Source organism: Mus caroli, unplaced genomic scaffold, assembly GCF_978045245.1.
Source record: "Mus caroli unplaced genomic scaffold, Mus_caroli_1 scaffold_6, whole genome shotgun sequence".
Lineage (NCBI taxonomy): Eukaryota > Metazoa > Chordata > Mammalia > Rodentia > Muridae > Mus > Mus caroli.
In genome coordinates this window covers 27505617-27574180 of record NW_028227261.1, presented here as the reverse complement: position 1 = coordinate 27574180, position 68564 = coordinate 27505617, and the positions used below count along the sequence as shown (strand labels likewise).

At 52.1% G+C, this 68564-nt stretch overlaps 3 protein-coding genes across 4 annotated transcripts in view; 2 read left to right on the top strand and 1 right to left on the bottom strand.

Moving 5' to 3' along the window:
- Positions 1 to 21288, top strand: part of Col16a1 (collagen type XVI alpha 1 chain) — a 51430-nt gene extending 30142 nt beyond the window's left edge. For both annotated transcript variants that reach the window (XM_029476771.2, XM_029476770.2), the window contains 27 exons: positions 970 to 1086; positions 1328 to 1369; positions 1467 to 1553; positions 2410 to 2454; positions 3268 to 3312; positions 4979 to 5032; positions 5531 to 5584; positions 6136 to 6189; positions 7690 to 7734; positions 7854 to 7907; positions 8069 to 8104; positions 8340 to 8402; positions 10457 to 10528; positions 10714 to 10767; positions 11334 to 11378; positions 11560 to 11604; positions 11904 to 11957; positions 12319 to 12372; positions 14569 to 14619; positions 14923 to 15012; positions 16524 to 16559; positions 17568 to 17612; positions 18364 to 18552; positions 18900 to 18966; positions 19840 to 20016; positions 20192 to 20269; positions 20913 to 21288. In XM_029476771.2, coding sequence (XP_029332631.1) covers positions 970 to 1086; positions 1328 to 1369; positions 1467 to 1553; positions 2410 to 2454; positions 3268 to 3312; positions 4979 to 5032; positions 5531 to 5584; positions 6136 to 6189; positions 7690 to 7734; positions 7854 to 7907; positions 8069 to 8104; positions 8340 to 8402; positions 10457 to 10528; positions 10714 to 10767; positions 11334 to 11378; positions 11560 to 11604; positions 11904 to 11957; positions 12319 to 12372; positions 14569 to 14619; positions 14923 to 15012; positions 16524 to 16559; positions 17568 to 17612; positions 18364 to 18552; positions 18900 to 18966; positions 19840 to 20016; positions 20192 to 20269; positions 20913 to 21115 — 1956 coding nt within the window. In that variant the 3' untranslated portion in view covers positions 21116 to 21288. The remainder of the gene's footprint in view (positions 1 to 969; positions 1087 to 1327; positions 1370 to 1466; positions 1554 to 2409; positions 2455 to 3267; positions 3313 to 4978; positions 5033 to 5530; positions 5585 to 6135; positions 6190 to 7689; positions 7735 to 7853; positions 7908 to 8068; positions 8105 to 8339; positions 8403 to 10456; positions 10529 to 10713; positions 10768 to 11333; positions 11379 to 11559; positions 11605 to 11903; positions 11958 to 12318; positions 12373 to 14568; positions 14620 to 14922; positions 15013 to 16523; positions 16560 to 17567; positions 17613 to 18363; positions 18553 to 18899; positions 18967 to 19839; positions 20017 to 20191; positions 20270 to 20912) is intronic.
- An 8419-nt stretch (positions 21289 to 29707) lies between these two features.
- Positions 29708 to 49968, top strand: Pef1 (penta-EF-hand domain containing 1). Its single transcript, XM_021160158.3, has 5 exons — positions 29708 to 29773; positions 43215 to 43488; positions 46905 to 47060; positions 47511 to 47654; positions 49106 to 49968. Exons 1-5 carry the CDS (start codon positions 29750 to 29752, stop codon positions 49333 to 49335), a joined length of 828 nt encoding a protein of 275 aa, XP_021015817.1. The 5' UTR covers positions 29708 to 29749; the 3' UTR covers positions 49336 to 49968.
- Positions 49969 to 52611: 2643 nt separating this feature from the next.
- On the bottom strand, positions 52612 to 59929 carry Hcrtr1 (hypocretin receptor 1). Its single transcript, XM_021160815.2, has 8 exons — positions 59850 to 59929; positions 59204 to 59441; positions 58886 to 59064; positions 57425 to 57668; positions 57029 to 57144; positions 55485 to 55711; positions 54437 to 54558; positions 52612 to 52841 (listed from the first exon to the last, which is right to left on the bottom strand). Exons 2-8 carry the CDS (start codon positions 59400 to 59402, stop codon positions 52678 to 52680), a joined length of 1251 nt encoding a protein of 416 aa, XP_021016474.1. The 5' UTR covers positions 59403 to 59441; positions 59850 to 59929; the 3' UTR covers positions 52612 to 52677.
- Between the last annotated feature and the right edge of the window lie 8635 nt (positions 59930 to 68564).

The following is a 68564-nucleotide window of genomic DNA, read 5'->3' as shown; positions in this document are numbered from 1 at the left end:
GGGCTCCACAAAAGGTCTGACACAGGAACTGAACTCAGGCTGTAAGAGAAGTCAGATGGCAGCCAGGGGAGCCGGCCGGGAGACAGTGGTCACTGTGTGTCCGCAGCCCAGAGAAAGTGCTGACTCTAGACAGGCAGGCAGGGACAAATCCGGGCTTACCTGGACAAATCACACTACCTCTTTTGAATACCGACTTTCTTATCTCTACAATGCTCATAACATAAGCAGCCTCTCTGTGCTCTGGGGACTGAATGCGCCAAGGCCCATTATAACCTGTGGCCTTATGGCTGCTGTGCAAATGGTCGTTGGTATTGATGTTACTAGGAGTAGTGAAAGTGAGCGTGGGGCTCCTGCCTCGGACCCCAGCACCACGCCTGCAACAGAGAAGCTCCAGGCTCCCAACGGCTCTATCATCTCTCAGAGTCTGTGACCAAACAAGGGCAGTGCCTGATCCAGAGAAAGCCTTTCCTATAAGGACAGACAGTTCAGACCCAGGGACCTGTGGAGCCTGTGACAGTTGTTGAGCTGCAGGCCCGCCCCAGGAACATCCATTGAGGGCCTCCTCCTGCGGCTGTCTCCTGGCATCCCCAGGCAGAGGTGCTGGCACCAGGAGCCAGCTTTTTCATCCTGGATCCTTGGGGCTTGTCCTCGCGGCGGGTGCAGGTTGCAGGAACAGGCGGGACAGATGGTCCCTCCGCGGGTCCCTCCGCCTCCTCCCACACGCCTGTCTGGAAAGCGCTCTGGCTTGGCCCTACCTGAGCCTCTTCCTGGAGGAGACTCAGAGCCAATTGCTGTGATGGGGTCCCCTGAGGACAGAGCGGAGCTGCTGCAGGGATGTGGCTGGGGAAGGAGAGTGTGAGGGTGAAGGACCGCTGGGCCGGGTGCCCAGGCCCTGCGTTCTGTGAGGGCATCCCCTAGGCTGCCCATCTCTGACCTGTGTCCTTCTGTCCTTCCCGTTTTCCCCATCAGAGCATCTGTGGTGACTGTGCCCAGGGCCAGACGGCTCATCCAGCCTTCCTTCTGGAGAAAGGAGAAAAGGGGGACCAGGGCATCCCTGGCGTGCCAGGTTTCGACAACTGTGCCAGGGTAGGAACTGGGCAGAGGCAGGCTGGGACAGGAGGGCTCCCTGGTGTAGAAGGACTTCCTGGTGCAGGTCCCGCCATCTCCATTTGGTAGAGACTGAGCCAGGAGAGCTGGCAAGTCTGGTGTGGTAGCATGTGTATGTGTGTGTGTGTGTGTGTGTGTGTGTGCGTGTGTGTGTGTGTGTGTGTGTGCCAGAGGCCCCCTGACCAGCCTTACCTAACAGAGCCTCTCTTGTCTACCACAGTGCTTCATAGAGAGGGAACGCCCAAGAGCTGAGGAGGCCAGGGTGCGTGGATCCTTGCTTCCCTTCATCCACCCCTCCTGCTCTGACCCCCTCCCTTCCTCAAATCCATATGCCCACCACGTCTATCCCCTTCCCCCAGGGAGACAACAGTGAGGGAGAACCTGGCTGTTCTGGGAGCCCTGGCCTGCCTGGTCCTCCAGGGATGCCAGGCCAAAGAGGAGAAGAGGTAAGGCTGAGGAGCAGGCCCTCATCCAGGTAGGGCCTCAGAGACACAGGGTCCACCCATGCCCTGAGCACTCCCTGCTCCTCTGGCTTCCTGTGTGGCCTGGAGTCCCCCCACTTCTCTGCCTCTCCTGCTTCTCAGGCATGCCGGTTCCTGGCTGCTTCCCCTCTTGGCACCCCTCTTCTCCAGGCCTGCTTCCCCACGCAGCAATTCAGTCACGGGTTAGCTTCTCAGTGAGGCCTTCACATGCTGCCCTTTCTAAAATGGAAGCTCCACACACCCCCTCCCAGGCTCCCATACCTCACACGCCCCCTCCCAGGCTCCCATACCTCACATGCCCCCTCCCAGGCTCCCACACCCCACACACCCCCTCCCAGGCTCCCATACCTCACATGCCCCCTCAAGCTCCCACCCCTACACCCTGCAACAGGGAATCCCCTTTGCCGTCATTGTCCTCATCAGCATCCAGCACCCGAGTATCTGCTTCCTTCAGGAACACGCCACAGGTGTGAACTGAGCACCGACTATGTGCCAGCCGTGTTCCATCTGTAACTGTTCACCTCGCCTCTAGGACATAAGTGCCACGAAGTGGGGATTTTAATGTTTTGTTTATGGCTATGTTTCCAGCCCCTGGGCTTGTGCCCGGGCACATAATAGCTGCTCAATAAATGCTTGTTGGATGACTGAATGAACTGAAGGAAAGGCCATTTCAGCATCAGCTAAGTGGTTCTGCCTCGGCGGCAGCAGCTCTCTCTGGTCTGCAACTGCAGGGAGCTGGAAGAAGGTGTGGAACCGTGGGCCACCGTGGAACCTCCTCATCTTCACCTTCTTCATCCACTTCCTTTGGTTTCTTCTGCAGGGTCCACCTGGCATGAGGGGCTCTCCCGGTCCTCCAGGCCCTATTGTAAGTATCCCTGGTATCCTGGTCCATTTGAACAGCTCTCAGAAAGTCCTAACCCACACACCCTTCTGCAGCCAGGCAGGGGCACCCACTGCCCATACCTTCCCCTCTTGAGAGCATCTTTTGGGGGCTGTGCTCTCCCACTTGGAATACCCTGAAGCACCCTGCTCTGCCCCAGTCCCTGTGGATCCGCTTAGGGAAAGCCCTTGGGGGCATGCATTCAGGTCCCCCTCCTCTTCCCCGCTGCATTTAGTACCACACGAGGGACCCAGGCCAGCATGGTATATGTATGCAGCCAGATCTCTCTACTCACCTCAACACTAGTTCTTACAAAGGCTTGGGGATGGTCCCCTTCATATCTCTATGAGGCCATCTCTAGGGGAGTCTACAAACGCCAGGCCAGGGGTCTCTACCCAGAATTCACAGGGATGTTGGTGAAGCATGAAAGATGTGGCTAGAAAAAATGGAAAGTGCTGGTAATATGTTCTTTGTTGAAGAAAAATAGAGGCCTTGGGGCTACTCACCTGAGGGGCCTTGGTGATCGGGTAGTGGGGGAGGGGTGCAGAACTAGAATGAAGATAATCTGCACTCCACCAGAGGCCAACTTGGGGAGCCCTGGGAAGGGTTTCCTGGCTGGGGAGGCTGCTGCTCTCTCTGCCTGTTGGGACCCCATTTAGGGTAACAGTGGCCACCTTCTGCTAAGGCTCCTTTTCAGTGGCCTTGAAAAACTCCCCGCCAAGGCTCCCGGCTGCAGACTCTAGGCTCCCCTAGGGTGACCGCTCTTGTGAGATGTGACCTGCCTGTTTCTCCCACCAGGGCCCCCCAGGTTTTCCTGGTGCTGTTGGCTCCCCCGGATTGCCCGTAAGAACCTAGCAGCACTCCACCCCCCTTCCTGCCAGCCAGGTCTCTGTGGCTTCCGCTTGTCGTTGCCCCGTCCCCGGTTGTGCCATCTCCTCTACCCCCTTTGTGTCCTGGTGTTCTGTTCATTGTCCTCCACAGACATGGTAGCTAACGACACAGGTTCCCTTAGGTCCCTGCGGCTTGGCTCTCTGGTCTCTGACCTCTCCGCACTCCCTTTGGCATCTCCGGCACTTTCTCCTACGGCCTCTCCTTCTCACCCCCTCCATCTTCCTTGCCCACACACATCACTTCCCCTCTGTCCCCAAAGCCTCTTTTACCTTCTCACTGGAAGTTGGTGCCTCTAGGAAGGGAGCCCCTTTATCTCTCCCGGCTCGCTCCTGCTTCCCACCACTGCCGGGTGGACTGAAGATTTGCTGAAAGTAGTTCTTGGGGCCCTGCCAGGCGCCTGGCTCTGAGCCCGGCAGAGATGCCAAAGCTTTAGGGCTTCACACTGCAGGCTGGCACAGGTCAGCTGCCCTGCTGCCTGGTAGGACTGTCCAGAGGCACTCTGGGGATTTACAGGCAGCTCCGTGTGCACCCTTCCCTGCGGCCAGAGGAAACCCATAGCCTTCTCTTCCCTCTTCCTTGGCTCCAGGCCGAGTCTGCTCCAAGACTGGGCATGTGGTACCAGCCTGCTGGGTTTCTGGTGTTAGGGCCCTGCCCCACTGTGTCTAGGGCCTTGGGCCGATCCTTCTGCCAGGTGTCGTTAATTGCTCTGTCTTGTCACCGTCATTGTCACAGGTGTGTTTAAATCGTAACCCCTCCCCCATCCTCACTGTTGCTCTTTCCTGGGTCATGGAAGCTAAACCCCTTGTTTGTTGGATTCGTGTTCCCCGGGCTGGCTCCTGCCCTCCCAGGAGTGGCGGTGGAGGCCAGGGGCCAGGGCCCCTCCTTGTCACATTTCCATCTGTTCCCATGTCTTTATCCCTGGCCGGACCATGTTTGTTTCTGCTTGCTTGGGTGAATGGGGCCATCTGTCTGTCTAGCCGTCTGTCTTGTGTCATGGAGAGGTTTGGGTACCACTTCTAGCAGGTACGGGGGAGAAGGGGGCAGCCGAGATGTTTTCAGTGTTGGAGTTGTGGAGATCAGGGTGAGGAATGAGGGACTTCCATGGAAACCAATGTCCCTGCCACTGAGTGCCAGGGGTTTGCTCTGGAGAGAGCCCTCTCCTGCCTGTCCCTTGTATCCCTAAAGAGGGTGATTTGGGTTTGGGTGGGAATTGGGACAGGTAAGTGCCATGGTGACATAGAGAAGAACATCATTTGTGGGGGCACCTATCCGGACAGCCCCCCTCTGAAGGAGCACACATCTCCTAAAGGTGCACCCCAGACAGCCTCTGGCGTAGGAAACGACAGTGAAGGTTTCCTGGGGGCTGCCCTGTCCACTGCTCACTTGAGCAAATGTGTCTCTGCAGCTGCCTCTCTGGAAGCTGTGCTCCTGACAGGCACCCATATGTTTGGACTTACTCTTCCGGGGTACACCCGAGACAGTCGCTTTGCCCAGGGACACTGGGTCACCACTTGTGACCTTTGTGCAGATTGGGAAGAGGCAGGCGTGGGGCAGGGAAGAACATGGGCTAGGTAGGGGTTAGCCTCCTCTGCAGTTCCTCACGGTTTCTCTCTCTAAGGGGCTTCAAGGGGAGCGAGGCCTCACGGGCCTGACTGGAGACAAAGGAGAACCGGTAAGAAGAGGCCGAGGAGCCCGGTGGAGCTGGTGGAGGGGCAGCCACTGAGTAGAAGGAGGGAGGTAGCCTTCTTTTGAAATTCTCAGCCTGGATCAGAAGGGCTGAAGCCTACAAAAGAAAGGGCCACACACCCCTTGGATCCAAGCAACTGGGCATCCATGCGCGCCTATACCCTAGGAGCACACACAGCTCTGGCTCCTGTATGCCATTGCCAGTGGGCCCTCCCCCCCCCCGCCCGTAGCACTTGTGCACCCTTCTTGTATGCCTGGTCCCCCCACCTCACTCTGGGCCTCCTTTCCTGCTCTGTTCCCAGGGCTCAGGTGAGCCTGGGGCTTTGGCCCCTAGCCAAGAGAACTTGGGCTTGGGGAATGGCCCAGAGTAGTCACCGTGTGCAAGGACGGGCAGGCACCTACTGGATGGCAGAGCCAGGTACTCAGGCTTGGGTCACAGAAATGTTGTGGGCTGGTCCCTCATCATGTCTGCCTTTATTTGCAGGGTCCTCCAGGACAACCTGGCTACCCAGGTGCCATGGGCCCCCCAGGACTGCCTGTGAGTAAGAGAGCTCTGGTTCTGGGGGTACGGGAGGTACAGGCTGGTGGTGAGAACAGGCGGGGCGCCCCTCAACTGGGTCCCTTCTTTCCTGGCGTTCAGTCTCGGCCAGGTCATCCATATTGACCCCTACCCCACTTTGGCTCCCTTGGTAATATGGCTGGCCACCACCATTTTGATGGAGGGAAGGAAGGAGACACTGTTGGAAGCCATTATGAGTCCCAGGCTCAGAAAGAACTGAGATTTGCTTCCTACAGGGATTTAGGAGAGAGAGGTAGACATCTGAGAGGTGCCACCCCTTGCAAAGGTGCCCTCGGGGTGGATATGTCCCACTTTCCAGCGTGAGCCACAGTGGCAGGTGGGAGGCCTTACCGGCCACCATCTCTTCTCTCTCATCCCCTACTTTGGTGCCCTGAGCCTTCAGGTGCCAGTCTGGGCACCAGTTGCACCCCCCACCCCGCCCCGCCCCACCCCCACCCTGCCCCCACATCTTGCATTAGCACCACGGTGGTAGGCAGGCCACAGAGCTAATTCTGCTGTTTTCTCATCAGGGTATCAAGGGAGAGCGAGGATACACTGGCCCCTCGGGAGAGAAGGGCGAGTCGGTAAGCTGCAGCGTGGGTATGGATGTGAGGTGAGCCTCAAGCAGGGTGCCCCCCCCCCACCGCCACCGCCACCTTCATCCGCTGGACTGGAGATCTTCCTGTGAGGAGGAGCCAGTGACCCCTGCTGCCCCTGCCCCAGTCACTCCAGCTGCTGCTCTGCACAGGCTGGTGGCTGCGGAGGCGGAGGCAGAGGCTGTGAGGAGATCCTAGCAGGCTTCTCGCAGAGGAGTCAACTGAGGAGGGGAAGGGCCCAGTCAGCTGGCAGAATTCCCCTCTCCTGCCAAATCAGGGCCAGGAGCTTTTTTTTTCTTCTTCTTCTTCTATTGAGGCCACCTTCATGGGGGTCCTACACTGAAGGAAGGAGCTGAGGACTGCTAGCATATGAGGTCACAGGCTTCTGAGTGACATGACTCACCCAGAGGCCTGCAGCCAGCCAGAGAGTTAGTTAGTGGTGGAGGAGGGCTGGGCTGGAGTCCATGTCTATCTGCTGAAGAACCTCAGCCCTCACAGCCGGGACCTGCTAAGCTAGAGCTGGAGCCTTCTCTCTCCCTCTCACAAACGCCAGCCAGGCCAACCCTTTCACTCTTCTACTCTGCCACAGGGTGGTCTCCTAGGCAGGCTGGGTGCTGCGAGTCCTTCTGAGGGGTCTGCACTGAGCAAAAAAGGCCCTGTGAGCCCTGCCCTGCAGCAAGAAGCAGATAAAACATGTATGGATGGATAGATAGATAGATAGATAGATAGATGGATGGATGGATGGATGGATGGATGGACGGACAGACGGACGGACGGACGGACGGACGGACGGACAGACAGACAGACAGACAGACAGACAAAAATGTTGAGAGCTGAGAGCCCTGAGCAGAGTGGGGCTCGGGTAGCATGATGATGTTGTAGAAGAGGAAAGGGGTCCTTCCCCAAGGAGGAACAGGGGAGGATGGACCTGTGCCAGGCCCACGGAGCAGGAGGTCACAGGTGGGTCCTGGCAGGGACAGCATTGGTTCCCTGAGGGTTCAGGACACACTGAAGGAGAGATGAATGGTGGGCATTCCAGAGAGAGGGAATAGCAATGCCCAGGCCCGAGGGTGTGACCCAACAGAAGGGTGTTCAGGGTACAGCAGTCTGCACAGAGCGAAAGCATAGCGGAGGGAGCAGGGAGAGGGGTGTGAAGCAGGGAAGGGTGGCTGGTGATAGATTACAGGATGCCTGTAAACCCAGCCTCAGTGGGAAGCTTACGCCTCATTCATTAGACAGAGGGGAGCCCCGGAAGGCTTTTGAGCCAGAGACTGACACAGTCAGAGCTGGACCTACACAAGAGAGATTAGCTCATAATTTTTGGCCAGATTGCTGTAGGCCAGGAGGTAGCAGGATTAGTTAGCGGGCTGGTTCCAGGGAACTGAAGGGCCAGGTGGAGAGGACACCCACGCCTCGTGCTCTGCCCCCCACCCCGGGCCTTACTCCTCATGTTTCTGAGTGACTGATTCTGTTCCTTTGCGTCCCCAGGGCCCACCAGGATCTGAAGGCCTTCCAGGTCCCCAAGGTCCAGCGGTGAGTGCCAGGCACAGGGTGGGGGTGGGGGTGGAGGTGGGAGAGTGCCCTGGCCCCTCCCTGCGGCCCAAGAGACAGGAAGACTGAGTTCTCATCTGCATTCTCCTCTGTGGCGACAGGGTCCCCGAGGAGAGCGAGGCCCCCAGGGGAGCTCTGGAGAGAAGGGCGACCAGGTGAGCATGGTCTGGGAGGTTGAGGGGGCTTCACCTGCTGCCCATCTAGGACAGACTGGAGGACAAGGACAAAGCTTGTAGACTTGAGGCTACCCCAGCCTGTTCCTCTTTCCACCAAGTATCCACGAGGGGGGGGCTGATCTCCTCACTTCTTCCCTTAGGGATTTCAAGGCCAGCCAGGCTTCCCAGGCCCACCGGTGAGTAAAGACACAGGAGTTCCCTGTAAGGCGGTCCCACTGGGAGGAGCAGGGCCTGCCGGATGAAGATGGACCTGGGCCAGGGAGGCAGGGGGTGGGAGAAACAGTCCAGGTGGCCTTGATAGATTTCAGGAGCCAGGTAACCACGGAGGGTCAGGCAGATAGATGGCGCCCACCCAAAAGGAAGGGGGAAGGAGCCCCGCTTCCATCCCTGCCCACTTCTTCATTGACACAGGGCCCTCCCGGATTCCCAGGCAAAGCTGGAGCTCCTGGCCCACCTGGCCCCCAAGCAGAGAAGGTGAGCCGAACCCCACTTTTGCCAAAGCCAAGCAGCTGTTGCCACTGTTGAGAAAATTCACAGACAAGTCCATCGTTGTCCCGCTGTGCTCACCAACGGATGGCTCTGTGGATGGTCCCACGCCCTCTCCTAATCCTCCCCACCCCCTGCTCAGCCTTTGAGTAGCCTGGGCTCCGATTTGCCAGGAGACTGGCATAAGCAAGGTGGGGGTAGAGGCACAGGACTGGTAGAGGCGGGTACCTAGACTGTGACAGGCCAGCTTCAGCCAGCTTCATTTCTCAAGGGGAAGCAGAGGGGGCAAGGAGCCAGGGAACGGATGAAACTGGGACCCCTTGAATGGAGGCATACCTGGAGGAGGGGGTGCCTCTCTCTGTAGGCTGTCCCCAAGGGCCCCAAAGACACAGGGTCACCTGTGATTTTGTGATAATCTAGGGACAGCAGCCTTGGAACTCTGCAGGACTGACTCTAGAACTACAGTGATAAGCTAGGCACATAGCCCTGCTGCAGTTTGGAGGCGACGTCCCTGGCTCAGCAGAAGCTGGGGCTCCCTTGTGTACTGGGTAGGAGCTGGAGGAGACCCCAGGCTTAATTTCTAAGCATTGGATGGAGGAGGCATCCACAGGGCGCTGTGGTTTCTGGGAGCCTCTCTTCTCTGAAGCCACACATTAGCCTCTCACTGTATAATGAGGAAAAGAAAACAATTGGAAGACCCAAAAGGTAGGGAGCTACCCAGGGCACACACTGTCTTAGCATCAGAGATGAGTGTCCCTCTGCCGCCTCCCCAGGCTTGTGCCCATCAGATGTATGGTGGCTGTCAGCTCCCTCTCATGCCTGCCTTCCCAGTGAAGGATGGAGGTGGTAGCCAAGTCCTGCTTAGGCTGGTCATTGCAGAGAATCCCACACTGCTGGCTAGAGGTGCTTCATCTCAACTCTCAGCGGGGCTGACATTGGCTAGAACTGTGCTGACCCCTCCTGGTCGATGGCGGTATTGCAACACCCCGGACTTTCCGCCCTGTAGCTGTGTCTGTCCGTTGCCGCAGAGCCTCTCCCCTGCCCAGGGGAAACAGTAACGTTTCCTTACGCATCTTACCTCCCAGTCCACACCCCTATTCTCCTCCCCGCTGCCCTGCTTTGGGCTTTCCATGGCTATATAGCTGTTTGCAGGTGGTTTTACAGCCCCTGAGCCTTTTATTAGACAAAAGTTCGCGTGCAACCTCATAGAGAACAGACACAAGCGAGGAAGCTCTGGATAAGACCTGGAAGAAGGTTCTGGAATCTTACCCTCTGGCCCCAGAAACCACCTTTATGCTCCCAGGGTCAAGGGTCAAGGGTCCCCCACCAACTCCCAGGGTGTTGAGAAGCGATGTCAAAGCCACTGGTCTGTTTCTTGACTATGTGCCACATGTTACGTGGGGCCCCTTCAGGTCCAGAGCCCACCTCCCCAGCCTCATCTCCCAGTCCATCTACCCTAAGGGCCCTGACACCCAGGTCACAGGCATGGGACCACTTCCAAATCTCTCTCTCCTAGGTCCTCTCTAGCTTCCCTCCTGCCTCATCCCAGGGACTCATCTTCAGAGTCCACCATCTGGTGACACTCCTGTGACATTTTCCCTAAGGCCTGGCCACCATGGGCCTCCCCCCCCCCAATCCCTGAGATCTGCAGCTCCATCCTTGCAAAGCTGATGTGGTGTTGCACTGCCATTTACTCCAGCAGGCATGTGGCCCTCGGGGACCATGAGACCCTGGAGTACAGGAATCTCCTCACCTTCCCCACTTTGAGGCATGAAAGCCCACATATAATATAAATTAAACACACACACACACACACACACACACACGTACCGGCCTCTGGGACAACCCTGGCTTAAGCAAGTTCTCACTCCCCATAAAGCAGTGAGGGAAAGGGGCCCTTGGTGGGTAAGGACACAGGTTCTTAGAAGACAGCGTGTGGAATACATTAATTAGCCAACGTAGAACCAGGACCAGAAGCCAAATGTCCTGACTCCCAGGGTCAGCATGCCTGACCCTGACTTCATTGGGTGTTCCTGTTTCAGGGCAGTGAAGGGATTCGAGGTCCCTCAGGCTTGCCTGGGTCCCCTGGGCCACCAGGCCCTCCTGGGATTCAGGTGAGTGTGTGGCCTCTGGGCCCGATGGCATGTGGGATGGAGTACCTGTGTGCTGTGTGAGTGTGTGTGCATGTTGTGATAACAGTGTGAATTGGGTAAGAAGTGGAGCCAACCATGGGGCTGGGGCAGACTTCCCTCCTCCTAAGCTCTAGAGCAGCATCTAACAATGCCTTTCTCGTGTGCAGGGCCCTGCTGGGCTGGACGGACTGGACGGGAAGGACGGCAAGCCTGGCCTGAGGGTAAGATGGGGCTGGATGGGAGGCAGGAGCCCTCCCTGCTGATGAGGTGAGCTGGAGTCGCCCTTTAATCAGGGTATCCAAGTCTCCTCCCGGCTGGCCTCAGACTCCCCTGAGTCTCTCACGCCTCCTAATAGACTTAGCCAGGTTAAGTGAATTGGATGGTGACAGAGATACCACTTAGATCCCGAAACCCAGACAGCTGGAGGAAGTAGGCTGTATTCTGGAAAGAATAAGGCTGTAATCATGACAGGCCTAAGCAGGCTCTGGCTCCTTGGTTGAGATTTACTCTGGGCAATCAGAGCAATGGGAACGTGGCAAAGGGGGGAGCTATCAAGGTCATTTCCCATCCTTAACCAAAAGAAACAAAACCAAGGCCCACAGAGGGGCTGGGGCTCGTTCACAGTCCCCAGTCAGTCAGAGGCTGAGCCAGACTGGGATTTCCCCTCTGTCCCATCTAAGGTTCCCAGCACATCCTGGGAATGGAGATTCAGAGGCAGAGTCGGGTGGAGAGTGGGTGTGGTCAGGGCTGAGTCAAACCTCCTCAATGCTTCCTTTTCTTTCCCTAGGGAGACCCAGGTCCCGCTGGCCCTCCCGGACTCATGGGACCTCCAGTAAGTTGAGCTGAAGGAAGGAGCCGGGAGCTCTGAGTCCCCCCTCCTGGCTCTCCTCAGAGCCTCCATGTCCTCATGCTATGGTTGCAATAGACTCTACTGATATAGCCTGCGCAGGAAGGTGTGGGGGCATCTCGGGTATCAGATCTCGGGCACTACATCTCCCTGCTTTTCCTTCCAGGGCTTCAAGGGGAAAACAGGTCATCCCGGCCTCCCTGGGCCTAAGGTAAGGAGGACTTCTGCTCAACAGATGTCCCCAGTCTCTTCAGACCTAACGCCTGAGTTGGGCAGCCCAGCCTGGGTTTAAACTGCCTGCCACCCGACCCCTGGCTGAGCTGCTACTCTAGTCCTGGCTTCCTGAGGCCACCAGGGCCCACCAGACTGGGTCAGGATGCTGACACCTACCAGCTTGAAGAGTATCAGTGGCCCTCTGGCCAAAGCCAGGGCAAGATGTCAGAGCTCCCTTGATCCAGGGTTAACGTGGGGATGGGGATACCAAGCCAAACTGCCACCTCTCTCTTTTAGGGTGACTGTGGAAAACCCGGTCCTCCTGGCAGCAGTGGCCGGCCAGGGGCAGAGGTAAGGACTGGGGTTCTGTGGTCATGCGGCCCGGGGCTCCACTAAGTCTGAGATGTAGCCTCTCTCCTGCATTACCTTCCCATTTCCTGCATTAGAGTGGCTGCCTTCTCTCCTTGGCCTTCTGGTGTGAAATTTCGCCCGCTTCCCCCCGCCCCCCAACTTGACAGTTATAACTGGTCCCCTCCCTAAGAGCACCATTGGACAACCACCCAAAAGGCAGGCCTGGCCTTTAAGCCCTGGAAGGCTAGAGTCTAAAGCTCCATGGCACCACCACAAGCTCTGCTCATCTCTCCCCTGAAAGCAGCCACGGGTGTGCAGGTGAGTGAGTTTCTGTGTCACCTCTTTCTTTCTGATCCTGCAGGGTGAGCCCGGTGCCATGGGACCCCAGGGACGACCAGGACCCCCAGGGCATCTTGTGAGTTAAACTGTTTTTGTCTCTGCTTCTATGAACTAGGATGTCACTGGGGGGGGGGGGGATGTGGTAAGCTCGTGGTGGCCACAGGAGCCCCAGCCATGCGGAGATGCGAGGGCTTTGGACTCATCTAATTAAGTGGCTTTTGCTTTCCAACGCCTTTTGGATTTTCCGGGCACATGCATGTTTGCTTACCAGACACGAGCCATTCAGTCAGTCAATAAGCAATTATTGACCATCTGTTCCAAGCCAGGGCCACAGCACAGAGCCACATAGACAAGGGCCCTTGTCCCACGGGACCTCCCTGCAGGCACAGGAAACAAGGGAATAAGAAAGGTTCAAGGGATGGGGTGATGTTACAGGGGAGAACTGGGTAGGTGGGGAGAACTTTAAGGCAGCGTTTCTCAACCTGTGGGTCACGACCCTTCCGGGGGGGGGGGGTTATGTATCAAATATCCTGCATGTCATATATCTACATTCTGATTCATAACAGCAGCAAAATTGCAGCTATGAGTTAAAAATGAAAATCTTCTCATGGTTGGGGTCACCCCAGTCTGAGAAACTGTGTTAAAGGGTCGCAGCATTAAGGAGGTTGAGGACCACTCACTGCCTTAGCGGATCCCTGGCTGGAGAAATGACATCACTGAGGCCTCAAGGAAGGGAGGAGGCAGCTGTTGCTAGCCTGGGAGAAGAGCTCTAGGCAGAAGGGATGACACCGATACACCGAACCAAAAGCAGCCAGGAGCTCAGCATGTCTGAGGGACCTCAAGAAACCCACCACGCTGGGCATGGGAATAGCTTGAGAAGTGCACGTGGGATCAGAAACCACGCTGGGCTCCAAAAAAGATACCTCACAGGGCAGGCACACTCAGGGAAGGGCTGACAAGAAGTGGGTGGATCGGTGGTGGGGAGGGAGAGGGGACAGAGAGCTAAGGGGATCTGGGATGTGCTTGCAGGGGGGCAGGGAGGCTTGCTCCCTTGGTCTGAAGTGAAGGAGGACTGAGTGAGAGAAAGAGAGGAACCAAGAAGTTCATTTGGGCAACTGGGTGGTGCTTTTACTATTAGGGTGAATCGGAGAGAACATTTATTAAGCAATATTGCATCTCCTATCCACTTTTCTCATCAGTGACAGTGTGACAGCAGCAAGCTGATAGGGCTCCAGAGAAAGTGAATCCACTGTGTGCTAATATAGTATGGCTGTATAGTGTTGGGAGGGGTTTGGGAACATTAAAAGTACTTCATGACAAATAAAAAGCAGGGGAGGGGGGACTTTCAGGTCCCCATTTTTATATATCTCAAGGAGTTCAGAGAACCTGTTCTGGGACCTCTGGTCCCCAGTAGAGACTCATGGGGGCTGTGGATGAGGACCTCCTGGGGCTGTTCCTGTCACTGTTCTGTCCAGCCTAGACCCCTGCTCTCTCCTGGTCCCAGCTTTGAACAGTCCCACCCCAGGAGTCTTATGGGAGTAGCTTAGGAGCCATGGCCCAGAATGTCCCGGGGAGGGGCATAGGGTTCAGAGAAGGTGTTGCTCCGGTGAGCAGGTAACCTCTGGACTGTGAGTATTTAGATACAGTCCCTGCAGTGTCAGGAAGGGACATGCCAGGGGTGTAGCATGTCACTGTGACCTGGGGGGAGGAGCCACAGAACTTTCCCATGTGGATGTTGGATCAGCCTTTTTGTCTGCCCCAAAGATCTCCTCCCCCTTCTTTGATATGGCCAAGGGCTTTGGAGATGCCAGGAGTCCCTTCTGTGGCTGTGGGTGGTGGGGGACATGGCCTTTGATACATATGGCCCCTGCCCCTGGGACTTGTGGACCCCTGCTGTGCAGACCTTCTCCCGTAGAACAGTGGGATGCTGGGCTGCCTTTAGGACGCATAGGCTCTTGGAAGATATCCAAGCTAGTAGTTTGTTCTCTCCTGCCTTTGGTCTCTGCACCTCACAAGCCCGGGTGCACCACTCAGCGAGCGCTGGGCACAGGATCCTGGGTATTCAACCACTCTCCACCTCTGCTCTGGAGCCAGGGCTCCTGGTAGAAGTTCAAGTGTAAGATCAGAAAGGAAGGACCAATTTCAGGAGAAAAGAAAGCTAATGCAATGTAGGAATGTTCCTGCTGCCTAACCGCCCTCCAGCCTGGTCTGTTTGTTAAAGCCATTACTGTACCGTGCCTTGACTCTCATGCCTTGACTCTCCTCTCCTTAGGGGCCACAGGGTCCTCCAGGCCAGCCCGGTCCACCTGGGCTCTCCACCGTGGTGAGTGACTTTCTACCACTTACTCTAAGGAATATTGCTGTTTCTGCTGTGGGCTCCTTCTAGACCAAGCCAATGGGACGAAGAAATGACTTGCTTTCATTCCCTTCCTTGGCCATCTGTCCTAAAGATCTCTCTTCTGGGAGAAGGCAAAGGGCTTGGGCCATCCTAGGGCCATGCCACAGGCACAGGCATGCCATCTGCTCCTGTGGGGCTGGGCCCCTGGAACATGGCAAGGGGTCTGGCTTTGTGGCCTCTGCCTCTCCTTCTCTCCAGTAATCTTCATCCTGTCTTTTTTTTTTTAAGGGCCTGAAAGGAGATCGTGGAGTCCCTGGAGAAAGGGGCTTGGCGGGCCTCCCAGGCCAGCCTGGCACACCCGGACACCCCGGCCCTCCAGTAAGATTTCACATCGTATAGTCCAGGGGAAAGGATCACTTGGCTTTGCACAGCACACTTGGGGTCTTTACAGAAGCTCTGAATCATGCTGTTAGCATAGCAGGGTGGCAGCATCTGGGGACTGGTCTGCATTCAGACGGATGAGCCCTGTAAGCTGGCTCACCAAGCCGGCTGCACACAGCCACTGAGGACACACCAACAACCTGATGCAGGTCCCTTGATGAGTTATCAGAGAGAGAAGTCCTGGTCCATGTGTTGCCCCTGCCCCTGCCCCTGCCCCTGCCCCTGCCCCTGCCCCTGCCCCTGCCCCTGCCCCTGCCCCTGCCCCTGCCCCTGCCCCTGCCCCTGCCCCTGCCCCTGCCCCTGCCCCTGCCCCTGCCCCTGCCCCTGCCCCTACCCCTGCCCCTGCCCCTGCAGAGCTTGTCAGTAACCACAGAAAGTCTTTGAAAATATCAAGAACCAGAAATACAGAGCTATTACTATAACTTTCTGAGCTCCTCAGAAGCCAGACTTGAGCTCAGTCCATTTAGCATTCAGAGTGATGTTATACTGGCCACGGACTGTGCCAAAGTGAGCCTTAGCTTAGATTGGGTGTGTGTTTTGTCTTAATGTGTTCTGCAACCAAGTTTGGAGGTTCAATTGTCCCTGGGCTTTCAGATGAGGAAATGAGGGCTCAGGGTGGCTGAACTGACTGCTCTGAATTGCACAGCTAGTAAAGGGAGGAGCTGAGACTTGATTCCCCAGCTTGCTCCGCTGCAAATTTTGTACTCCTCAGTCAACCTGCAGAGGCCTCCCCTCCATAGAGATCTAGACCGGCAAACCACATGAGGTGTTGCCAATTGCTAGCCTCAGGGATGTAAAGTTTCTGGGAAGCCCAGGAAGAGGGCTCAGGTCTCCTTGACAGGGGGTTTCCCACCAAACAGATTTTCTTCCAGGGCATAGTAGCAAGCTAGGGCTGGCAGTCCCCGATGTGATGGCCGACTCCAGTCATGTGCACATGGTCACTGGGCCCACTTCCCAGGGGCCGGGGGGCGGGGGGGGGGGGTTCAGCACTCCTGCTCACCCTGAACTCGGCTGGCTGTTCCCGAGGTCGAGGTCGCTCTCCCTTCCAGGCTTCCTCTCGCCCCATAGACTCGGGAGCTGCCAGGGCCCTAGATGTGGCCACCCCTTGTCCTGCTGTCCCAGATTTCTCTTCTCCACAGCCCACCAGAAAGCCCTGGGTGGGGGGCTCAGAGCTGGACAGCTTCTGTTGAGGTGTGCTGGCCAGTCTCACTGAGGACAGAGGCCCACAGCTCATGAGGTCCTTCAGCAAACATTTAACACACTCGGGGCCAGGAAAGGCATACAGTTCTCAAGAAGAGGCACCTTGCTCCAGCTCAGGCAGACTGGGGTGGGGGTGGGGCAGGATCAGGGCTCCTCATGGGACAGAGCATAGGGCAGGCAGGGTGTGCGGCTTGAGAGGCTGTGTTGGGTGACAGCTCATCTTGTTTCCGATGCTCTCTGCTCCCCAGGGTGAGCCTGGTTCGGACGGTGCAGCTGGCAAAGAGGTACTGTGCTCCCTGTCCCTGTCCCTTGGGGACACCCCTTCCTGGTCCTCCCTATGTTCCATTCCTCATCCCCTCTGTAAGCACAGCACGTGGGGGGGGGGGGCAGACTACCTCCCACAGACACTGCACCTACAGTTTCCACACCAAGAAACTCAGTCACAGCTTGATTGAAAATATTCAGGGAAAATTCGCAGGTAAACTGAATATATAGAAACTTTTTTTTTTTTTGAGACTTTGTACTCAGGCTGGCCTGGAACTTTATAGCCCAAACTGGTCTCAAACTTATGATCCTCCTGCTTCAGCCTCCCTCGCTCACAGGTGTGTACCACCACTCCTGGCTCCCTTTCTTCTTCCTCCTCCTGATCCTCCTCCCCTTCTTCCTCCTCCTCCTCTTCCTCCTCCCCTTCTCATTATTCCCTAGGCAACACAGCATGACAGCTCTTTGTAGCATCTACACTGTGGTACCTATTGTTATGTAATTAGAGATGTAAACCACACAGACAGATACATTTAGGATCACACCATTTTACAAAAGGGAGCTGAGACACACCTGGGGTCCATGGGGAATCCTGGAACCAGTCCCCTACAGATTCCAAGTTGGTATCTCTTGTTGGTCTAATGGAACTAGGGGACCCTACTTCTAGTCAGAAAGAGACACTAAGGATAACAAACGCCAAACAAAGGCTCCCTGGGCCCAGCTCCTGCCAGGCCTTCCTCTAGCTCAGACTGGCCTCCCCATTCTGACTTCTGTCACATCTGTGAGGAGGGACCAGGCCAATGTACTATCAAACAAGGCCATGCCACAGGGGACATCAGCCTCCCTCCCAGCTGTCAGCCCCTGGTTGGAAAGGAAGCTGTCATCCTTTCTCACACAGCCCAGCTGGACACAACCAGGATCTTAGGGTGGAAGATGCTGGTTTTCCCAGTTCCACCCCCACCCCAGGGGCCTAGGTGGAGCTGCCCAGACCAGACCATGAACTTCTGTGTTGTTTTTTTTTTTTTTAATAGGGACCTCCTGGAAAGCAGGGACTCTATGGACCTCCTGGCCCAAAGGTGAGGGGGCACTGACTGGGTTTGAAAAGAGAGATATTTGGGAACTCCAAGCTGCAACTTTAGCCACAAAGGAGGCCTAGGGTGGCCAGTGGGCAGGAAAGAGGGAATGTGACCTCACCTGGGACTGTCCCATCTATAGCTCTGGGAACGAAAACCTCTTTAATCCCCTAATAATTGCTCACTCCAGGGCCCCTCTGCGTTGATCTGGGGTAAACAGAAGCCCCCCTGAACAATGACAGCCCCTGTGCCTAGTCACCATGACACTAGAGTGCAGCAAATTTTAAAGAAGACTGGATACAGTGCTATGAGACCCCAGGCAGTGAGGGAGGAAGGTACAGGGGGTGGGAACGTTTCCACAGAGGACAGTAGAGGGGGGCTCATTGGGGTGCCAAGGCTGGGGCATTCCAGACAGCAGATTCAAGCAACATGGTAGAACCAGAGTGACAGGTATGACAAGGTACATCTGTCAAGCCGAGGCTGAGGAAGGTGTGAGGAGGGCATTGTGAATGGTCCTGGGCACTTCCTACTGAGGGCATGTGGGAGCCAGGAGCATTTCCCAGCATTCCCAGGGATGTAAGCACTACCCTCCAGAAGCACTGCTCTGGGAGGTGGCGAGACAGGGGAGTCTGTATCATGGTGACTGTAGCCCAGCCAGACATGCTGGGGACTTGGGGAAGGGGCAAGCTGCTGACACATTGTGACACAGACTTGGAAACAGTTGGTAATAGTGTACTGTGACCTGTCCCTGTAGGGTGACCCTGGACCTGCAGGACAGAAGGGCCAAGCAGGAGAAAAGGGAAGATCTGGCATGCCGGGGGGTCCTGGCAAGAGCGGCTCCATGGGACCTATTGGACCACCGGGGCCTGCAGGAGAGAGAGGTCACCCTGGGTCCCCAGGGCCTGCAGGGAACCCTGGATTGCCTGGCTTGCCGGGCTCTATGGTAAGGGGAGGCCAGCAACCATGGACGGGCACCATCCCATAATACAGGCCCATGGTCACTTCAGCAACTCCTTCTGCCATTCTGCAGGAGACGGCTTGACTATGGGTAGCTTCTAGTTTTTCATGGGGAAGTGGGAGCGAAAGGTGGTCCCTCCCACCCTAAACTTTGTCTTAGGATGAGATGTGTATTATTTCAGGGTGGGTGGCACTTTGGATTATGACTCTGCAGGAGGCTCCGAGGACCTTTGCCCTCTTCGCCATCCTTTATTTCTGGAAATCAAGTCTGTTCCCTGGGCCCGTGCCAAGTTTAGACATATGATTGAGGCCAGGTTTCTTCTCTTTCCTCAGGGAGACATGGTGAATTATGATGATATCAAGAGGTTTATCAGACAAGAGATCATTAAACTGTTTGATGGTAATTGGCAGCCGGCTGGGTGGCGGTGGGTAATGCTCGCCCTTCCCAGCCACTTCTTCACCCAGCCCTGCCTGCGGTTTCCTTGAAGCTCCAGTGTCCTCCCCTTCCCACCCCCACACATTTACAGACAGCAGGGTGACAGCACATGTTCACTATCCATCAGACCCTCCTTGTCACCTGCTCTACTTAGAGATAAATCGGTCTCTATTGTCCTCCTGATCCCCCACTTGAGCAAAGGAGGTTAAGAAAGCAGACTTCAAATGAGCCTGTGTGGGAGGAGCGCTGGGGAGGGGGGTAGCAGGTGGGAGGGGGCAGCAGGTGGGAGGGGCAGCAGGTGGGAGAGGAGGGGGTAGCAGGTGGGAGGGGAGGGGGGAGCAGGTGGGAGGGGACAGCAGGTGGGAGGGGAGGGGGCAGCAGGTGGGAGGGAGGAGCAGCAAGTAGGAGGGGTGGAGGGTAGCAGGTGGGAGGGACAGCAGGTGGGAGAGGGCAGCAGGTGGGAGGGGTGGGGGCAGCAGGTGGGGGGCAGCAGGTGGGAGGGCGGCTGTGGTCTGAAGTTTTTCTTTCCTGCTTGTGTGCTGTGGACTTGGAGTGGGGGGTGTGGATGCTGGACAGCCTGCTTGGCAAAGAGACCAATCCGGGACTATATTCAGAAGGCAGGGATGATGGTTAAAGGAAAGAGATGCCAAAATCAGATCGGTGCTTCGGAAAGGTCTGCACGGGAAGGCACGTGCAGGCTATAGTACAAGAATATGGGAGAACCGCCCATGTTCTCCGTCCCAACACTCCATCAAAGACTGTCCTATGCTGGTGGCATGTCTGCAGCATCTGCAGCCACTCTGAGTACCCAGTGACCTGGCCTCTGTCTGCTTGCAGAGAGGATGGCTTACTATACCTCCAGGATGCAGTTCCCCATGGAGGTGGCAGCAGCTCCAGGCCGGCCAGGGCCTCCGGGGAAGGATGGTGCTCCAGGTCGGCCAGGTGCTCCAGGGTCACCCGGGCTCCCTGGTCAGATAGGCCGAGAAGGACGCCAGGGTTTGCCAGGAATGAGAGGTACCTCTACCTTCTGGGTCTCCAGGGTGTTGGGCATATGCACCTCTGTGAGGGCTGACTGTTGTGAATACGGTGGTGGTGGTGGTGATGTGTGTGTGTGTGTGTATCTCACGATCCACATGGCTGTCATTTTTCTGCTTAGAGATAAAACTTAACTTGATTGCTTTTGTCTCAGGACTGCCTGGTACCAAAGGTGAAAAGGGAGACATTGGTGTTGGCATTGCAGGAGAAAATGGTCTCCCTGGCCCTCCAGGTAGGAAAATGCAGTCTGAGACCATGAATCCAGAACTGCAGAGCCCCCCACCCACCACACACACGTTATGACAATATAATCACATTATACCGCCACCCTAATTACTACTTACAAAGAGGCTTTCAACTCAAAACACTGGGCTAGGCCTGAGGGAGAAGAGGAGGAGGAGAGAGGCTGAGTCCCTCTGTCCTGAGCTAGGCTTGCATGATGTGGTGTGGTGGGGACCAGAACCCCAAGTCCAAGGCTTGTTTGGCATCTTACTGGCCCTGTGATATTGATGGGTCACTGAACCCTTAGCATCAGGGTCAAGTCCCGATGACCTAGCTCTGAAGCCAGCTTCACTTCTGGATATTGCTCATGTATGGCTTTTGGGAAATGGTACAGGCTCAGGAAGCCATTTTGAGGATGCAATGACCCGTGTGTTAAAAGCCCTCCACCCTTTTCCTGGTACAAGATGCTCCCAATCAATTTAGCCAGACGTGTGGCTGTCCTTGCGAAATCAATGAGAGAAGCAGGCAGGTCTCACGAAACCACTCTTCAAGCAGGCAAATAATGCACGAATGAAGGTGTCACTTGTCACAACCATTGTCTCTTCTGTCATCTGTGTCTCCTGATTTCCCTTCTCTGGCTCTTCCCTCTTTAGGTCCTCAAGGGCCTCCAGGTTATGGCAAGATGGGTGCAACTGGGCCAATGGGCCAGCAAGGCATTCCTGGGATCCCTGGGCCTCCGGGTCCCATGGGCCAGCCAGGGAAGGCAGGCCACTGCAACCCCTCAGACTGCTTTGGGGCCATGCCAATGGAGCAGCAGTACCCACCCATGAAGAGCATGAAGGGGCCTTTCGGCTGAAACTCCCGCCCACACTGAGATGAAGGACTCTACTAGGAATAAATGGCCAAAGCTTGCAGGACTCTGATGGGTTGTGAATGTTTGTGCTATTCCTGTGTTTGTTGTTGTTGTTGCTGTTAATATTTTTTTTAACAATAAAGAAAACTATTTGTAACCCCACTTCCATGGGGTTCCCCTGGTGCTGCAGCTGTATCTTCTCTGTCATTTGGTCCCAGGGCTATGAAAGGGTGTGTCCTTCAGGGCCTTGGCAAGCCTATATATAGGTTTGTGTTGTGTCACGCATAGGTTCATAGGTTATCCATTTGCCCTGCTCCCTCTCCAGGCACCTCCCACCCACCCCCCGCCTGACCTCCCCCCCTCCCCGCACAGGGCATTCCTTTCTGGGAAGAGACACTTGCTTAGCCTCGAACCAAAAGCAGCTCTGGAGACTGCATCCTGCTCTGACACACTGTTCCCTATCTGCTTCCTGAGTGAACTAACTATTTGGGACCCCATTCTTTGTGTGACCTGAAGCCGAGCTACTTTGCACCTGGGGAGATGCCACCAGAGCTGAGGTGTGCTCATCTTCCTGGACACCCTTCGATACACGGAGGCACTTCTCAAGGCACCAGTAATTTCATGACTAGCCTCAGCCCCAGCCTAGGCAGCCAGGGGATGCTTCTCTAGGGAATGAGATGGAACCTCCAGCCTGTGCCCATGCCAGGCTCTGTCACCAGCTTTCCAGGTTCAGGCAGAGACTTTTTAGACTTCAAATAGTGCTTCTTGTTATTCAGACGTGCACTTATGCCCATCTCAGGCTGGGCCTTCAGAAATAGCTGGGGTTACATCATTGAGAAGGGGTCCCAGGCAAGCCATGATTAGATCTAAGCTTGTGGTCCACCAAGTCCACTGGGGGTTTTCCATCTGCTGTGCCCTCCATATGTAAAAAGGGCAGGAAGAAAAGAAGAAGACAATGTATTGAATATTATAGGAACATGCTGTCTCGAGCGTCTTTCTTCTCTGCTCCTCAGATCACTGGTTCTGATGGGCCTGCTGCCCAGGGAGGGCTCAACAGGGCAAATCCAGGGGGACTTCCAAAGAAAGCCTACTTTACTGGCCCTGGCTTTCTGGAGGGTTTATTCAAGTTGGATAAACTTCAAAGGAATCACAGAGCAGGCTCAGAAATGTTCCCAAAGTCTAGATGTTTACCCAAACTGCCTGAAGCCTTCAGGCTGGCTGTCACATCTCTCCAGAGCTGGCATTTCAGCACATTTTTGAACATTCCCTTCTCTGGTTTGGGTACCAGCCTCTGGGTGACTCTTCAGAACCTTCGTCTTATTTTCTTTCCTGCCTGAGACAGAGGGGTGTGCCCGTGGCCAGACTATGCTCCCCAGCCGGCAAGCACCTCCCGTGCTGGTTTGGATATAGAGGGAGGGTCGGTTTTCTTTGCATCTCTCATCGGCAGCTCTCAGTTAACTCTGGTTCTAACAGAAAACATTAAAAGGCAAACACATCATCAGCGAGATGAAGGAGCAGCCAGGTTTGGGACAGTGGATGGGGACAGATGTTAAAGCACTCCCCCCTGGAAAGACCACTTCTACTCTCGGCTCAGGCTGTGAGGCAAACTGCTGATGGGTGCCTGTGACCAGGAGCCTGTTGGCTCAAGTAGAAAGAAAGAGAAGCAAGGACCAGCTGTTGAATGGAGCAGGTTGGCTCTCAAGGCCAGAGGGGGAGACTGGCATGGGAGACATCAAAGGCCCCTTTGAGCTGGGGCGTCGACCCTTGGAAATGGTGGCTTCCTTCATTTCCCTCCTCGGTCAAATCCATGCTGCCCTCTGGGGGATTCTATGACAGGCTAGGTTGAAGCTTTCAAGATTTGAGTGGCTGTCTCCCTGGAGTTTGAAATTGCTGTATTTTCTTGGACCATGAAGAACCAGATGGGAAGCTGAGTTTTATAGTCTATCCTTCTGTGGTCAGCAGAAAAAAAAATATATCTGTGCCTCTTGCTAGTCAGCTCGGGAGCTGGGGGAGCTGCAGGGAAGAGGAGGAGGGGTACAGCCACGCTCCACAGGCAGCTTTTCCCATCCCCTCCCTGTCCCTCCGGCTCCACTCCTCGGTCTGCTCCAGAGTTTCAAGGCAACACAGAGATCCTTCAGATTGACACAGTCAATCTTGAGGAGTCCATTTCCTCTTCCCAGTTTGTGCCAGGAGCTGTACTAGGCTCTGGGGAACCTGAAACAAACTAGACAGATATGGACCCGGCCACCACAATGACAATAGAGACAAGTAGTTCTTTAAGCGATTACAACAGACTTGGCTGGTTGGGACAGTACCAGGTGGCCGGGGAGGTGCATCGCTGCGGGACCTGACTGTCTAGACAGAAGTTGATCCGGGCACGGGGAACAGCATGTGCCTAGGCCCAGAGATGATTGAGCACAGCAGGCTGAGGGAGGGGACACACACTGTGGGGACACAGTGCTTGAGCGTGAGCACTGGTCACGCAGTGGGGAGCCACTGGTGAGTTTTAAACAAAGGTTTGCCTAATGGGGAGTTTGCCAATTGCAGTGTGAAGAATGGACTGGAGAGCCCTTAATTTGAGAAGCCCAAGGCTATTGCATATTTATTCTGCAGAGAGAAAGAAAAAAAAAAAAGCCACGTTGGATGCCTTCGGAGCTGAAATCTTCCCTTTTGTCATAATATTTTCCTTCCACCACACTTAACACAATTCAGCTGCATTCTCACTTCACATGAGGTCCGTCAGCCCCTCACAAGAGACTTTCCTTCCTTCTGTCCTGTTCCCATGGTACCAGGGCCCAGACACCTATGTGTGCTGTTCTCATTTACAGTGGGCTCTATAAAAAAAAAAAAAAAACCCTGCAACCCTCCCTCTAGTCCACAGAATCCAAAAGGGAATCCAAACTTCAAACCTGGACCTAGTTGGAATCAAAGAGAACTCCATAATGAGGTGGGTGTTGGTATTCCTTCTTTCCCCATATCGCCACACGGGAGCTTGGCTCCTCGCCAAGTGACACTGGGGAAGACATGCCTTCTTCTAGGGGAGGAAGAACTTTCCAGTGGCAAGGCCTCCTTCCATTACCCAGGTCTGCTTCACCTCTGTTGGTCAAGCACTCTTCTGAGACCTCCTCCTGAAAGCTCTCACTTCCCTATGAAAGGCAGGCAAGCGGCCAGCCTCAAGCCAAGCTTTTTTTCCCCTTCCCGCTGAGCTGAGACAATAACAGGAAAGCCCCCGTCCACTTGTCTGCCTCAGGTGGTTAAGGTTTGGACATGAGCTCCTTGTTTTTTGGTCTTTGAAAGATCTCTCTTTCATCTGCCCCTCCAAAATAAACACACCTGCCTCCCTGCCATTTGGCTTTGGTTGGTGTCTGGCTGCTTGAGAGAAGCCTTGGGTGCACCCTTCTGACCCCTGAATAATGCAGACCTCCGACTGTGAGTTCTCCTAAGCCTTTTACTGGAATAAAAGAATGCCAAGAATTTTCCCGGGGTGGGTGGGATTGGTGAGCTCAGTGGTTGCTGGCAACACAGATGACGTGGCTCTGTCCCTGGGACCCACATGGTGGAAGGAGAGAACTGACTCCCGGAAGACCTCCATGCACTGGATCAGGCAAGCAGGTGTGCGTGCACGGGTGTGTGTGTGTGTGTGTGTGTGTGTGTATGTGTGCCCTCCCTCTAAAATGCGATAATAAAAGGAAGGATTATCATAGGCACTGAATCCTCAGCACTTGTGGAATAAGGGCGGGTGACTCACATGACCTCATGTAGCAGGCTGGGCATCGCTGTTCTTTCTTGACCTTCAGCCCCATACCTCATCCTTATTGAGATTTCACAGGTCAGTCCCACCGACAGTTTTTGGAAGACACTATTGGCTGACAGCCTGTGTTATGAAAGCATCCGCTCTTCCCTGGGCCTGCTGGGTGAGGAGCAGGTAAAAGCCTGGCCACCTCCATTTTTATTTTACAGGCCTCCTTTTGGGACTTCAAACTTTCAGTCTGGGGCCAGGATGGCTCGGCAAGGAATCACACCTGCCACAAAGCCCGATGGCCCGAGTTTGGTCTTTCCAGCCCTAGTGGAAGAACTGATTGCAAGCAAGTGTCCTCCGACCTCCACATGCTCACGACAACCTTTGAGTCAAATTCCTGCTCATCTCTGCACGGAGCTGTGTCAGTCATCTAAGGAATGTTTGGCAGAACTGGACTCTTCCCCATTCAAGACCAAAGTCAGCAAGGTGAGAGGGGCTGGGGTATGTTCAAGATTTGAAGAGACGTCATAACATTGTCAGAGAAGGCAAGGACTTAGGAAATTGGGAGGGGGGGCACATACTCCAAGAGGAAGCCATCAAATGAGAAAATCCCAGCCAGCCATCTTCTGCCTTGGAACTTTAAACTGACCACAATGCTAAAAGGTGAACGGATGACAGTAGAGGTTCCAAACCCGCCATCCCTTCCTCCCCCAAGCTAATGGAAGCTAAACTCACAGATGCGCTAGCTCTTGCCTGTTGCAAACACCGACCCTTCTGAACAGTTCTTTGACTGCAAAATGAAAGGAACTGTAGAAGAAGGTGGCTGTTTCTTCTTTGACCGGCCAGAAGAGACAGAGCCTGGGTTTTGAATCTAAGGCTCATCTCGTTCTGGGGCACTCACATTTACACAAGAGCTGGAAGGAACCAGTTTGTCTGTTTTGCTCCCCTTCCCCGCAAGCTTATTTTTTATTTCATTCATATGAGTGTTTTGCCTGTATGCCTGTGCACCGCACGGATGCAGTGCCGGTGGATGCCAGCAGAGGGCACTGGATCCAGTCAATCCAGATTTACAGACCGCTGTGAGCCACTGTGTGGGCGCTGGGAACTGAACCCAGCTCCTCTAGAAGAGCAGCGGTGCTCTTACCCGCGGGGTCACTTCATGCCTCACCCTTTCATGTGACGTGGGCTGCCCTTCTCCACAGCTCTGCTTTCCTCAGAAGCTCAGCCTCTGGTCTCTGAGTCTTTTTGGAGAGGAGCTCTAGAAAATGTCTGACTTGAGGCTACCTCGGATTCTCCGGTAGTCTGCCAACTGCGAGCTTTGTGAGTTTTGTTTTTAGACAGTTTCACTACGCAGCCCAGGATAGCTTCAAATTTGAAATCTTCCTGGAAAAAAAAAGTGCTACACATCTGTAACCTAAGCACTTGGAAAGTGGAGGCAGGAGAGTCAAGAATTCAAAGTCAGTCTTGACTACATAGCAAGTTCTAAGCCAGTCTGGGCTATGCGGGACCCTAACTGAAGAACCAAGAAAAGGCCAACTCACCTTCTTACCTCATCCTCCCAAGGGCTGGAGGATGAGGCTCCTTTTAAATATATATATATATATATATATTTTTTTTTTTTTTCCAGGAATGGGTTTCTTTGTATAGCCATGGCTGTCCTGAAAGTAGCTCTTTAGACCAGGCTGGCCTCCAACTCACAGAGATCTGCCTGCCTCTGCCTCCCAAGTGCTGGGATTAACTACCACTGCCTGGCTGGCATCAGGCTCTTACAATGTCCAGTTCTAGACCATGAGAGTGGCACCTAGAAACCTCTAATCATTGTTTAAGCTTGAAGAGACCAGCTAACTCCATCTTGTCTTCCTGACTGGTTCTGAGTCATGCTCTCTGGAAGTTACCGTGGATTCCAGGAATTACAGGTCTGACTGATAAACATCGTGGGTTTATAGTCAAAACTATGCCTCAAACAGCAGCAACTTTGCTACTCTGCAGAAGGCTCTGTATAATCCACCCCAAGATAATGATTACCCAGGCCACAGCTGGAGCAAGACTGCTTTTGCCACCAACCTTTGTCCCTGACATAAACTCAGAGCTCTCCTGAGCATCGTGAACACAGGGTGGAGGCGGCTGCTTCCTGTTTCTTGCAGGATGGCTGTATGAAATCAACTTCTGTCCTGCGTCAACCACTTTTTTTCCGTTTTGTCTTTTGGGGTGAGTGGCCAGGCATGATTTATTGAGCCAGACTTCTGGCCTAGAACTCAATATGACATTAATAATAGCATTGAGTTGTTAAAATATTCTGAACTTGGCCTGAAATGCTGGCTTCTCTGTCAGTAATTTTTTATATTGATTTATTTCATGTGTATGACTTCTGCTTGTGTATATGCACGTGTGCCACATGTGCATGGTGCCCTTGGAGGTCAGAAGGAATCCACTGATCTCCCTGGAACTGAAGTGATGGCTAGTGTGAGCCATCATATGGAATGCTGGAAACAGAACCTGGGTCCTCTGCAAGAGCAACAAGGGCTGTTGAACCATATCTCCAAAACGATCCACTTTTTTGGAGACATGATCTTGCTATAAGGCAGCTATCCTCCTGCTTCAGCCTCCCACATATCGAGACTACAGGCTTGCACCATCATGTCCCAGGTCACCATTTATCTTCTTTTTATTATTTAATTAATGTACCAGGATATGATGACCAGGATGCTCTTGAAAGACAAGGTATCTTAGGTGTGGTGTTGAGGATGCCCCACCCACAAGGTAGTAGTATTTCAACTGGAACCTGGATGACAAGAAAAAAAACAGTGGAAAATGAAGGGGAAAGCAATCTAAACAAAGAGAGGGTCAAATCCAAAGGTCTAGAGATGGAATGCGCTGGGTTTGTTTTGGGGTGGTGGCCAGGTCAGCATGGCTGGAGTAAACTGGCAAGCACAGCAGTGGTGTCAGTGAGGCCGGTGTCACAGGCTGGGGAGAGGTCCTGTGGGCCAATAAAGGCATAGGGATGAGTTTAGATTGTATTAAGAGTGGCAAAAAACCCGCAGAGGAGTTTAGAGAATGACAATATCAAATTCACATTTTAAAGCACCCACTCTGGCTTCTCCGTGGAGAAGGGAGCGGTGCTGGAGTTCACTAAAAAGACATTGGCGGTGAGGCCAGACTACAGAGGGGTCCTGGAGCAGAGGGATGGTTGGAACATGGAGCAAAACCAGATGATTGATTTTATATTTATATATATATATATATATATATATATATATATATATACACACACACACATATATATATACATATATATATAATTTTTTTGTTTTCTGAGACAGGGAGGATGAGTTTTGTGGAAATGATCAGAGAATTCTTACGCTGGGCTAGACTGCGACACAGTGGCAGTACTGGGGGGACTGAGAGAAGTGGCTAATGAGCTGGGAGCCATGGGGGGGTGTTAAAGAGAGGGTGGGACAGAAGGAGTGAAAGTGAGAGGCCATTGGTCTTTATGGATGAGTGGTGTAACCCTGAGTGTGAGAGGGTGTGACTAGTTCATTTTTAAGTTAGCATTTTCCTAAGTCGTATTCCAGAAAACTGTGACTCAGAGAGGTTAAATGACTTCTTCAAGATCACACCGCTAGAAACTGTTTAAAAAAGAAAACGAACAACAGGATCTGCTCACTAACGCCAGTGCTGACGGGGAAGCTGAGCATAGAAATAAGCCAGCGGGGCGCTGGTGGGTAAGGCTGGGCCAGATCACTAAGGAACTGGACCATCAGAGTGAAGAGACTTGTCTTCCTCTGCAAGTAAGGATGAGGACTGTGCTTTGCAGACTGTCCTATGGCCAGTACCGTGATCAGCAGTGGGACTGTGGAAAGTGCCTGGCTGGATTGAAAGCTCAGGACTTTTTATTTAAAAAGTATAGTGTTGGCACTGTAGATACTGGGGATACAATTATAAGCAAACCAAACACAATTCTTGTCCACATGAGAGTTTTTGTTGTTGCTGCTGCTGCTGCTGTTGTTGTTTGAGACAGAGCCTCATTATGCAGCCATGGCTAGCCTGGAACTGTCTATGTATGTATGCTTGCTTCTGCCTGCTGAGCCTAAAGGCATGTGCCACCAGGCCCGGCCCCGTGGGAATGTAACTCATCAAATAAGCATGCAACCAAGTTTAGAACCTAAACCCCAAGAGCCAAGTACAGGAAAGTTGGTAACTTAAGAACTGTGATTTGCCCTACAGAGGGGATAAAACCTCCTTGTTGAGACCTAGCCATCTACTGACACTAGTTCTAGGCCGTACTTTGCTGAGGAACTCACTGTGAATTTAGGTAAAAAAGTCATTGCCTTTCTGAGCCTCAGTTTCCCCATACATAAAGATAGGAGCACCGTGTCATCTTAATTTTCCTTCTCTTCTGGCGGTCTGACCTTTCTCCACTGTCCACGGGTCTGTTTAGTACCCACGTTCTAAATGGCACCTGCATTCCAGGAGAGGCTTAGTTCTCAGTAGTCATGGCAACCGCCTGGGCGTTAGAAAGTAAAGTGATCACAGACAAGTGACGTAACTAATGTGCGTCCGACTTGCCAGGTTATAATATGGCCACCACAGAAACAACTGACCAAGTCTCCCCATTAGATAACTACAGCTGACCAGGCCCGAGGTCCGCTGCAGGTCACGAAAGATAAAAACAAACGAGCCACTACGGCCAACAACACTTCCGGACACTCCTACCCAGTCCTCTGCTCCTCCTGTCCCGCTGTTAGGTACCAGCTCACCGCCTGTGACTTCCGTTTGTTGACCGGAAGATTGACAGCCTGTCCGTCCAATCACAATCGGACCCGCCCCAAAATCCAACCCTGAGAGGCATTGGGTGCAGGAAACTCCGCCTACCACAATTGTGTGACGTCATAACCGCCATGGCCAGCTATCCAGACGGACAGGTGAGTTGTAGTGGCCCCTGCGTCAATATTTGGGCTTGTCTATAGATCCAGTACCGCTCTCCATCCTCGGCTCTTTCAACCCCACTTGATCCGCAGCCTTTTCACGCAGAGGTTCACTTCAACAAGACTCTGTGTGAGCGAGAAACAAGAGGGCCAGTCCGTCGCGCTCGTTTTACGTCACGGAGGACCACTCAAGGGGTTGTTTATATTGCGCAGAACGGCTTTGGGGGTTTTGCACTGAATTGATCCGGGCTGGACCGGACCAGGGTGTTTAACTCAGGTCTCCGTGGGGCGGAGTCCTCTGTGCTCACGAGGCGTTTAGAGCTCTTTTTCCCTTGGAGTCTTTCTGGGCGTAACTTGATAAAAACGAGTTTTCCGACTTACTCAGCACCGTCCTGCGACCGAATAATCTCGGGACAATCAGTGGTAGGAGGTGCCAGAAGTGAGATTACACCCCTCACAGTTGTCCAGCGTCCTTTCACATGTAGGAAAAGTGAAACCCAGAGAAGATACGGAGTTTATCTAAGTTACCAGGTAGTTAGGAGGCAGCAGAGCCAAGGTCAGAACCTGGGTTGTCTGCAACTGCTTCTTCCTTTCTTTCTAGCCTGCCTTGAACCAGCCGGGGACATCATTTCAGTGTGATTTATTTTGTTTCCAGAACTAGGTGACATAGAGGTGCCAAATGCAGTTTTGAGTTAAAAGTGGAGCCAGGTCTTTGCCGCATTAGTTTTAAGTCTTTTTTTTTTTTTTTCTGATCCAGTTTCCTGTCATAAAATGGACCAAGTAGTAAGAGTCCACCCCTCACAGAGTTATTAGGAAGAACGATGTGATTCCTGTAGGCATATGCTATGCTATACGGTAAAGTGTAACATCGCTTTGTAGGAGTTTTCAAAGCAGGCCCCTCACTTCGAAATAATTTGGAGAAAATAATCGCCCTGATCACAGAGTAGTTTAAGGGATTAGTCTAATGTAGGGAAAGTGGAAGGCAAAGTCAAATGGGTTATTACCAAGCTTTGATTGGCCATAGTCACAGACCAAAAGATATTTAAAGGCCTATGCAGTTAATATAGCATTTCTTAACATTTACTTTGTGTGTGTGTTGGGGGTTTGGGAAGAGGGAAGCTACACATGTGCACATGCACAGGAATTATTATTTTTTCTCTATCATGTGGGTCTTGGGGATCAACCTTCTTGGGCCTGGCAGCAAACCCCTTTACCCACTGAGTCATCTTGCTGGCCCCCACACAGCAGTTGGGCCCCTATTGTGCCCATATGAAGACCCTGTAAGCATGCAGGGCTTATTATTTTGACTTACAGCGGAGGAGCAAACCCAGAGAGGCTTAGAGGTCACACATAGCTGGTGAGGGTGAGGCCAGGGTTAGAGCTTTGAATTCCATTTATTGCATACTTGGCAGAAGTGAGTAGAGGCCAGTGTGGGCTCCAAGTAGGAAGAACTACCACAGCTGCGCCTCCCAGACTCCACCCCACTTGCTGGGTTTTGTGAGATGTTAATGGGTGCTCTTGGTAGAGGAGGATCCTGTGGTTAAGCAAGCTTGGGAACTGCTCTGTTAATACAGCGTGGTAATGCTCACTGTAAATCTCCCAGAAAGGGGCTGGAGAGATGGCTTAGCAGTTAAGAGCACCAGCTGCTCTTCCAAAGGTCCTGAGTTCAAATTCCAGCAACCACATGGTGGCTCACAACCATCCCTAACAAGATCTGACACCCTCTTCTGGAGTGTCTAAAAACAGCTACAGTGTACTTGCATATAATAAATAAATAAACAAATAAATAAATAAATATTTAAAAAAAAATCTCCCAGAAAGGCATAGAATGCGTCATAGTCCTAAAAACTTTCTTAACCAGGGACCACCCTACTCCATTTGTTTTGTATTACATCTGCTCATTGTTTTGTGACACGCTGGTGTTCCATGGGAGCTCAGGTTGGGACAGCATTCCCATAGTACATATTTTTAGTGGCTGGTTTGTATCAGAATTACCTGAGAGCTTGTTTAAAGGACAGATTTGGGCCCCATCTAAGACCTGCTCTAAGCGTAGATGGCACAGATCCCACCCCAAAATTGTGAGGGGGGGTGTGTATTTACCTGTGTGGGGGCAGTGAACATCTGTAAACCAAAAGTTGACAATTGAGTGGCTGCCTCAGTTGTTCCCCAACTTATTTTTTGAGGCCATCTCTCACTGAACAGGGAACTCACTGAGCCAGATTATCTAGCCTGTGAGGGATCCTCATTGCCTCTGCCTCCCCGGGCATACTTTGTCCTACCTGGCTGAGGATCCGTGCAAGTAGGTTGTCTTGCTTTCATGGCACACAGTATACCAGTGGATCGATCCTCCTAACCCCAGTAATCTACGTCTTAATACATTTTAGGAATGATTTGTGTACACTCTAAAAGCAGTGACCTGGGCTAGAATCCAGCTCTACCCACTTAAATGTTATATGCCCTTGGCTACATCATGTAAGGGCTCGGGGCTTTAATTCTCTTACCGCAGAAAGGGAGAAGTAGGGCCTGTGGAAAGGGTGCGAAAAGGGTGGAATGCAGCACAGCCTGTAGGGAGCTCTGCAGTTACGGGTGCATAGGGTGTGGTGTGGCGGTGACACTTCCTGCCATTGCTGTGATGGTTACTTTGCCAGGCTGCCTGGGCTTCTGTTGAGGGCAGAATACTGAAAGGGAAGCACTAGAAGGAAATGTCTGGGATAGAAGAAGAAATATCGCTTTTATCCCCACCTTAGAGTTGTCCGCCTCCTCATCCCAGGTGTTCTAAGAAAGGAAAACTGCTTGTTTGAAGTCATGCAATGGCGCAGGCAGTGCTGCCTCCCTTCCACCCACTGGATACTTCCGGAGGATTACAGCCCTTGGTGGGAGTCACAGTTCCTGTAATTTTCCATTACCTCCGGCCCAGGGTGCACAAGCGCTGCCTTGGTATTGAAGTAGCAAAAGTCGAGTGCCGTTTGATTCGCTGGGGGAGCCACCTTGATGGAACTCAGTGCTTAAGCGCTTGGTCTCTGGTTGGCACATCCCTACTCTGCCAACTTGCTTACAGAAATTGGTTGTGAAGACCTGAAGTTTGGTTTCCTGTTTTGTAGAATAGGGTCATAGCAGTGCCTACACCAGACTCAAGTGTGGCATGTAGTAAGCACTCCGCATGGGAGAGGAGCGCAGAGATGTAGACTGTAAGGGTTAAGTGGGAGTGGGTTTAAGGTGTTAGGATAGTCCAGGAGCATAGCCGAGGGGTGGGGCAGGAAGAACCACCAGGAGGTGTAAGCTGGGGGAATAAAAAAGTGATATTCCAGCTAAGGAAATACTGTCACAAAGACCGGGAAGCAAGCAAGAAAGTGCAGTCCATAGTACGTTTTTCTTAGTGGCTTGTTTGTATCAGAATTACCTGAGCACGTGTTTAGAGAATAAGAAAGTCCAATATTTGGGGGGCAGTTTTAAAATTAGTCTAGTTTTAATAATGAGGGGCCAGAGACAAGAAAATGAGACCAGAGATATAAGCAAGGGCCAAATCCCAAAGGGATTTGATGTCATTTTGAGGGGACTGATTTCCTCCTAAGAGTACTGAGGGAGGGGGGAGCTGGTGAAAGGGTTTGTCACATTTGTCCCTCAGAGCTGTAACTATGGGGCCTTGAAAGAAGAGATGGAAATAGGAGGGGGTGAGGCAAGGGGCAGTTTCAAAGCCATAGAAATCCTCTACACGAAAGAATGACGACCTGGTAACGCTGGTGTGACAGGCTGTTGGGAGGAATCGCTGAAGGAACAGATTTACTTTGGGTGACAGAGGAAGGAAGGCAAGGCCCCTGAGAGGTCTCGAAGGCTTTGATTTGGATGACTTGGAGGCAGGAGATGGGAGCAAAGACATATGGTGGGAGGGAAGGTCAGGAGGCTGCTGGGTATGTGGGACTGCAGCTCAGGTCAGGGGAGATGAAGCTGGAAAGAAAGATTTTGGAGTGTCAGCACAGAGATGGTAATTAAAGTCTTGGGACAGTTCTTGGCTCGTTGTTCATTGGTTGCATGTTTCTGTCCTTTAAATATTTTAGAAGGCTCTGCTGGTGATGCCAGACCATTCCTTCTGTCTTCTTGTGGCTGCTTAACCCCTTAGCTCAGGCTTCTTCCTCTCCCATCAGGCACTTGAAAGGTAGCTCTGAGCAGGCTTGCTTTGACAGTGCAGTCTCTTCTCTTCCTCACGAGGAGTCAGTATGGACCTGCTTTGATACCTCTGAGCCTCCCAAGGGCTTGGAGGTAAAAGGAGGAGACCTTGGAGGTAAAATAGTGCAGGAATTTCTGAATCAGGAGGGTCTGAGCGCTCTTGTCACCTGCAGGAGTGCAAATAGAGACTCTGTCAACTGTGAGGTTGAACTGAGCTATCTTGAGGTCTAGGTGCCACAGTAAAAAAAAAAGAGTGTGCACTTAGATTCTCTCCTGTGTCCAGTGGAAAGCCATGAGACCTAACGGGTGTTTGACACAGACATATGCTGGGCCCTCATGTGTGCAGGTGCTATTTTGAGTCCATGTCTCATTTCAGCTGCATGATTTACAATATACAAGACGGTGGGCCTCTTCATTTTCTCGTCTCTAAAGTGGGGATGTGCATTTAGCTTTCAGGATCAAGGAACCAGCAAAAGCTGATTAACTTAAAGCACCTTACAGAGCCTCAAAACCCTGAAAAATACCAAATATAGCTTATTTTGATCAGCTAGGACCTAGAGATAATTTTTCTGTGATGCTCCAGAAACCATGGTTACTGAACTCTTGCCTTCTGCCCTCCACCCCGGTTTGTTTATGGATCTGAAATGCTGCTAGAAAGTGTCTGCAAAGACCTGGGAGGGGAGCACGGAGTCAAAGACCTGCCTCTTGTTTCTGCTTCAGACCTTAACTTGCAATTCAGTGACCCTGGGACCAACCCAGAACCTTACACAAGCTTCCTCCCCAGCCTGTTGTGCCTTCGTTGATGGGATGGCTCTGCCTTGTTCATCATGTGCAAGCTGAACCCTGAGTCATTCTAAACACTTGGCTTTCTTCACCCCACCCGCCCCCATCTCTTGACTAATCCAATTAGTTGCCAAGTCATGTCTAGTCTATCTCTGAAATAGCTTCAGAATCCACCCGTTCTTCCCATCCCTGCGCCTGCTGTCTGGTTCATGCCCTGCCTGCCCAGCACCTGGGCCTTCCCCCAACCCCCACAGCTCATCCTCCAAACCCACATTGGCTAATTCTCCCAACAAGGCTCACAGCACATCCCTCCTCCTTAGGAAACCCTTCTGTGGTGCTCTGCTTTCTCCCGCATAACTCTGCAGAGCAGTGCTTCTCTGTATGTAAGCACTGTATATGGAGACTTACAGGTACCAGGCACTGTGCTGGGCCTGCTCAGATGAGGATGGTGGTGGATGAGGTTGTTGTTGTTGGTGATGATGGTGATGATGATGATGAAAGAAACTCTCTCTGCCTGCCCCTAGGGAACTTCCTGTTGGGGGAGGAGACATTGGACAGGCACAGATAACCCACCCACCAACTGAAAAGCAGCTGGAGTGGTGCTTGACCAGGGAGGGCATGACAGGCCTTCCTTTCTGGGTTCCCTGTGTGCTCTCGCCATTCCCTGACCACACCAGGCTCAGGCATAAGTCTGCTTTGTTGGTCTTCTTGTGGGTATAGTGTCCCTCTCTGCTTCTTTTGGTAGAGAATACCTCTGCATCTTTCAAAGACCGGCATGTCACTACTAGCTTTGACCAAAGCAATTTGGGGGGGAGAGGGATAGATAAATACATAAAAATAAATAAACAGTGTGCATGCTTATTTATTTATTTGGTTTGTGCTCTTCCAAACTTACTTAGGGGTGGGACATGGGACACTCTGGGCCTCCAGAGCCCCTAGCTAGTAGTGCACAGAGGTAGAGCAGGAGAGGAAACGTGGCTAGAAAAGCTGCTGGTCTCTTCCAGGGGACCTAGCTTCTTCACCCGGCTCCACACAGTCTATGTGTGACTTCTCTGAACTCAGGTTTCCTGGTTTCCTCTCCTCTAGAGGGGCACTGTCATTAATAGTCACTGCTTGTCAAGATCTTGTTCCATCAGGCTTCGTGTGACGAGCCTCATTTCATTCCTGTAGCAAACAGTATGAAGTAGGCACTGTTACCTCAGGCTCCTGAGGCTTAGTGAAGGTAAGTGAGCTCCAAGTGCGCTGATACGTTTTCCTGAAAATACCTCTTCATTCAAAGAGATGGAACTTTCTCCAGACCTAGCAGAGAAGTTAATGTGCCTTGAGATCAGTAAAGACCAGGTACTCAATCCGCTGTCTGTCATACTACGTACTCGGCGTGTGTAAGTTTAACCTGCCTGTAAGAGAACAGTGTAACCAACCTTCCCTGCCTTGATTCCTCATGACCCAAGCTAAGCGCAGAGCTTTACGTTTCAGTTATACACTCCCCTGCCCTGACCCAGGACAATGTGTCTGTGTTGTAGTTATTTGCTGGAGCAGCCAATGTCTCTGCAAGGTTGTAAGCACTGTTCTCGGGCAATGAAATAACTTCTTATAAAACCCTGCTAAAGATCTCTGTAAAAAGTGTTCCTTAAGAGCTGCGTGGTGGTGTGTGCCTTTAATCCCAGCACTTGGGAGGCAGAGGCAGGCAGATCTCTGAGTTTGAAGCCAGCCTGGTCTACAGAGAGAGTTCCATCCAAGTCAGCCAGGGCTGCACAGAGAAACCTTGTCTCAAAAACAAAACTAAACAAAACAAAGAAAAACGTCCTTCATTTCCTTCGTGGGCCATTTTTCTGTGCTGTTCAGTAAATAATGAGCAAAGACATTTGTTTGAGTCCAACAGAAGACACCAGGAGTGGTGAAGACACCACAGCCGGGCTTTTTTGTCCCCTCACTCCAACAGGAGTTGCTCCGTTTTTGTTCCTTATTACGTGAGGTGGTGGTGGTGGTGGTGGTGGTGGTGGTGGTTCTGTTGCTTGTTTTGAGGCAAGGTTTTTCTCCCTAGCCCTGGCTGTCCTGGAACTCTCTCTATAGACCAGACTGGCCTTGAACTCACAGAGATCCCATCTCCTGAGTGCTGGGATTGCAGGTGCATGTGGGCCCCCATACCTGACTCCCTACTGTGTTAGTGATGAAGTTTGTGTCCCCAGCGTGATTGATCTAAACTCACATGAGCATCCGAAGAGCCCTAGGAAAAAGAGATTTTTAATTTTGGACATCTTGGTCCCCCAAACAGACAAGGAACAAATGGAATCTCCCCAAAACTCCTTCCTTGTCTACCTGCAGGGTAGAGAAACCCTGAGGACAAGGGAAATAGGATGCCTCAGATTGGCTAGACTGGGAAGCCCCAGGAGCAGGGGCACATACCCACCCACTCTCATTCTTTTTCTCTCAACGCCCAGTGTGGCTCCACTTGTCAGTTAGTCACAAGGAGCCAGCGGGCGCTCCCAAAAGACTGTTGCCTCTGTCTCTTCTCTTTGGCTCTCAGACTGCTCTTACAGTGGGGAATTCTGTCTCCTGAAGCTCACAGGCATACAGAGCAATTGAAAACTGTACTTAAAGGAATTGGAGCTAAAATGTCTTTAAGACAGATTTATAAACTATAAGCTATATTGTCTCTGGTACCCTAACCATAGGACACTCGTATGATTCAAGAGTCTTGGGGAATAATTGGTGACCAATTACATTGCTCTGTACAACCAGCTCAACTGAAACATTTGGTCCTTTGGAACAAGGTTGGGTTCGCCATACAGCTTTCCAAAAGAAAAAGACATGTCCCGGAATGTCTCCTATTGAATCTTTTCCATCTCCACTGCCTCTGCCAACTGGTAACAATAAATTATCCACACCCTTGAAGTGGCCTTCAGGAAGCCTCTAAGGCAGGAGAACAGGTGCCTGCATTTCCAGTCTGGAGTAGGGCCAAGCCCTGCCCATGAGGTGTTATTGCAAATACATATAACTGATACCTTCTGACTGGCAAGTCCTTATAAAAACAATTTTTACCACTGGTCAGTAATGGCTGCGGGAATGACTGAGCAAAACCTGTCCATTGCTGCTTACAACCCAGGGTAGTACGCGCGAGTGCGCGCACACACACACACACACACTGCTACTTATGATCAGTTAATCAGACAAGGAAAGGTTGGACCCCAGGCTCAGCAGCTTTCGAGCCCTGGGCTACTACAATGGCTACAAAGTTCAAAAGTCTACAGAGCCCTTTATAGACCATGTTGGTCACCCACACAGTGAGCTATGGAAAACCAAACAGATAATAAAGATGTTACTGTCATCTTACCTTTCAATTAGCTCACAAAAATGCAAATTCTTACTGCAAAACAAACAAAAGTTCCCTTTCTGGCAGTGGTCCTGTAGCTTTTTCATCCCAGCACTCAGTAGGCAGAGGCAGGCTGATCTCTGTGAGTTTGAGGCCAGCCTGGTCTAGAGAGCTGGTTCTAGGACAGCCAAGGCTACATAAAGAAACTGTCTCAAAAAAAATAAAACAACAAAAAAAAGAACCCCTCTTCTTCATTGTGTACTTGCCAGTCTTTTTTATGGTATACTGATAGAATAAAAGCCCACAAAAGCCTTGGCACAGAGGGGCTGCCGGCTGAGACACTGCAGCAGCCTTTTAGCCCTCTAGGTTTCAAATGTGGAAAAAGAGGTCATTTCCAAAAACAGTGTAAACAAACTTACTGATAACACCAGTGTGGTAAACCTCTCCCTAAAATAGACCCTGATGGGGAAATGGTTGCACTGGGCCAGTCAGTGTCCATCTAGAGGTGATAGTGAAGGCAATCCAGTTTGGGGGACACAAGACTTGAGTGCCAAGGGTGGCTGGATGATACAAGCAGACCCTCTTTGATTCCCAGCCTGTGGTGCCAGTGCCCTCCCCCTGTGCTGCCTCTGTGAGAACAGAGTCTGGAAGCAGTTTCCACACCTTGTGGTGTCTCTGCCACACTCCACCCAGCTCCGTCCCAAACCTAAAACATTAAGAGGTTTAATTACCAAAAGTAATTCTAGATTAGATTTATCTATAGTTAAAGATATAAAATTAGATGTAGTGGGAGAGGTAAAGAGGCACCCACAGATGTGTGAGAATCCCTTCCAGCGAATGTTTGACCTGTCTTTAGATAAATCAGACTGGACTCTAAAAGGAGTTTGGCTTGCCTAGAGCTCTTTCACAAGTCAGATTACAGTTTATTCCCAGCTGCTCCAAGAAATTCCAAATTAACAAAATTGATTGTTATTCTCTACACAACCCCCAGACCCTTGATAATGGTTGCTAAGCCAAGAACCTGATTCCTCAGGGCACCATGGACTCAGTTGGTGTTTGTATGACTGAGTCCCCATGAAGGGCACTAGAGACACAACAGATGGCATTTCTATTATTGCTAAATAATCCTGGCCTTCCAATTGGCACATTCAGTCCCCAGTTTTAGACTTTCAGTGAGTTAAAGACAAAAGTAATAGTTTTCTAAAATCAAGCTGCCATTTTTCATCCCGTTATGTTACCCTTACCTTTCTTCCCTGGGTTGGACACCCCCTTGTCTCAATGGGGTAGTGACAGTTCGGTATCTAAATGTCCTTTGCCCTTGGGGCCATGAGAAATATCTACCCAAACTTTCTTGGATAGAAGTTCCCCCAATTGGCAAAATTAATGGTCAATGAATGGGAACAAACTTAGACAGCTACATCAGCTAATCCAGGAACAACTTCAGACAGACCATATGGAAGTATTATTTAGTGCATGGAATAATCCTGTTTTCTATACTTCCCAAAAGTCTGTTAAATGGAGGCTTTCACATGATCTCTGTGCTGCTAATTCTTGTCTTTATTCCTTGGTGTCACCCCCACTGGAGTTCACTCAGAACTACCATGTTATAGTTACTGATTTAAAATGCTGCTTTTTTTTTTTTTTTTTACTGTTCATGCTGATGATATGAAAATTTTCAGTGCCTACTGTCTGTCATAAGCAAGCACCTATCTATCTCACTCCCAATGAAAAGTACCTTGCCAGCCTCCAGTAGGAGGTATACAATACCTACCATGAATTCACCTTACTGAACAAAACTGGCCTGATGCTTACATATTTCATTATATGGATGATATCCTATTATGCAAAGTCTGGCATGGCTGCAGAAGGGACAATGTGACATGGTTCCTGACCCTGGAGCAGAGCCAACTAGACTTGGGTCTTCTCAAGTTGCTGTAGGAGCAAGGCTTCTTTGCATGACGATGTACACACTTTGCTTCATGTTCCTCCTTTGGGGAATGTTCTCCAGGCCAAGGTTAATGACTCCGCGACAGTCTGAAGCAGCATGATTCTGGGATGTTCCTCAGCTAAATGAATGCTGTGACCTTCAGGATAGTCCTTAAGGCTGTGGGGAAGAACTCTGAAAACATGAGTTCAAGAATATATAAATTAGTGTAAGAACTGTTCTTTACAGGATTTTTTCAATTGTGCAGAATATAAGGATTCAGTGTGAATTGTATGAGGGGCTTCATGGACCTGAAACAGAGAACAGAGGCAGCTGCACTAGAGTCAGTCAGGAAGATGTTAAGGAAGGAGATGTGATTTGGTCAATAGAGGAAAAAAACCTGTGTAATGAGAGAGAAAGGAATAGTTAAAAACAAGGCTCAGATAGATGGTTATATGCTATCAGTGGTAAGATGGTGGTTTTCTCCACAGAAGCCATCAACAACTAAATTTGATCCAGATAGTCTTCTAAGAATTATAAAAAGGAGTCTTAATGTTGCTTGTATCAGCACAAACAACTCACTAAACTAAATAAAAAGTTTATGGTTCAAGTAATAAAAGTGAAGTGAAATGTAGCTGATCCTGTGTTCAAGGAGATAAAGAGATTTAGGAAGTGGTGATCTCAGGGCAAGATCTCACCGAGCTAAGCTTATTGTCTGTGTTTGCTGTTGAATAAGAAATGCTTTGGGCTTTTATTCTGGAATGAACTACAGTCCAGAAACAGAGAGCACACTTGTGGTCCAGATCTTGAAGCTGGAAAACACAGGCTTTTGGTCTGGATCTTAAGGAACAGTGGCCATGAAAGCTTACGCCCAGGCATGGTGCTACACACCTTTAATCCAGGAGACAAAGGCAAGCAGATTCGGGAGTTCAAGGCCAGCCTGGGACAGAGCAGGCTTTAGGTAAAGAAAAGTTTAGGTCCAGGCGTGGTAGTACACGCCCAGCATTCAGGAGACAGAGCCATCCAGATCTCTAAGTTCAAGGTCTGTCTACAGGGCACATTCTAAATCGGCCAAGTTTAGAGACAGTGCAGCTAACTCTCTCACATAAAAACAGTCGCTATGTCTAGACTTGGCAACCATAAACATTGTGTCCAGTGAACCACATAGGACTTGCTGTGTGTAAAAAATATGTACTTGCTGTCTTTTTCTAAGTGTCAAGGGACTAAGGTCATAAAATGCTGATTAGTGGGAGAATCAAAAGAGAACCTGGGACCCGGTAGTGGTGGCGCACGCCTTTAATCCCAGTACTTGGGAGGCAGAAACTGGCGGATTTCTGAGTTCAAGGCCACCCTGGTCTTCACAGTGAGTTCCAAGACAGCCAAGGCTATACAGAGAAACCCTTTCTCGAAAACAGAGAGAGAGAGAGAGAGAAACGAAGAGAGAGAGAGAGAAACGAACCTGGGATAAAAGATAGAACTGATATGCAATTCCTAAGGAAATAGCTTATACAAATAAAAAGACAGGGCTTTGGTCTGCATGAGAGTGGAGAACACTGAGCTGTCAGCCTGCACCCAGCCTTGACTCCAAGCCGTTCTTCTGCCACTCCCTCAGGTCCCTCTCCCAAGTCCAGGCTGGTCCTTGGCACCACTAGTCTACCCAATAGAGATATAAAGATACAAATCTGTTTTTAAAGAATTTACAAACATCAATAGAAACCTTTGTTCATTTACAGTTTGCCCAGCTGAGTTCCGCTAGATGTTCCATGCTAGTTACAGCTAGTGGTTTGAGTCCTGGAACAAAGACAGCTTTCCCGAAGATGCTTAGATTTACCCTTCTCTGTCTATCTATCCTTCAACACTCCTTTTTCCCTTCAGTCATAAAATGTTTTTAGCTATTTTTGGATGATTGTTTCTTTCCAATAAACCTAACTTGTGTTCCCCCAAACCAACAGATAGACTCTTCTTTAAAAAATAAATTATTTATTTATATTTTATGTGCATTGGCATTTTGTCTGTGTGAGGGTGTCAGATCTTAGAATTATAGACAATTGTGAGCTGCCATGTGGGTACTTGGAATTGAACCCATGACCTCTGGAAGAGGCAAGCAGTCAGTGCTCTTAACCACTGAGCCATCTCTTCAGCAGTGACTTTTTTGGTTTTTCAAGACAGAGTTTCTCTGTGTAGCTATGGCTGTCCTGGAACTCACTTTGTAGACCAGGCTGGCCTCGAACTCAGAAATCCTCCTGCCTCTGCCTCCCGAGTGCTGAGATTAAAGGCGTGCGCCACCACGCCGGCTTCCAGCAGTGACTCTTAACAGCACAGACCTAGAGCTATGTCTCACTGGACAAGCCCTTGATACTTTTTATCTTTCTGTATCTCAAAATAATTTCAATTTCTTTCACAAGCCTCAGAAGAAATTATTTGGGGGGGGGGTAGGGTTGGGAGGGACAAAACTCCTTTCATTCCATCCTCTAAGGACTCTGTAGAACTCCATTACTTCCGTGTGTACTTTGTCCAAAAAGTACACAACCTGTTTCTAATACACTGACTGTTCTTCATTAGGGCCTCACAAAAGGCAGAGGGAGAGAGTGGAAGATACATACTTTGGGTTGTATCTTGTTTAACTGCTCCAAGAGGAAGTCATTCCATTCTCCTTCCTTAATGCAGTAGTGACATGAGTCAATGGGGGACAAACCTGAACTGTGGTGTTTGGTCATTGTCCCTACTGCCCTGTGGATAGGCTCTCCGTCTGCCTCAGAGCATGAGGATAGGGAATTCATGCATCGTCAGCGAGTGAAGGCAAGGAGGGGCTGCTGTGCAGGGTCCACGCTATGAGTACATCACTGGTGGCTGATGAGGGCCAGGGCTGTGGGCTGTGAGTTCTGCGGGTAGAGGTGGAAGTCCTGAAGGCTGAGCACTCTGCTTGATTCATTCATCTGTTCAGATAAGTACTACTGAGCATCCATTGTATACTGAAAGCTAGTGATAAAGCCACAAGCCAGGCGTGATCCCAGTCCCTGCAGGAAAGAGGAGTCAGGAGGACAAAATTCCAACCTAGACTCGGTACGACCATGGCATGACTTTGAGTAACTAGTTGCTTCCCTGGAAGCCTCAAGGCCACTTAACCAAAGAGCTGAAAGTCCAACCTCACCTGTAGAGTCAGTTATAAGGATGGCAGTGTGGGTGCTGTGTAGCTGTAAAGTGCTATGCTGTGGTTTCGCTCATCATCCTGCTTGTGTCTGTTCTTCCTGCAGAGTTGCCCAGGAGCTGCAGGACAGGTGCCTGGAGCACCCCCGGGGGGCTATTATCCTGGTCCTCCCCATGGTGGGGGCCAGTATGGCAGTGGCCTGCCCCCAGGTGGTGGTTATGGAGCTCCTGCCCCTGGAGGACCCTATGGATACCCCAGTGCTGGAGGAATCCCCTCTGGAACTCCAAGTGGACCGTATGGCGGTGTACCTCCAGGGGGTCCCTACGGTCAGCTACCTCCAGGGGGTCCCTACGGTACCCAGCCTGGACATTATGGACAGGGTAAGTAGAATCTCCAGTTCCAGAACCCAAGCCTAGAACCTCAGCCCTGGCCTATGCTGTCCACATCCCACCCTTCTCCTTCTTGTAGATGCGCAGGTATCCTGGTCTCTGACACCATAGCCCCTCCCTTCCTGCGCTGTCTCTGCTGACAGAATGAGAAGTTCATCAGTTAGCTTTGTTGGGCTCTCATCTCTAAAGTCCTCTTGGCTTTCAACAAGCATTTTTATTGCTTGCTCACTTTCCCTTGTGTGTCAGCAGCTGAGTTCCTGCCTCAAGTGTCTTCATTCTGGGTGCTGAAGGAGCATTCCATTCTGGGGACATGTTGTCCTTAGGGTAGAGGAAAAGAGTAAGAAGCTAGAAGGGCTGGGTGGTACCTCATAAAGCTCTTCTCAGAAGGACTGATGTCTCATCCACTCGTGTACTTCTCCCTGAAGCGCATCCCACTGTCAAGGCTGACCCCAGGAGGAGATGGTGCACCTCTCATAGGGAGAGTCTTAGGCAGTGGGCGGGGCCGGACAGTGCCTCTGGGAAGGGAGCTCAGCAGATGCCTGGCCACAGCAATGTAGTTTACAAGAGAAGAAACTCCATCACTGAGCAGGGGACTGACCTCAAGGAAAGATGGTGTCATTACCGAAAGCTTGGCTTTAAAGGTCAGACACTTGCTGACCTGACCAGACTGCCTCTTTACACCTCAGTGCCTTCCTCTGTAAAATAGGAACAGTGCCACAACCTCACAGGCTGTAGGGACAGTGCCACAACCTCACAGGCCTTATTAAATGTGAAGCTGCAACTAATAGACAGGGTCTAATAGACAGGTAGCATTCTATGAGAGGACTTGTTATATGGCTGAGCAGTGTTGGCATTTACTGTGATAGGAGCTGCGGCAAACCAGAGGGTGGAAGAGAAGGGAAGGAAGATGCAGGCTGAGGGGAGGTGTGCACAAGACAAGGAGGACAGAGATTGAAGAGCAGAGGGTGGGGGGAAGTGCATTCCTGTCCTTGCTTTCCCGGGACTCACTTTCGTGAGCTCCTTCCCAGACTGGCTATTCTCAGGAGGCTGAGCACCAGCTAGCTGGCCTGGAACCGCCTGGGCCCGTGAGAAGGGGCTCCAGGGAACGTTGTGCTTAGGAAGCAAGCTGCAGCTGAGTGGATGTACGCAGGCAGGTAGCCCCGGGGGAGATGCCCAAACCTCTGGGGTTCTGAGCACTGCCAGCCAGTGGCATTTATCTTCTCAGAGCCAAGCTCTAGCAGTTAGCTTTCAGCTCAGCAGCTCTGCACTGGATTTCTATATCCTACAAAATATTGTGTGTGAGCTCATAGAGTTCTAAAGGAAGAGGAGCCCTGAGTCCGAGGCCTGTCCCCCCAGAGCCCAGGAGTAGCAGGGAGGAAAGGCAGGACATGGGTCACGTGGGTCACATGCTCAGCCTCCCTCTTTGCTGCTTCCTCTCTGTGCCTGCATTGCCCCTCTCCACTGATGCTCCTGATGTGTGCATCACTTGCCTTAGGGTCCTTGGAAGTTCCACCTCCAAGGTGAGGACCACTACTGTGAAGGACAGAGCTGACCATCAGAGATGCTCCTCCGCCTGCTGCAAGATCCCAAAGGGCCTTTCCGGCTTACCCACTGCCGTCAGCCCTCACCTTCCATCCAGCAGATTTCGGAATGCTCTACACACAGCCTGAGCCGTTGCCCCCTTCCCCTCCTCCACAGCTCCTCAGCCCTTCAAACACAGCTGAAATACCCTCCTCCTCCCGGCCCCCATTCCAGCCTGGGCTGTGGACTTTGTTTTGTCTCATGTAATTCATTCCTGCTGCCCTTGGACATGGTTCATGTTATAAATATGAAAGTTGGCATTCAAAGAGATTACTTACTTAACCTGAATTACACAACTAGTAGTCAGGACTTGAACCAACCTACAGCCAAGCTCTTCTGGATGAAATTAGCTGCCAGTGGGGGTGGCTGTCCTTCCCCAGTGACCTGCTTGTTCCAGTTTGGTTTCTTTTGTGATGAACACCATGACCAAAGGCAGCTTAGAGGAAGGAGGGGTTTATTTAGTCCATCATTGACAGGAACCAAGGCAGGAAGCCTAAAGCAGACACTAAGGAGGAGAGCAGCTACTGCCAGACCTTTTGCCCGCCCCATGCTCAGCCTTTCTGTTCAGCACAGGCCCACCCACCCAGGGATGGCACTGCCTATAGCGGGCTTCTATGTCAACTAGCAGTAAGACAGTGTCCCACAGGCAATCTCTTGCCCAAAAACCAGGATCATAAAATGGGCCCAGGACTTCAAGAAACCTGCCGCCCATGGGATTCCAGAAAGTGAGCCCTGGTTTCAGAAAGGCAGGCTGACTTTTCTCCCACCCCGCACTTTCAAAGAAGTTTATCCAGAAAAGAGTTTCTGGACCTGGCTTCACGAGACTCTCCACGGCAAAGCTGATTCTCAGACCCTGTATGGCGGGCACATTTTCCTGGGCCCTCAGATGCTAAGTTGCAGCGTTTGGAGGCACCAGCCTCGCAGGCCACTAAAGTCTGCTCTCGCCACTTGTGGTCACACTAAGTGTCCTTTGTTGTCCTCCACTGATGTGTTTCTTAGCTATGGTCTGGGCAGTCCTCAGTTGAGCCCCTCCTCTACTCAGGTGCCCCAAGTCGACAGCAAGCACTAACCAGTGCACTGTTGTTTTAAGTGGGCGAGCCTGCAGGGCAACTTTTCCTTCTGGTCTCTCCTGGGTCTGCCCTCCACACTGCACATGTCCGTTTCCAATATGAAATGTGAAGAAACCCCTTGTGTGGCCTGCCAACCCTGCTTCACTAAGACAGCCTGACTCTGCTTTTCTTTGTCCTTTAGGCCATTTACAGAGATTTCTTGCTTTATTGGGGGTGGAGTATAAATCGAGTAGAGAAGCTATTGGGATAATACACAAAGTGTTGCAGGCCTCCCTCAGAAGGGCATGGAGGACGGATCGTGAGGCCTTGTGGGTGGGCATCTGAGGTTGCTTTCTGTTGCTGTGGTAAAACTGATTAGGGGGGAAGAGGTTTACTTGAGCTTATAGGCTGCAGTCCATCATTGAGAGAAGTCAGGGCGAGAACTAGGAAGCGGGACCCATGGAAAACAGTTTGCCGGCTCCTTTGCAGGCATACACTTTCTGAATGGCCTTGAATAGCCCAGGACACCTACCCAGGGAATGGTGCCACCCACAGAGTGGGCCTCCTACATCAGTTAACAATCATGACATGCCAGTCTTCCTGGCGCGTCAACCCTTCAGTTGAGCTCCTTTCTCAGTGACTCCAGGCTGTGTCAGGTTGGCGATTAACGCTAACTAGAACATAAGGGGGAACGTGTGACCAGAGGAAGTTCTCAGAGTGGCTCAGCAGCATTGCTTTCCTGGGTCTGACTGCCATGGTTCATGTCCCTTTCTCCAGGTGGTGTCCCCCCGAATGTGGATCCTGAGGCCTACTCCTGGTTCCAGTCAGTGGATGCCGATCACAGTGGCTATATCTCCCTCAAGGAGCTGAAGCAGGCCCTAGTCAACTCCAACTGGTCCTCATTCAATGACGAGACGTGCCTCATGATGATAAGTGAGTTCCACACACAGTTCCTCCAGCGTGCAGGCTTGAGTGGGGTCAACACTGCCTGACAGTTGGCAGAAGTGCGCAAGTACTCAGTCTGAAGAGACCTCTAGCTAAGGAGGATGCGGCTTCAAGATACACTCTCCTTAACTTGGACCATCGTCAAGTTCTAGGTTGCTAAGTTACAGGCTGGTCCAGTTTCCCATTGTGCAGGCAGACACTCCCTCTCCTGGTAAGAGACTATAGGCAAGGGTCAGCATGGACCCAAGCCTTGGAGCTAAGCCACCAGCCCTGCAGAATCTGGATGGGACAGGGATGAGTGGCCAGGGGGAGGGCTGGCACTGCAGTTGGTCCCGTGACTCAGGCTCAGGGCTTTGCTTCAGCCTGGGAGAAGGGCTGCCTCAGTGGTCCCTTGACCCTCAGTCTTGAAGCCTTCCTCCTTCCCCTCCTTCCATTCAGATATGTTTGACAAGACCAAGTCTGGCCGCATTGATGTCGCCGGCTTCTCAGCCTTATGGAAGTTCCTCCAGCAGTGGAGGAACCTCTTTCAGCAGTATGACCGGGACCGCTCGGGCTCCATTAGCTCCACAGAGCTGCAGCAAGGTAAGGGCCCTGTGGGCACTAGCTAGACTCCTTTTCATTTCTTAAAACATCTTGAAGATTTCCCTGTCGGTGCCCCTGCCTGCTTTACCACCCAGTCCACTGTTCTGAACCTGGATGGGGCCTTGAGCCAAGCTCCGGGGTCAGACAACACTGGTCTAAATCAGTGCTGGCCTTCCTGGTGGCAGGACTCCAGACAGTGCTGAGTGGAACAGTCCCTCTGGCATCAGCAAGATGAGACCTTGGAGAGCAGTGCAGCTCTTTCTTGTCTCAGCATGCCGCACGGAAAGAGCTCACTTCTGCTGTCATGTGGCCAGAGGCTGTTTCTCTTCAACTCAGACCCAGAGCCTTCTGAGAGCTTCGGATGGGTGAGAGGACCTGGGGCCATAGTGCCACATCTGGTTCTAATCTGACTCTGGAGGTCAAGCCTGCAGCCTGGGCTAAGGCCAGTAGGTTACAAGGACAGATGGCTAATGTGGCTGTGAGCACCCAGTGAGGAGTTTGATCATCTTAGTGACTGGGAAAGGGCTGCCCAGAGAGTCCAGGTCCTTTGTCATTCAGTCATGCAGTCATTCAGACAAAAGTCTGTGGCTGGGGATGAGCACACCACGCCTGCCCCTGCTGGAAGGGCAGGGTGATCACACTGAACGCTACCTTGCCAGCTTCTTCCATGGATGTTGGAGAAATTATAGCAACAAGGAAATTAGCACTTACTGTCTGCCATGCCCCGGGTCCTGTGATACGCATTGCAGTGGTTCCTGAAATCCATTTTCCCAAGGGCTTGGTCCTGTTTGCCACTCCACAGATTGGTGAAGGATCCTCCTGCTCTCACTTTTACAGGGAGCAAAGCTGAAGCTCCCTTCCTTGCTCGGGCTCACAGTGCAGGCGCTTAGACGGCTTCTGGGCAGGCAAGGAATGTGAAAAGGCAGGCAGGAGGCATCTCAGTGGAGGCAGGAAGTGGCATGCAGACTGTGGCCTCATATGGGGATGTGACTTTTATTTAAAGCAGGACAGTGTGTGAGGCACTGTGCCAAGTGCCATCATGACTGCCTTTAGTCCTTGTCAGAGCACAGGTTAAGCATCATCCCTGCATGAATGGCAGTGAGGGGCAGTGAGGAAGCAGGGGACCGAGAACCGCTGAGGTGCTTGTGCCGAGCTGCTCCCTCACCAGGTGGTTAGTGGTACACGCTTCCTTCTCTAGCACTCCTGCAGCAGATGGTCACAGGTAGACCACTGGCTTCTCTGGCATCTCATGAGCCTTGATAGTGAAGAGATGGGAGGCAGGGCACACCCAAAGAAATCTCCTGTGCTCCTGATGTCTGACTGGCTCCCCAAGACTTCTCTGTCTCATGGTTCTGAGCTGATCCCTCAGGTCCCCTGATCTGCTGTGATCTAGTTCTCCCGTTCCTACGAAGTGCTCACATCAGGTCTCTTCCTGTGCCCTTCCCCTCCAGCGCTCTCCCAGATGGGCTACAACCTGAGCCCTCAGTTCACGCAGCTCCTAGTTTCCCGGTACTGCGCGCGCTCTGCTATTCCCGCCATGCAGCTTGACTGCTTCATCAAGGTGTGTACCCAGCTGCAGGTGTTGACTGAGGCTTTCCGGGAGAAGGATACCGCTGTACAGGGCAACATCCGGCTCAGCTTTGAGGACTTTGTCACCATGACGGCTTCAAGGATGCTATGACCCAGCCTCCCTAAAGGGAGTGGAGCACACCAGGGGATGTGGGCCCCTCCTTTCCTCCTCTCCTAGCAAAGAGTGTTTCCTAGCCTGAGCTAGGAAGGGCGGAGCTTGACTATCCTGGGCTGTGGAGTGGCCTTGCCTTGGAGTAGGGGCCCTAGAGTAGCAATGGAGTTAGTGTCTGGCCAGCTGTCCTGGCCTCTGGCTTTCCCCCTCTACTCCCTGATGCCAGTGCTAAGTGCTCATTGGCTGGCCTACCTGTCATCCCTCACCGAGACCAGCCCAGGTTCTGCACAGTGGAATCAGACTGAGCGTGAGGGAGATTTGCTGGGACCAGAGCCTGGGGTTCCTCAGCTCCTCAGTCCTTGTATGTTAACTTTAATTTTCCTGAGGCTTTGCCTGCACAAGAAGCTTGGACATTCTGCCATCTCGGCTGTATCTAATGAGGCTCATGACCTCCAAACTCGGACCCCTCACTGGACTGCCACATTCCACCCAGCTTCTCTCCCCAGGAACATTGTCACATCCTACTGCCAACATTGTAATTTGCTTGCCCCCCCCCCAATTTGGGGCCAAAAGTCCAGGAAACTGTAAGTGTCAATAAAAGAAAGACTCTGAAGTCCCATGTTTCCACCATGACTTCTTGACTGTGTGTCCGTGTCCATCCATCCATCCTTCCATCCTCCCATCCACTCCCTCACTATAGAAGCATCAGCTGCTTCCAAGCCATGCGAAAGAAGCTGTGTTAGGGGCCTTAGTGATCGTCTTGTGTGCCAAGATGAAGTCAGGGCCCTGACAGGTTCCTCTGTGACTAGGATCTGTCCAAAAAACTGCCTGTGTTTCTTAAAGTTTTAGGGCTGCCATTCTGGGCTGAAAGCAGCCACCCCAAGACCTCTCACAGTGTGGTCCTTTTATTATCTTAGGCCTGAGTTTTATCTCCCAGACAAACTCCATTTATGAAATCATAACTCTCCCCCTACTTTTATTAAGCACAGACACCAGTACCTGCCAGTTGCATTTCTAGATCAGCATGATACCCAGTCTGCACTGTGTCTGTAATGAGCTGACAGAATTTCAATCAAAAGCTGAAGACACCAGACATTCTAGTTTGCTAGGGGGGGCCTTATCACAGATAATGGTGTGATTATCCTCTGGCTTCAGGAGATGGAGATAAGAGCTCTGGGGCTCAGAGGCCTTCAGCAGGGCGGTCCTCCCTGCAGGGTGGGGGTGGAGAGTGGCTGCGACTGTTTTCCAGGTCACAGGCCAGTAGGCCTGTCAGGCTCAGCCATTTCAGCTCCTCTGGGCCGCTGTGACTCCATAGTCCCAGAATTAATAGTTCAGATCAGATCCTTGAGGCCAGCCCCCTCATTTCTGGAGGGAGCCCTTCTTCAGGCCTCCAAGGACTCCAGCCTCCACTTGCCAACCCCCAGTAACCAAAAGAAAACGGGGGTAGGGCGTTGTAGGTTGCCTGTTTTATCTTCAGCTAGCGCACACGTCTTACTGTTCTAACCTACAGCTTTGGAAACACCATCCACTGGCCCTAGTTCTCTCTCTCGGGCTGGCCAGAACAACTCCCTCCTTTCTGCATGCCATTCTCCTGGACACTTGGGCCTACTACCAAATCTCCCCAACCCCGCCCCAACTTCTCTCAGCCACCAGCTAGCCCCGGGCTTATCTGCCACTCCCCAGCCTGGGTTCTCTTGTCCACCAGCCAGCCCTGAGCTTGCCAGATGCCCATCCCTGAGCATCACTCCTTGGCATCTCAGCTACCTCCCTGAGTGTGCTTCATCTTGGTTTTATTATGTGGTGCCAAGGATGGAACCCAACACCTCATATGTTAGACAAATACTCTACCACCTAGTTACACCTCTAGCCCCCAAACCCATCTTTAAAGTGGTGTCAATCTTGAGAGCTCAGGACCTGTGGGATCCAGGCCTCATGCTTTGTCCCAAACACACTGCACCTCCAGACTTGCCTTATACCTTGATTTGGATCCCAAGACCAGTGGGGACACAGAATGGTCAGGACTGCTCATCCCTGCTGGCCAGCTATGGCTGCTGGGCCGATGAGTCTGTAAAGCAGAGGGGCTACTTAATACACACACCCGATCTGGACAAAAGGACATGCCCACAAGGGGCCATGATGTCTAGGTACTCCTGGGCTGGGACCAAGGCCCTGCCCTACTTCCTGCCGGGTGATCTGTCAGCTGGTGTGCTCACCCCAGTGGCCTCAGCCAGCTGCCCCCTGCTCCTCGAAGCAGAGTGGCACTCCAGAATGAGTCTACCTTCTCCTCTGGCAACAAGTATTGGGGCCTTTTGGGCAGCTTTGTAATCAGCTCAGCGGAAGCCAGGGCATGGCTGGCTAAGTCCATGGCGCTCTCTTTGTATTCTGTGAGTTCATAGAAAATAAACAGAGCCCTGATTTCCAAGAACATTACACAGAGTAAATCTGTCAACCCACTGCCTATCCACCTACCTCCTTACCTTCCGGTTCAGAGGCCATCGGACAGGGAATATAAAGTGTGTCAGAGATCAGAGTCCTGGCCACCAGAGGCTGGGCATGACCAGAGGTAGCATAGCCGGCAGTCAATTCATCTGGGGTGGGGGTGGGGTTTCACGATAACCCCATTCCAGAGCCTTCTCCTGCCATCCCCCGGCTGCCCCACCTCCCACTACTAACCTGAGCAGCACAGATTTTGTGCAATGACAAAGAAAGAGAACATTCAGTGCCAGGCTTTTAATTACAGCTGCTCCGGGCTGCTGGCCTCCATGCTGAACGAATGGCCACATGGAGAGTGTTTAAGCATTCCACAATGCCAACGAGCTCTAGCCTGTGCAGCGTGCAGTCCACACCTGGAGAGGGTGGACTGTGCTTCAGAGCTCACTGAGAAGGGCTGAACCCAAATTAGTTCACAGGGACACATTGGTGCAACAGGCCATGTGCAGTCCCGGCTTCCGGTGGCCTTCAGGCCAGGTGAATATGTCTGTGGGGACCTTTGGAGCAGACTCCAGCCTGGAAAGGCCTATAATTGAGTAGGAGAACAGGTCTTTGGGAGAAAAGCCAAGCTCTGATAGGGTGAAGTGACACTGTAGGGTAGAGCCATATGAGACAGGGACGACAGTAACCAAGCCCACAGCAGTAGACGGTTTACAACACTCTGCTTTCTTGAGCAGCTTAAGCCCCTATCCACCCAGCTTAGGGGACACAACCTCAGAGAGGGAATGACTCTGGCAGAAAGCCAGGACTGGCATCGCACAGCCTCTCACTGAACCGCAGCAGTTTTCCTGTGACTGCTGGGGTGGACCCCAGGCAAAGGACCAGGTCTCCCAGAGCCTGGGCCGGCCCCACTCAGGACAGCACGGTAGTGACGGTGGTCAGCACGACATGCTCAGAGACCTTGGAGACGGAGCAGCGGCTCTGCAAGGACAAGGACTTGTGTCTGGCGGAGGAGCCGGGACCCAGACCAGGCAGGCAGCAGGAGAAGGCAGCCTTAAACTGTTCCCGGAATTTGCCTTGGTTGGGAGACAAAAGACACAGCCATAAGGGGGAAAATGCAGCAGGAAGGGGGTTGACCTCAAGGAACACCCGCACAACTCTAGCTAGAGCTGCCTGGTGGAGCCCAGAGGGAGGGGTAGAGCTTAGAGGGAGAGCCCAGGGCTACCTCTGCCCTGCCAGCCAGAAAAGCTGAAAGGGCCCCAGCCGGTTCCTGGAGCAAAATGCAATTGTCTTGATTCCTTGACTGCATTCTGGCAAGGAGCCTGGCTCAGGTCATGGTGTCTGGCTCAGGGCCTCACCTGTGTGTCTCCATGACGGGTGTGTGTGTGTGTGTGTGTGTGTGTTTAGGGAGGGAGCTCAGAGTTCACACTGTTGCTGTCCCCCACCCCATCCCCAGCTCTGCCCCAATGGTGTGGAGATGAAAGCAGCAGGCCTTGCCGGGTGACAGTCACACTGCACCAGGGGCTGTGTCAGTCCCCCAGGCTCCGCTCCCATCCCCCACCCAGGAGCCTCCTCACACCTTGCCAGACTGTGTTTCCCATCACAGATTAGAGGTGCAGCAGACTGAGGTTTGCCTCAAGCCACCCAGCCAGAAGTTGAACCTGGGCATCTAGCCCCAAGCCCATCTCGCAAAGGCGAGGGTGGAGTAGAAGAGACTGCTCATGCGTTTATGCCAGGGGACAGAGGTTTTCTTGAAACCAAACCACCCCCAACTGTGTTGCCAGCCTGCTGTGATCTAGGATCCCACTCAGGGAAGAGCACACAGTAGTTGCTCAGCAAACACAACCTAGGCAAGGAATATATGCATCTAGGTGGCTGCCTGTTTCTTCCTCCTCAATAATAGTCCTCTCTTCTGTCTTGTCCTCTGAGCTGGGAAGCAGCCAGGCAGCCTGGTAGAGTACTTCTTGATTCCCAGTGACAGTTAACGCTAGTGATCTCTGACCCTTTCTCAAATGCCCCATTTTTGAAAGAATTGCGTCCACTCTTGGGCAGTCATCTTGACAGTTCCTCTGAAGCCCTGTCCCAAATCTGAGGTCCAATGAGTCAATTCTGCTAAGCCAAAGGTAGGAGACCCACTGAGATGGGCTAGGGGTAGGTAGGGTACAGGACAACACAGTGGGAATAGGGCTGAGGGGGTCTGGACTCCCAGAAGAGAGAAGAAGTTTGCTTTGTGGCCCATGGATCCAGGGGTAGTCAAGCCACTCTACCCTGTGTCTCTGCTGATGACTGCCCCTTGTCCCTTAGCGAGACTACACAATCTCCCCTCAGACAGGGTCTCCAGGGTCCTCTTCCCTCGGGTCTGGTTCCCTTTAGGAACAAAGATTGCTGTGTCTGGGCCAGCCAGAGAGGAATTAGTCGGAAGTCTCACTGAGCATGCTCCCTGGGTGGGCCCAGGCCCTGGCCTTCCTCATAGGCACTGGTGTGCAGGTATGCCACACTCCATCTTGGGTACATCTGCAGGTCAGAGCTCAGATCATGGCTCCTGGGAGGGGCCTTGTATGAGTGATAGGTTTCCGGAGAGAGCCTGGGAAGAGGTGCATCCTCCCCTCCAAGCCCACGATAGACCCAGGGACCATGGCCACCCCGGTCATCACGTCTTTAGTCCACTTACCACTGAGGAAGTTGTAGATGATAGGGTTGGCGGCACTGTTGGCGTACACCAGCCAATGGGAGAAGGTGAAGCAGGCGTAGACGGCTTCCCGGTCGCTGGCTTGGCGGAACATCCCGAACACTCTATTGCCCGGGAGAAGGATGGTGCGAAGCAGATCAGGTGGATACGTGGGAGGTTGGGGGGGGGGCCCAGAGCTCTAACTAGAAGATGTCCCCATTGCTCACTGCTGTCCCCTTGGGGCACTGTCTGAGATCTTGGCCGCTGGTTTTGGTACCCAGACATGGGTTATAACTAGAATGGGCCTTGGGACAGTGACCAACGATTTGCTCAGACTCCAGCTATCTGATCCCCCTGGGACCACTCCATCCACCTACCAGAAACAACACACCATGGACAGCATCCATTTTTTTCAGCTAAAGCAGCTGAGGCTTAGAGAATTGCGTGCCCAAGATCACACAAGACTGGACATGGCCAAACCCAGACTGACCCTGCCGGTCCTCCATGACCTTCCAGTGACAACTCATGGCTCCTCATCTGCTGCATCCTCGTGTCCTTCTGCCTAACCTGTGTCCTCCAGACCCCTGATGCTTGCTCCTGACTTTGAACTCACGATCCTCTTGCCTTGGCCTGCTAAGTGCTGAGCTTACAGGCATACATCTCCCAGCTTCTCAGAGAACAACAATAACAACAGCAGCAACAACAACTATGTATCCGAGACAAAACCAAACCCACCAGCCTCCCTTATGCTCTGTTCTCTTTTGGAATTTCATCTTTCTTCAGGACCCTCACAGCCTGATACTACACTGCTTTTTCTATTGCTTTGCCATCTTTCTCGCTGGAACACAGCCTCTATGAAGACAGGGCTCCTGTCCGTCATTTGTACCCAGTCATCCTAGAACTTCATAGCCAAGTGCACAGAGGAAGGATTTTCTAATTGCCCTTGGAGCCAAGCCAGATATTCCGGTGCACAGATAGAGGAGGTGGAAACAGGGCAGAGTAACTGCCTGCCCCAGGGTGGAGTTCCTCCCTACCCACAAGCTCCCCTTACCTCTTAAGGACATTGAGGACACTGATGGGCAGATAACAGAGTGCAAAAACCAGCAGGACCACCATCAGCATCTTAGCCGTCTTCCTCCGAGCTCGCATCTGCTTCACCTCAGCCAGGAAGGCTCGGGCCCGGGGCTGGGGCTCTGTACACAGGCCCTGGTGCTGAGCCTCCAGTTGTTCCGAGGGCCGCTTCCAGTTCCGCACCAAGGCTGATGTGGTACCAGGGATCTAGCCAACACACACACACAGAGGAAGGAAGGGTGGATGTCACTCCTTCAGAGAGTCATTCCCTATGGTTAGGGCCTAGTGAGCAAGTCAGGAACATACAAGGACACTGTCACACTGCGGGGTCTGAACACCCCTCTAACTGCTCCCCCATCCTCCTGAGATCTGCAGCTCCGTCTTTGGGACAGGATGAAAAGCTGAGTCATGAAGAGATGTCCATGTCACACTGTCGGGAGCCCTGGGAATCAGGAAGGGCTCGGGGAAGGCCTGACTCCAGCTCTCTGCCTAGGCAGATGCCTTGCAACCACCCCACAACCAAGAGGCATGGATCCAGGATGCAAGAAACTAGAGTTTAGAGACTGCTCATACATTCGTGAGCTGTGACTTCTCTAGTCCTTTGCTTCCTTAAGGTAGACCAGCCAGGAAAGGCTCTAACTGGGTATGCCTGCATCTCCCCACCCATCTCCCCACCCAGTGCCCTGCATGGCCTAGGCATGGGTTAGCACTGTGCAGAACGTACATGACATCCCAGAATGTCACTGAGACCTGTCAACCTCTGACACATGTTCTCTCACTGCCTAGATACTGGCCCAGGACTTACTGACACAGTACAAACGGCTCCTAGCACCCATATTTCTGTGAACACAACCTCAGCAACCCCACTAAGGCTCCATGTAATGAGGAGAAAGTCAGGCCTGGAACCAGTTGGCCTGGCTGGCCTTAGCAGTCACACTCAAGGGTGGGTAAGCGCGACTCACTGGGCAAGTGGTCCGAAACTGCAAGGGTTAACATTCTGATCCTAAGCTGAGCTCTGGAGCCTGGCTTGGGTTTTGACCTCTGATTTTCTGCTGGCTAGCTGAGTGCTTTCCAGGGGGACATTGTGTTGCTTCTCTGGGTCTGTTTTCTCACATTTTTAGGGGGGAAGGGAATAAGATATGGCGGTTAAAGCTGGCTTTATAATCCTAGCTACACAGGAGACTGAGGCAGGAGAATTGGATGTTCAGTCTAGTCAGGCCAACTTAGCAAGACCCTGTAACATTTTTAAAAAGGACAGAGGGAACCTGGATCAGGGAGAAAGGCTCTGTGCATATTCTTTAGTGCTGGAACACTTGTCTGGCTTATGCCAAAGCCCTGGAAGGTAATTGATTAATTAAAAGAGGCTGCAAGTCATTTTGGGGCCTCCAGCTCCCCACATCCCTGGGCCTGGCCTCGCTATATTCGCAGTGCAGATAATATGTTCCAATGTCAGGGACCATCTACTCCCTTAGAAAAACAGCTTCCCCCTTCCCAGCCCAGATAGCGACAGCAAATGAGCTTCACCTGGCGGCCCCAGAGCTTGCGGAAGATCTGAAAATAGGCCATTGCCATGAGGCCCAGTGGGGCCAGGTAGGTGACAATGAAGAAGCAGCTGTGATAGATCTTGGGGTAGAGTTCATCTGTAGGTCGCAAGACACAAGGGTCAAGTTCACCCTGGGGGTCCCCGTCTGCCTCAGCAATGCCACCCTGTCCCAACATGAACCAAAGCAAGACCTGGGGACAACTGAATTCACATAAGCACCATGGTTAGGGAGAGAGCCTAGAATTGCCCAGTCTAGCGGTGCCCCAGCCGGAGGGATCCCCAGCTGATGTTCACACTAGAGGAGATACCTACCCTGGGGGTACCCACCCTGAAAATCCCCTGCCCTGGGTGTATACACCTCCAGAGGTGCCCATTACCTGCCCAGTGCTCATCACAGACAGAGAAGAGCCGGGTGCGATTGGCTAGCTCAGGCAGCACACTGCTGCACTCCATGACAGCAGCCTGGGGCACCATGACAGCCAGCGACACAGCCCAGATGCCCAGGATGGAGCCACGGGCACGGCGAGCTGTGCTCTTGAACAACAGTGGGTGGCAGATGGCATACCAGCGGTCCAGGGCGATGAAGCTGAGAGTCAGCACTGCCACTGACACCGACACAGCCTGCCCCACAGGGACACAACATCAGAGGTGGGGTGGGGCAGGGGGAAACAGTTCACAGCCCAGAGCTACCAGTGCAGCAAATCGTGACTCCACCCCTTTGTGCTGTGTGAATTTGGGCAAGTCACTCACCCTCTCTGAGCCTCATCTGCAGAATGGGAATATAGCATCTATCTGGCAGGATGCTGGTGAGAATAAATGAAATCATGTATGGAAAATGTCCAGTTGGAGACCTGACACACACAATGAGACTGTGTGTCAAACACACCTCTCCCTATTTTTTTCTAAATAATTTTTTTTTTTTACGTACATTGATGTTTTGCTTGCATGTATGTCAGTGCGAGGGTGTTGGATCCCTTGGAACAGGAGTTACAGACAGTTGTGAGATGACATCTGGGTGCTAGGAATTGAACTAGGGGCCTCTGGAATAGCAGCCAGTGCTCTTAACCCCTGAGCCATCTCTCCTACCCCTCCTTTCTCTACTTTTAAAACCTATGATGTAGGTGTCATGGTACAGTGAAGACATGAGACACGTGATCTCCATCCACAGAGGGGACCAGTTGGGCAGAAAACCTTAAAGCAGTGTAAAGTCCATGAGGCATCACTGTCACCCCGGGAGGTCACCCCTATGCTGTTGGGAAAGCTCTCTTGGTCTGAGCGGCACAGATGAATCGGCTGGTAGTATAGGCAGGCATTGCCTCCAGGGTGCTCTGTTTCCCAGGATACAAGAAGAGGACCAAGGGCTACTGAGAGGCCGTGGTGGTCTCTGGCTAGTCCTCCTCCCATTCCACTGACATCATCTGGGTGTCCTGGTGTCCAGCATTGGGGAAGGAGACTAGAGAGAGAATTCTGTTTGTCTCTCTTGGTCCCTACTGGAGTCAGGGAGCAGACCTGTTAAGGGCAGGTCTGTCACTGTGGGCTTTTGTCTCCTCTCTGCATGTGCCTGTGGACCTGAAAGTAACTCTGTGTGTGTGTCTGTGTGTGTGTGTATGTGTCTCTGTGTGTGTCTCTGTGTGTGTGCGGTCAAGTTTGTCTATGTGTGTATGTGGGGCTGTGTCTGTGTTCCCAACTGTCCAGCCTGGTGGTTTGAATAGTCCCACAAGAGTCCTAAGCCAGTGTAACTTGACTGAAAGGCAAACATTAAGCTTACTGATAGCCACCAAGGTCATAGGTTTTGGACAGATGTGGTAGAGGGTGGTGAGGGCCATGGGAGAGCTAACCTGGAGATAGGGAATGACCTTGCACAAAGCCTGGCCGAAGAGCCACGATTCGGTGATGTCCACTAACAGGCTGGCAGGCAGGCAGATGGCAGTCACCAGCACATCTGCCAGGGACAGGTTGACAATGAAGTAGTTGGTGACTGTCCTCATGTGGTGGTTCCGCCACACAGCCAGGCAGACTGCAGAGAGCAGCAAGGTGAGGGGAAGCCAGTTAGCAGAGCCACACACATTCAGGCCCCATCCCGACCTCACCAGCAAGAATGGGTATGAAGGAAAGGCCCAGGATTCCCTCTAGTTCAGAAGAAAACAGACACCTACCCAGGGTATTGCCCACCAAGGCTATGAGGAACACAGCCACGTAGGCTGCAATGAGAACCCACTCGTACTGCTTCGGGTAGAGATAATCGCGCCACAGGTATCGGAGGAACTCGTCCTCATAGTCTGGAGGCAGATGGAAGGGTTCCCCACTGCTAGTGGGGACTCCAGGCTGGGCCCCAGGAGTGGCGGAGGGTTCCATGAGTTTAGGAGCCACTTCAGCTGAGGAGAGTCCTGGGCTCTGTGGAGAAAGAGAAACTCCCACAAGCCCTCAGCCCACTCCTTTCAAAGGACCTGGTCTTGCCCTCAGGTCTTTGGGGTCTTAGACCAAACTTCCTGAGGGAGAGGAGGTAGGGAGGAAAGGAAGGAGGGAAGAAAGGAGGGAAGGAAGGAAGGAAGGAAGGAAGGAAGGAAGGAAGGAAGGAAGGAAGGAAGGAAGGAAAGAAAGAAAGAAAGAAAGAAAGAAAGAAAGAAAGAAAGAAAGAAAGAAAGAAAGAAAGAAAGAAGAGGACATTAGGGACTTTGTCTACCTTCTGTCTCTTTATTCTTAGTCATGGGATGGGAATGGTGGAGCTAGGCACCTTTTACCTCCCTCCTTGAGACTCAGTTTCCCCACCCAGTGGTCCAACAGAGTATTAAAGTTACCTACCTTCCAGAGCCACGATGAAGAGTATTGAGCTCTAAGGTTTGGAAACTACTTCACCCAGAGCCTGGTACACCCAGAAGCTGGCCCTCCAGTCAGTATTCGGTATCATTATTAGCGAGCCCTGTTGTATGGATGGAGAGACGGGAAGCTGAGAGGTTGATTCTCTTGTTCAAGGTCACAAAGCCAATCCAGGACTGTCTGAGTCCTCCGGCCACCACAGATTTAGGAAGGAAACCCATCCCCAACGACAAATAATTCTTTCTTGATTCAGTCCTCAAGCCTTGATTAAGGGCTGGGGAAAGGGTTCAGGGAGATATTGAAGACCTAGGTCCCGCCCACTAGACTTGCCAGATCCTCCTCAGTGCGCGTACACGCGCGGGAACGCACAGACCCGCGAAGAGGAGTGCGGGTAAGCACCTTCCTAGGAGACTCGAAAGGATCCTCATGCCAAGAAACAAGCTTCTCAACACCCCCTTGCTAGGTCTCCTGGAGTCCCCGGGGCCGCGATGCCCCCCGACGGCCGCCAGGGGTCGCTGAGCCGGTGCGCAGGCCGCTCTCCATTCATAAATCCGGCCTGGCTCAGGCCGCTCCCTCCTCCCTTGCTCAGACCCCTTCTTCGCTTGGCTAGGTAGGAACGACCCCAGACTGGTGTTAAGAGGATGGACAGTCCTCTCGAGAGCCCTAGGGGAAGGGGCAGAGACATTGGCCTACGGATTTCCCAGCGGGACCTCCCTGCTCCTTAGGGGGTCTGGGAAGATTCCCAGAAGGGGCAGCAAGTGCGCTAAAGGGTACGCGGGAGCCTCCAGGAGGTGAGCGGAGTGGGTAGTGGCGCAGTCTTCCGGCACCCAGGTCCCCAGAGACTCCAGCCCCCTTCATCACCTGCCGATGCTCTTCTGGAATCCCCAAGTCAGTCCTGGGGGTCGCCCACGCCCCGCACCTGTTGGCTCCTGGCCCCGGGCATCCTCCGTTGCTGGAACCTGGACCTTGCTCACGGGACTTCGCCTTGGTGCGGAGCTGGAGACGCGGCGGGGTAGCCCCCTCCTGAGGCGGCGCTGTCCGTCCGCTCAGTGGCTGCGTGGTCCCGGCTCTGGTGCCCGCGGTAGCTTGGGAGGGCTAGGGAGGGCTGCGCGCCGCGGGGAGGGGAGCGGAGCGGAGCGGGAGGCTAGGAGGAGAGGGGAGGGAGCCCCGGCCTGTCTGCACTCGAGGTCACCCAGCTGGAGCCCCGCCTTGTACTTCACGCTTCCATCCACCTCCATTCACGCATCCACTGGCTCATTCACATCCTTCGCACACTTACGCTCCCGCCACCCCGCATTCAGCACGCACCTGGGATGGGCAGCGTCGGGGGGCCACAGAGCAGGGGTGGACCCCACCTCTACTTCCTGCCTCACCTGACCGATCGGGGTGGTGGCACAGGTGAGTGGCACAAGGGTAAGAGGATGCCGGTGCCGCCTCCAAGCAATCTCAGGACGCGCTGGAGCAGCCGGTGTCCAGAGATGTCAGAAAGCCCTGATCTTTCCCGTTCTCCCTGCCCCAAATCCTTCTTGTTCACATTTACTTTCCCCCTCCTAAAGCATGGACATGAGGTGGAGGCAGAAGGGAAACTGGAGGCGTTCATTAATTCAATATTTACCAATCTCTGTGGCAAGCAATGAGCCTGTAATACGGCCGCCATTTCCACAGGATACCCAATGCATGATCTCATTTAATCCCCACGTCAGCCTGGGGAGATGGTTATTATTGTCCCCATTTTACAGATAAGTCCTTGGGTACACACAGCTCAGGGCTTTGCCCAAGGTCAGAGGCAGTGCTGAGGTTCGAACCTGTGTTTCACGCTCAGATCTCCTAGAGCCCCTCTCTTCCCCCAGTCCTGCATAGGATGTAGGCTTGGGGAGTAAGGCATTTCCCTATGGTGTCCACAAAGATGGGTGAGACCTAGGGAGCTGAGAGTCACAACAGAGCAAAAGAGCTCACCCAGGACTTCCTAGAACAGCAACACCTGCTCTGAACCAGGAAGCAGGACCCAGTGGCCCTTGGGCTAACAGGGAGGTGTGTGTGTGTGGGGGGGGGGTCTTTAAGGCAGACAACAGCCGGTGCACATGATTGGGTCAGGTCTCCTGGGAATCCTAGGAGGTGGGTGGGGACTTTGTCCACCTCTCACCTCAAGACAGGGTCATCCAAGCAAGTGTCCTTTCTCTCACATCCCTTCCTTCCTGGGAGTGTAACCACCATCTTCCCTTTGCAGCCAGACCCTCTTCTAAGGCACTGAAGATGCAAACAGGGGGTCTGTGAGCAGATGACTAGGACATCACCCTTCTGGGTCTGGTGACCTCTACTCTGGAAGAGTGGGAGTGGCTGAACCCAAGGCAGAAACTCTGTCCTTGGGTAGCTGTGGCATCTGTATGCAAGAATATAGGCCATAGATCGCTAGGATTCTAAAACTGTCATGTCTGCTCTGAGTGCTGCCTGAGGCAGGGGATGGAGGAAGGACTCCGGAGAAGAGGGACTGTGGTGTGTGTGTGTGTGTGTGTGTGTGTGTGTGTGTGAGAGAGAGAGAGAGAGACAGAGACAGAGACAGAGACAGAGACAGAGACAGAGACACAGAGACACAGAGACACAGAGAGAGACAGAGACACAGAGACAGAGACAGACAGAGAGACAGCAGAGATACACACAGAGAGACACAGGGGGGTGATAAGGGAGAGGGAGAGGGTTTATATATTCACAGAAGGGTGGTTACTATAGGGTGGTTACTGTAATGTCTCTATAGAAACTGGCCATGGGTATTTGTGTGTCTCTGTACGAAAGCAGGCTTTTGGATGATGACTGGCTTCCCCCTGGGTAAGAAATGTCTTATGTGTCTTGATTTGTTCCTTTGTTTTGGTGTCTGTGTCTAAGGACTGTATGCACATGTGTGTATGTGCGTGTGTACGTGCGTGCGCTCGGTGTATTTCGGTGTGTCTCCCTGTGAGTTTGAGAATGTGCGTGTGGGCATGCCTTTGTGTCTACAGCTCTGCAAGTGTGTGAATGTGGAACTCGGGAGTCTGCTCCCATGGTGATGATTCATCCTTCTGCATTCTGTCCACACACCCCCCGCTTCCCCAAACACACAAACCAATCTGAAGCTGCGACCATTTGCCATGTAGGGGTCCCAGAGGAGGCTACAGCATGTGGGGGATGGGAGGCAGATCATGCAAGGACATTCAAGTAACAGCTGCTGCAGGCAATGTACTGTCAGGGATTGTGGAAGATACAGACAGATCCCTGCGTGGGCAGTGGGCAGTGGGCAGCCCAGGCTCTGCACCAACTCTACAGTTCAGAGCTGTGGATTCCAAGTCCCCCTAGGCACTCTAGCTTGGATAGAGCAAACAGCCTCCATTCTCCCAAGGCAGTGTACACAGGGGGAGGGGGAGTGCCTTTGTCCATGTGTGTGGATGGAGACTGGCTGCTATTCCTTTAAACCATGGAGAGATATAATGTCTTAGCATCTTAGGGCCAGTCCCAGCCCCACTGACCAGGAATCTCAGCTACCCACTTCTCCCGCTTTATTCCTGTGTACCCCAGAGATGGCTGCCCACTAAAATGAAAGTCATGAGGGACACCTGAAGGGGGCAGATCTCCGGTCCTCACCTATCTGACCCTGATCAGCAGGAGACTGTAGGAACCAGGACTGTCTGGTCCTGAGTTGGATACCCCAATTCAGCTACAGGTGCCTAGAGAAACGAGAAAGAGGGAGAGAGAGAGAGAGAGAGAGAGAGAGAGAGAGAGAGAGAGAGAGAGAGAGAGAGAGAGAGAGAGAGAGAAGCCTTGAATGTCTGCTTAGAGGACTCCTGAGCTGGGTGGGCCGTGGACGACTGGCAGGAGCTGCCGTTGTTTAGATCTTGGGCACCATGGAACTGGCTTCTGGGAGCTCCTGGCAAAGTGCCAGTGCCCAAGAGGGATCAAGGACTCCAGGTTTTCCATCTTTGGACTGGGCTCACAAGCCCTGGTGCCTCCTCTGCTCAGGGAAGGCCAGCCTGAAGCCTTGGCTTTGCTTGTGCTGTCTGTCAAACTGTGTCCACATGACTTTTTTTTTCCTGGAACCAGCCAGCCACAGCCTTGTTGATCTAATCCTGAGCCTCCAAGCCACAGGTCCCTGTCACATCCATCTTCAAGTGTCAGCCCAGGCACTGTCCTAAGGTGCTGCTTCTCCATTCCTCCCTCCAAATGCCAATGCCAATGCGACTTACAGTAACCTCTGTCTGCCTAGGACTGGAGCAACTGAACAGTAATTGTCTTTACAATTTGTGGATGCCTCAGGCCTGGCTGTGGTGAGCAGCTATGGCCAGGGGGCAGAGATGTTGTTTAGAAGGCTCTAAGTCAGGAAACAGAGGGTAGATTGGGCTCTACTGTGCTCTGGGAAGGGGGTTCCAAGGACAGGGACTAGGGAAGTCACTGAGGTAGCTGTGAGGTTTTTTTTTTTTTTTTTTTTTTTTTGTCTCTGAGTTCAATGGCAATGACTTCTAGGAAGTGTTAGCCAAATATTCATGACCCAGATAGCTCATGTCCTCAGCATTTACATAGGATGTCCTCGTCCCCTGGAGGAAGAGCTCCATGTATCAGACCTGAGGGGCTTAGAGGGATCAATATGCACTGAGAAAGGAGGGATGCTAGGTCTGGAATCAGGGCCCTCAGAGATTTAGACATCTTCTTCCACACAGGAGTGGGGCAGGAGAAGGGGCGTGGTCACCCAGCTACTCACTCAAGAAACCGTGGGGGCCATGCAACAGCAGAGCAGACCCTGCAGCTTAGGCTGGGGAGCCCCTTACATAGAGGTGGTTGGGAGGAGTCAAATGCATGGGGGTGGGGGCGTACTGTAAGGAGACAGACTCTGGTGGAATGAGTTTAGGATCCACAATATGAGTACAAGAAAACCTACCTGAATAGTTGGTCAAGAGTTGGTTGAAAGGAGGCCAGGGGCACAGGCTCTGGGGCCAGAAAGGCCTGGCTTAGCTGCCAGCTCAGTACTCCTGTGTTACTTCCATGTCCCTAGAACTCTGTAATCAGTTAGCTAATACCTCAGAGGGACTCTAATTTGACATCAAGCTCGCTGGTTCAGCAGTTGTGAGCACGTGCAAGGCTTTGTCTTATCCCTAACACCGGACAAAGGGATGTAGGGTTAAGGTGGTCAAATGGGAGGTCTGGAGTCTGGGGGTGTGGCTCAGAGGTGGAGTGCTTGCTTACCGCGCACAAGGCCCTAGGGGGTTGAAGTAGAAACCTAATGATTCTTTGGGAAGTCAGTTGGATGGTGTTTCACTAGGGCAAGCACGGGAAGGAACATTTAGCTGAAGCAGACACAGGTGAAAGACTAAGGCAGACTCCTGATGGAAGGTTTCACGGAAGCAGACAAGTGAAAGGATGTTCTGCTAAAACAAGGATGTGAAAGGACACGTGACAAAGGCTGCTTTGTTAACAACATTCATATATTGGCCCACCTTACATTGCGTAGTTGAGCTGCATTTGTCAGGACTCCATAAAGAGAACCACACCAAAAAAACCTCTGGCGTGTGCTGCAGTTTCTTGCCACTTCCACAGACTCAGGCTGATTGGCAGAGTGATGTCAGCGGAGACAGACGCATGTGTTAAGGCAAGACCCATGGAGGATATGTGATGTTTAGAGAGAGTATAAAAAGAACGGGTCAGACAGTGACGGAGGCTGGGCTAAACTTGCTTACAGAGCTAGCTGTGCAACACTTGTGGGTCTTGTGTCTTCTCTGATCTTCGATTCACTGAGAGAGGCATAGCTGAGAACTTCTGTTCCTCCTGGTCCCTCCTGCTGACTCAAGTCAAGGCTGAGGCCTGGTTGTCCCTGCTAAGTCGAGTTACCACTGTTGCTAACCTGACTCTGCAGAACTGGACTGCTGGTGTATCCCTGAAGTGTTTGCAAGTGGATCAAGCTGCTGCAGCTGACCTGTGAACTGAACTGACAATTTCCAGACAACACAGATGGGAGTTGCTCCAAAGAACCTTTCTAAACAGGTGTGCTCCCCCCACAACCCCCCACTGCCTCATCCATAGCCTTTCTTTCCCCTTACCTCTGGTGGGTGGTGGGCTACAGGAGAGATTAAAGAGTTTAAGACCCATCATTAAAAATAGGATTTGAAAATATTTAAAGTTACAGGGGTTCTACACCAATGCTTCAAAAACAAAAACAAAACCCATGTCTTGACTCTCCCTGGAAAAAGACAATGAGCCCCACAGTCTAGAAGATGTGCAGATGTGACTGTAATATAAAGCTTGAGGGGGGGGAGATTATGCTGAACACCCGGGTGGCTTCCAGGAAGGAATTAGGAGCCTCAGACAGGGTGGCTGTGAGAAAGGGGCCCCAGGCTGAGTGTGGGAAGTGCACCCCAAGGGCAGCCTATGAACCTGGAAAAGTGAGGGAGTCACTCCCCAGAGTCTGTCCTAGGAGTGCAGCCCTGCCTATCCCTTGGTCTTCCTCCTTGAGAATTCATTGGGATGTGAGCTCTCAGCACTGGAGATCAGCTCACATTGATGCTATAGTATGTGAGTGCGCGCACGCGCGCGCACACACACACACACACACACACACACACACACACACACTCTCATGCCACTGGTTAAAATCAAACACCAGTAGCTTTTCCCATAGGGAGGCTTGTGGGAGGACTTCCTGAGACCAGGCAGGCATGGAGAAGTGTCAGGACCAGGCATCAGCAAGGTGAGGACTGACATCCTTGGATACATGATCATTCAACATTAGGCTTCCATTTTAAAATCCCAGCAGTCATGGGGGAAGAATTCACCCCATCAGACAGGCTTCCGCTTAAGTTGTGGTTTGATATTGCAAATATTTTGAGCATATGTTAGTGCTTGGGGCTTGTGAGAGCCTCCCAAATTATTAAATGACACTACTATTAATATCTTAGGGTTTCTGTCGCTGTGATGAAACACTCTGACCAGAAAGGCTTGGAGAGGAAAGGGTTTCTATGGCTTACACCTCCCGTCTGGTCCTCTGAGGGAAGCCAAGACAGGAACTCAAACTGAGCAGGAACCTGGAGGCAGAAGCTGGTGCTAAGGCCATGGAGGAGTCCTGCTGTTTGCTGGCTTGTTCATCCTGCTTTTATTATAGAACCCAGGACCACCAGTCCGGGGGTGTCACCACCCACAGTGGCCTGGACTCTCCCTGCACTGATCCCTGCACTGATTAAGAAAATGCCTTACAGGCTTGTTTCCAGCCGTGTAGTCTGGAGGCATTTTCTTGGTTGAAGCTCCTTTCTCTCAGATGACTACAGCTTGTGTCAAGTTGACACAAAACTAGTCAGCGCAATTAGTGAACAATAGTCACTGTGAATGTGTATGGGTGTGGATATTCTGACACAAAAAACCCAGAAGGAACAAAAATCAAGAAATGGCTTGTTCCTCTGGGGTGATCTGGGTATGAGAGGTCAGAACACGTAGGGGGTGGGCAAGAGTCAGAACGATTGGACTGACTACGTATTTGAGAAAATCTTAAACAGGAGAGGAAAAAAAATCTAGAGACAAAAATCCTCCAGGAGCAACTTGGGCTAGGTCTTAAGGACTGGATAGGAATTCGCAGGTGGTTTTTTTGGGATGAGATGTTGTAATGGTTTGGATGAGAATGGCTCATATATTCAAATATTTGGTCCACAGGTGGTGGAACTGTTCAGGAAGGATTAGGAGGTGTGGCCTTGTAGGGGGAGCTGCATCACAGGGGTGGGGGTGGGGCCTTGAGGTTTTAAACATCAATGCTATTCATTCCTAGTATCTCCGACTTATGCTTATTGTCTCAAGATGTGAGTTCCCAGCTACAGTGCCATGCCTGTCAGTCTGCTAGCCTGTTGCCATGCTTCCTGCCCTGGTAGTCATGGACTCATCCTCTAAAATGTAAGCATTCAATAACCTTTTTCTCTTATAAGTTGTTTTGACCATGGTGTTTTGTCATGGCAATGGAGAAATAAATTAGACAGAAATGGTGGGCAAGAATGAGAAAGGAGGAGGGGAGGTGGTATAGCCTGGGACAGTGTGAGCAGAGGTGAGGAACAGGGCTAGTGTGAGAGCTACCAAAGCAGCATTTAGTTTGGCTCAGGTGTTCCCAAAAGGAACAAAATAGAGAGATGAATCAGGCTGTATCCCAGTATTCAGGAGGAAGAGGCAGGCAGATCTCTGTGAGTTCAAGGCCTCTCTGTTGTACACGGGGAGTTCCAGGCCAGCAAGGGGTACATAGAGGAACTTAAGAAAGGGAGAGAAAGAGACAGAGAGACAGAGACAGACAGAGAGACAGTAACACAGAGACACAGGGAAACAAAGGCACAGAGACGGAGGGAAACACAGAGAGACACACAGAGATACAGAGAAACACAGAGACATGGGCAGACAGAGACAGAGAGACAGAGACAGAGAGACAGAGAGATACAGAGTCATAGGGAGAGAGACAGACAGAGACACAGAAAGACAGAGAGACAGACAGAGACACAGGGAGACACAGAGACAGAGAGACAGAGAGATGGGAAGAGAGAGAGAGAGAGAGAGAGTTTGGATTAGTCTATCCTAGAGGCAGTACAGTCTCTGCAGGGCTGCAGCAGGGTATGATGCAGACAGATCACTAGCCTTGTCCTGAAACTTCAGGACTTTTAAAATGAACAAAGAATATACTCTTCTCCTTCAAAATAAATCATTTGGAAAAAAAATAAGGTA

Coding starts and splice junctions, on each gene's coding strand:
- Pef1 (XM_021160158.3), top strand. CDS start 29,750: ATGGCCAGCTATCCAGACGGACAG. Junction 29,774..43,214: donor CCAGCTATCCAGACGGACAG/GTGAGTTGTAGT, acceptor TTCTTCCTGCAG/AGTTGCCCAGGAGCTGCAGG. Junction 47,655..49,105: donor CTCCACAGAGCTGCAGCAAG/GTAAGGGCCCTG, acceptor CTTCCCCTCCAG/CGCTCTCCCAGATGGGCTAC.
- Hcrtr1 (XM_021160815.2), bottom strand. CDS start 59,402: ATGGAACCCTCCGCCACTCCTGGGGCCCAGCCTGGAGTCCCCACTAGC. Junction 59,065..59,203: donor CTTGGTGGGCAATACCCTGG/GTAGGTGTCTGT, acceptor TGCTCTCTGCAG/TCTGCCTGGCTGTGTGGCGG. Junction 54,559..55,484: donor GTCCTCAATGTCCTTAAGAG/GTAAGGGGAGCT, acceptor CCCGGGCAATAG/AGTGTTCGGGATGTTCCGCC.